This window comes from Bactrocera neohumeralis, chromosome 6 (assembly GCF_024586455.1).
Source record: "Bactrocera neohumeralis isolate Rockhampton chromosome 6, APGP_CSIRO_Bneo_wtdbg2-racon-allhic-juicebox.fasta_v2, whole genome shotgun sequence".
Taxonomy (NCBI): Eukaryota; Metazoa; Arthropoda; class Insecta; order Diptera; family Tephritidae; genus Bactrocera; species Bactrocera neohumeralis.
The window spans coordinates 65,559,205-65,631,293 of NC_065923.1; the positions used below are offsets into that span (position 1 = coordinate 65,559,205).

Below are 72,089 nucleotides of genomic sequence, written 5' to 3' on the forward strand. Positions count from 1 at the left end.
CTCGCTTGCGCTCGTACAGTTTTGACGCAAGCGATTGCGATGAAAAAAGCAATGGACGGGAGGTATAAAAAATCTATAGGGGAGTAGCAAGTTCGATGGAGCACAGTCATTTAAGCGTTGTTATAGACTTTAAGATAGATTTTAGTGAGAGATGTGGCAGCTAAGGTAAGAGTTGGGTCACAAAATTGGAACAAACGAAGCTACATCCAACTTTCCATAATTAAATAATTTTTAGACAACACCATCCTGTGATTTCATTTATGACATTACTAGTACTATTTACTGTCAAATAAATTGAAAAAAAGTAGCGGGACAAAACTTTCATATAATTTTCAATTGCAAAGGACCGCTTCCACATGAAACTTGAGAAAACTGAATGCCCCTTTTTTGCCAATAGGAACGGAGGATTCTATAAGAGTGGCATTATAAAACTACCTTCAAATTTCAACAAGTTAACGGATAAAATCGTACATATGTCCGCATTTATCAAATTATTTTTACTATGCTAAATAATACCGTCAATTTAATCTAAAAATTAGAAATGCGGATAACTTCGTCTACACCTAAGCTAGAGCACCATTTACAGTGCAATTGTTTTAGTATAACAGGTATTAAAAAGATCATTAATTTGTTTTTGATCCGTCAAGTTATGTGGTAGCTATGTATATGCTATAGTGACTCGATATGAGCAATTGTTCGGGAATTCTACCATTACAAGTTGACGTTGAGCAATGCGAAAAGCTACGTCAGGATCGGGACCTATGCGAGCCGTTCGATGTCATAGGAGGTTTCAGACAAGGCGACTCTCTATCGTGCGACTTTTTCAATCTATTGCTGAATAAAATAATACGAGATCTATAAGATTGTACAACTGCTGACGTGCGCCGATGATATTGATTACATTGGCTAATCGCGTCCTTAGCTCTGCTTTCTCCTGGTTGTGAAAGATGACAAGACAAAATATTTCCTGACATCGAACAGTCATCGCATTCGCTACTTGGCTCGCACGTCACTGTTGATAGTCATAACTTTGAAGTCGTAGATAATTTCCTCTATCTTGGAACCAACAACAATATCAGCCTTGAAATCCAACGCAGAACACTCCAGCTTTGAAGGTTTTCAGTACCCGCCGGAGGAAGGAGAGAAAAAGGAAGACGTTCACTTCGTTGGAGATATCAGGTAGAGAAGGACCAACCTGCACTTGGTATTGGCCTTCGGTAATAACTGTTCATCGCATGCAAGTGTTTTTGATTGGTACAAATTATTTAAAGAGGGTCGAAAACGCGTTGTCAACGAACCACGCCTAGGACGGCCGTAAACATCAACTGATGATCAACACATCAATCAAATAAAGGGATTGGTGCTTTAGAATCGACGATTAACAGTCAGAGATCTTATTGACATCGTAAGAATATCGGAAGAATCAGTGAACGATTATTCGGCCTAAGAAAAGTGAAAGCACGATTGGTTTCAAATTCACTCAATTTCCATCGTTCCAAATATGGTAAACAAAATCTTAAATGTAATGCAAAAGTAGTGAATCTCTTATTTCTTAACTTTATATTATTTGCTTTTACCATTTGAGACATTTATCACCTCAGGCTTTGGGTCAATACAGTCAGCATCATTTTATTAGTGTCAGGAGATTTCGAATTGAAAATGAGAAAAATAATTTCGTCGTGAAAACCAAAAAATACCACGCTCTGAGTTATTTTTGATTAGGGTTCCCATGGAAAATTTATATAACTTAGGCTTGCCACTAGTCTAAAATATACATATATAAGCCAAACTCCCAGAGGAATGCGAGGGCTACCTTTGATAGCCGCATCAAGATATATAGCTTATAGTTAATAAAGCTATCGGGCTTATTAAACTCTGCAGCTGAATTGAGCCAAAAAAGAAGTAAGCAGAAGTTTGTGAGACACGTGTAAGAGGTAGCGCATGAAACGGTTAGAGTTCTATGTATGTGACTACAAGTTATAACAACTTCACCACGTAATGGGCTCACTCTTCTTTTTTACAAAACATAGCTGTTAGAAGAGCAAAACTCTAAAACTACCGTGCGGCACATTGCGCTCGGGTACAATAATAATAATATCTGTATCTAAGAGTCACAGAAATGAGCAATGCAATGATTGCGCCAATTTAATGACAGACACGTTGACGACGACGGCCACAATAACGATAGCGATGCGTTGATGATGAGGCTGCAAGGCTGCAACCGGCGCTGAAGGTTATGTTTTGCGGCAGTCCAAGCAACTAGCGCCTGCCTAACTCGCTGATGCACCGGCACCGACTGGCATTAGCAATGATTTTGACATTGACAGTCATGCGATTATTTTCTGCACTTTTTGCACTTTTTGTTGCTGCTGTTGTTTACAATGTTTGCTGCTTGTGTTGCTTGCCGCAGACACTAATGTGCTGATTTAGTTGCTGTTTTGTTGTTACTTTGCTGGCGTTTGTATTGCCGACATTGATGTCAAGCGTCATTAGCGTGAGCGCGCGTGTGCAACACAAATGTCATGGCTTGTCAGGGAATTGCTTGTGTGTTGCATTGTTGGACAGAGAGTCAAGACGCGGGCATGAAATGGAATAAAAGTTCAACATAAATCGATTAGCTACAGTTATAGCTGATTTGGAAGTATAATTATAAAGAACAAAGTTCAGTGAGAATGATATTTTTAGCGAGGATTTTCATATATCAGAAAAAAGCGTTCTGGGGAAATTTTGGTTACCCTACTAGGACTCAGTCATCCATAAGCGGATTCCAAACATATGAAATAAACTGTCGGGCTCTAAGAAATTGTTGTTTTGGTGAATTTTGAAGTTATCAGATAGAGTTTAATATGGTCCAGAGGAAGAAGAAGTTTTAGAAAAGCTGATTTGAGTATTATAAGCTATCCAGTTAACTGTAAAATACGTATGTGAGAATGCTCTGTGATAACTTCTTCATCAAAACTTTGAACCTTATATGATTATTGATTTTATTGCTCTGTATTCAGAGCTACACAATATCACCATTCTTCCTTTTCTAGTTTAGGGCCACCGAGTTTCTGCTTGGCCTGTTTAGGAAGCAATATATTATTTTGTAGGTTTTTGTGCTGACCAGATACTTTGTATTTTCGTGAGATCTTCATTCTGACTAATAATGAGAGATCCTATGGGTTTCTCCCAAGAATCATTTGGCTATCCTTCAGGTTTTTGCGATTCCCAACGTTCTTTGCAGGTCTTCTTAAAAACATGTATCTTACTTTTTTTTGTAGTGCCATTAGTAGGTCGGCACAGTTAGTTTGAATTCAATCCTGTTTAATTTTGTCACAGAGCTTACATTAAGCTTCGTCAGTCATCACATAATTGCGGTCATAATTTGTGAATAAGTGATCTACAGTTTTAAGGTTAGCTTGACGATCAGAGCACATTTAATTTGCCTTAAGGTACCGATGTATAAACGAATATCAGTTTCTCTTCCAGTTCCAACTCGTTTCCTTTTCTTTGTTGGATAAATATGGGTTCCCAAGACCTCAGTTACGAGAATATTTAAGTTGGATGACTCTCATGTGGAAGGTAACTTCACTTCTTTTGATTCAAATTCGGAGAGCTGCAGCTTCGGGGTTCCTTACGAGGCACCACTTTTTGATGTACTTTGAATACCGGGAATATGAGCTATTGCAATGACTAGAACTATAAACAGATACTACAGTTTCTAGGTAAACTCCGTCACGAGTCAGTCTTCAAAATTGTCAGCAATAAAATTTCAATTCCGTTTAGCTAATCTATTACAAATGTCAAGCGAATGTGCAGCAAATGTCATTACAGTTCATCAAGCAGTTCTTGCAATCGTCTCGCCAATTGATGCCACACACTTACGTTCCACATTTCATTGCCTGCCTTCAGGTTGCCTTGCCACAATTGCGCTGTCATTCGTTTTAATGGCTCATTTGATGTGCAATGGAGTCGTCAGCAATTCGTGCTCACTTACTACACTTGCCACGCTGCACCAAACTAATTCTTCAACCAAATTGGTGATCGTAAGTTCACTGCACTCCACACCACTTCATGCCACTTCTCATCTATCACTTGTATGCCATTTCGGCCACAAATTCGCGCACAATTCAATGCTCTCTGCTGCGTGCCACATTACTTATACATGCCATCTTAGGCACCTGTGTGTATACAAAAGTATGTACGTGTGTGTTATCAAGTCTCTTGCCACTTATTTTGCCATCGGCGACATTTCTTTTGATGGTCAATAAAAATTGCAAGTAAATTTATAGCGCATCGTATTTGTTGTGTATCGCGTGGCATGTCCTTTATGCCACGGTAAAACGTGTAAGTAACAATGGTACGTTCTTTATGTTCCAGGTTTGTGGTTGATATGCCACATTGGCTGCCGCATGCAATGTTTCATTTATTTATTGCATTCATCAGCAATTTTTTCCTATAATATTTTTCTAGTATTTATTTTATCCGTTCCAACAAGTTTTACTTTTGGTTCTTGGATAGCTAATGTCCTTTTGGCCACCTTAACTAGCTCGTATTGAATTAATTCGCTGATCGTAGACGAACGATAGTAGCCGTTAATGGGTATCATTAGTCATACAGAAATATACAGTTGGCATAAAAGGATATGTACGAAGGTTCCGTGTTGCATTGGTACCTTTAATAGCCGCTAGTCAATCAAGGAAGCCGCAAGCAGGTATGAGAAATGTTAGCTTCCGGTGCATTGGACTGTAATTAGTATTACTTGTGCCAGTGAATGAACGATGTAGAAATATTTGCAGCAATTTAATTTTTAATAAATAACAAGTAATGTTGTTACATGGGAAATGAACGGGGTTATCATCCGACTTCAGTTGTTTTTATAGTGTCAGTAGGGGTGTTTAAAGTATTTATCCTGAGCGATTTTGGTTTTAATGATTTGCATGGTTTAGGAGTTTTGTGCATTAAACCTCCTGGAGAACGGGTCCAACCCATTTTATTTTAATTTTTATACCACCGGTGATCCTTGTTATTTCGATTTGTTTTTATGTTTCCGTGTAATGACATTTTGTGGGCATGGTACTGGTTCGATTACGCCATTTAAGAACTCGACATCACTTTTGCCTAGAGACATGTGTACTGGACGGACGGATTGACGGACCTTTACCCGGATTTATGATAACTTACATCTTGATTAGTTAACCGTTAGTTGAACAAAACTATTATAATAGTATATAGCAGCATATTGCAATAGTATAAAAACTTACTTCAATACTGGGAAACTGCGTTTTCTATCAGAACGGTTTGTCTACGGGAAAGGGTCTTAACTGTCCGCAAATTATGGAAACAGTTTACTTTGTTCAACCAATGTTTGTCCAAACATCATTATTATTTGTTCAAAATTAATTATTAATATCAATGACTTTACTTAATTATCTTTGTTTCTAAATATCAAGCTTTAAAGAGTGGAAGGAAAATTTTAATTTTTTTAACGCCGTGAAGTTTGAGGTTTGTTTTGAATTGAAGCTTGCTCTCAAAGTCGCTGATGAAAGATCATATTTTTTCCATAGAAACACTTAAGTTCGATCGTTCTGTTTCTAATGCAGCTATATGCTATAATAATAACCAGTGTCTAATTTCATAAAGTAATCAGGTCAAATGAGATAACTCTCTATATAAGCTCTTGATGGGTGCTAAATGCTATAGTGGTCTGATATCAGCGGTTTCGACAAATGATCAGCTTCTTGGGAATTGTGCAAAAAGTGTTTCAGAACAATATCTCAAAAGCTGAGACGCTAGTTCGCTTATATACATACGAACGGCCAGACAGACATACATGGCTAAATCGATTCAGTCCGTCACGCTGATTATACGTTATATTTGGGAGTCACAAACATCGTTGCAAAAATCTGTTTAGGGTATAAAAACAATTTTTGGGAAGCTGCTAATATGTGAAGAATCAAAATTCTGATTAGTCCATTTATCATGACCTGTATTCATTTAAAATAATTACAATTTTGGTTTTTGGATTTGAGGCATTCCCAAACAGAAAACTTTCCCTTATAACTACGCAGCTTATTCGGAGGTGCTGCCGCAGATTGGCAGCGTCGGACATTTTTAAAACGGAATCTCCTCTTGTTGAAGTACCTTAAACTCTGTATTAATAATGTTTTATATTTATTTGAAAATGCCTCTTGAAAATCAAATCACAAAAACAAGTTTTCTCTAACTTGCCAGTGAATTAACTCCTTTTAGTAATAAGTGCAAAGTTTTTACGAAGTTGTTATAACCCAATCATGGTCTATGAACTCTGCGAGTATTTTTGTTCTGTATTAAAACGATATTATTGAGTGCTAAGCTATAAAGACTATGAATAAAAGTCCGATATTTTCTCTGATAAAAAAAAAATAATAATAATAATTTTTACCAAGACTCCGATCTAGTCTTACACTCTCATTAACCGTTTGGATGTTTATAATTTATCAGTGGATCTTGAACTTAGATAAATTAGTCAGTTCGAAAGTTTTCAAACTCAAAATAACCTATATTAGTAAATATGTACATTTATAAATTTTAAAGTTAAAACTGGAACCCCCAATGTTTCTCCCAATAAAAGCATGCAGCACCATAATTCATTTGTGCACAATTTTTCAGAGTAATAAATCAATTAATGCCAGAGAGGCAGAAAAATACCCTCAATGACAGTTGAACGAAATCGGGGCACACGCCAGAAGAATCTCCCCGAAAATACCCTAAAATCTTATGGTATGTAATTTTTCACTAATCATTTATCAATTGAAATTTCGTTGTTTTACATGCATGGACGCATGTTTTCATTTAAAATGCAATCACTGTGACAATTTCGTGGCAGGCGAGAAACTTGTTGTACATACACACTTACATATGCAAACATTCGCTAGTACCCTTTTCCTCTTTCAACGCGTCATATGCACTCGGAGATACGCTCAACACTTGCATTGCCTCTTTGCCATACGGCATCCACAGTTAGCTGATCACTGTTTCAAAATTTCAACGCTGTCATTTAATTAAAATGTCAACTATGACTTCTGCCCCGCGTTGTAAGCAGCAAATTTAACATATCGCTTATAGTCTAGCACAATGCAACGCGTGCCACATGTGGCTGATTGAGTTGCCTATACTTGTGTATAGTACTTTTGGGGGCCTGTGCATTTTTGTAATTTTTTGTTGTGTAGAAATAAGGCGTTTCCTTGGGGTCATGCGGCATTCTAAAATACCGCGTTATTAATTAGGAACAAAGAAAAATTATTTAACGCTAGAATTTTTAGAAAGGAATGCAACGTCGAGCAGTGGTGATCGACTTTACTGATTCACAATCATTTTGTGTCACGCTTTGGCATTATTCTAATCTTAAATTTAGCCTGGCATGTGCTGTATAATCTCCGTACAAAACTGGAACTGCTTGAAAAGTTTCGCGACAAATGATGGGCGTGTACTCTGTAGGGAGAAGTCTGTCGGACTTCTGTTTTGGATTTACGTGTCAGATGTCGTCTTAGCAACAACTAACCAATTAATTTTTGTGAATTCGATTAATTAAACTTAATGCATTTGTAGTACGCTCTAGTAATTTTTCCAGTGTAAGTATTTCTTCACTTAAAATGGCATATGTATAACCATAGGAAGGTAGAAGTGGGGTTTTTTTTTGTTTTTTTTGTTTTCGAAGGGGAAATCTTTAATCTTTCATAGATACTGATACTTAGTAGTGTGCAGTATGAACACGATTTGTACTGCTTGCTAAAAGACCTCATTCAGGACCACGCTTAATAAGTATTATTTTACTATATTGGACTTGCGAAACAGTACGCTTACGTACTAAACCCTTACTTCCGTCATCTGTATCTTTATGGAAAGGCCCTGGAGACCGCCGCTAAGCATTACATCGCAGGGCCAGTTTAGCTCACGTCATTAGCTCGCTATTCGCGGCTTTAGCTTCATTGCTTCTTTGGTATTCAGCTCTTTTCATCTCTTTCAATATCAGAGCTTTCGTCCGTTTGTAGCATACATATAAGGCACTATGTTATTAGGTGTTATTCAGTCTGCCACTCTACATGTCCTGCCACTCTGTTGTAAATCTCGGGCAGTTGAAAAATATATGCTCCTCATTTTCCCTACTGTTACCACAGAAAGAGCAATTATCTTCATTGTCATGCTCTATGCAGGTACTCTCTGAAACATCCGTGTCCTGTTAGCAACTGCGTCATGTAAAAGTCTATCTCGCCGTGCTTTCATTCCACCCAAGCTTGTACATTTCCGATTAATCAGTGCGTCCATCTTGCCTTTATAGCTGTGTCCCAGCGATTCTTCCATTTCTCTATTCTTACTTGTAATTTCTCTTTATGCTCTGTCATTGTCAGCTTATTGCCTATAATTTGCTCGTGTCATAGTTGCGCTTCAGTTCTCGAACCATTATGTTTGGCGGCATTATCCCAAATATAATGCTAGCGACTTTACGTATAAGAGACACTGTGTGGAATGCGCTAATAGTGCTAATTGCACTTAGCTGGAACACTGATTTGGCCATTATTTTATATGTTTTTTTGCATTAATGGTGGTCCCCATACAAGCGCGGCATACATTAAGATTGATTAGCTAACCTTGGCCAAAAGCGCTCTGCTGCTTTCTTTTGGTCCTCCTATTTTGGCCATAATTCTGGATAAGAACCCATTTATATGGGCAGCTTTTTCGCACACTCTCTCAACGTGGACTTTGTAGCTGAGTCTCGTGTCTGTCATTACACCAAGGTACTTTAGTGCTGATTGCTGATGCTGTGTCCGTCAGTATTTCGGGAGACATTCTCGAGTTTTTTCTGTTTTTAATATACGCTGCTTCAGTTATGTGTGGTCCTTTGTAAGCAGATGGTCACTTCAGAAAATCTTTTATTTCCGTTTCCGGGACCATATGAATGATTTTCGAGCACATGGCTAAAATAGTCTTCTAAGCATTGTGTATAACAGAACGAACTTCTTTATTAAAATTGTATATAACGCAAAATGGCTCAAAAGTTCTAATGTTGAAGAGAAGAGTTCACAGAAGCTTATAATAGACAAATATTCTTGATTTTCATATTTACGGTTCCTCATCTATGGTAGTGATTTTTTACGTGTTGTAGCTGCTTATTAGGTTACTAAGTAGCATAATCAAAACACATAAAAGAAAGTTTATTTTTGGAAATTTTATTACATTTAATCCGTAATGTCAGAGTCAGCATATTACAAACGTCGAACAACAATAAGAGGACCCAAACATATAGTGGTTAGATATTGACTTGAATTTCAGAATTAGCCTTAAATCAGTTCACCGGTAGAACGCTAATTTGATGAGAAATGGTTTGGTTTCATCAATAGATAAATTTGATAACAATAATTTTGACTGCGCCTCTAAACATTGAAGTCTCTCACACTACGCTCAGCACATAAATCCATTAAGGTGAATAGATCAACAGTTACGCAGAATCTCAGTAAAAGCTGTCAGAAACATATCAACGTTTGTGGCATGTAAATTTATCAAAATGTCAAATAGTTGTCAAGTGACTTAGAGAAAAGTCGTAAGCAAAAAACAGGAGAATAAAACTTCTCAAACGCCAAGAAATTCGATATGCCACTACAAACGACAACTTCTTCAAATAAAGTGATGAATGTTAATTTTTTTTTAACAAATTCTGAATTTTTTTAAGGAAAATGTTGCAATAGTTGAAAGAATTTCAATGTTCAAAAGATGAATGAAAAAAATTTGAAGCATTTTTTCAAAGCATAACCTATCATGTGAGAATCGTTTGAAAAGCTCCTATGCATATACTTATTTATATATACATATAATTTGTGTATATGAGGATACATAACATATGTCAAATGGCAAAAAGGCCACACTGCATACAAAGTAATCCTTTCATTGCACTTCAGACACCATGAAACACGGTTAGCTTGACGAAGGCGCAAAAATACCAATGAAACAATGAGCAGTCAGTCTGCACTCACCGCCTGACTGACCATCGCTCAATGAGCGTGTTAAAAATTACAAAATTGCAATTAATTGAAACATGAATTATGCGCCGCAGTCAAAGAAACGGTTTATACATATAAATAGGTGAATAAAAGTAATGAATAAAATTACAAAAGATTCTCAAACAAATGCGACAGCGACCCTTTGATGTGTGCGCCACACTCAACGCTGAAGATGAATGAATGTCCTTTCTTGCTTTTTTCGCTTTGCAGCCGCTGGTCAGACAACTTAAGCGTTTTTTTGTTTTGTCGACAGCCAAGTGCCACAAAGGACGCAAAACCACGCATATGAATGACAAAAGCCGCAACGCTTACGAGGGAAGCATGCTTTCGGGCGCATATTTGTTTTCACATGTCAACTGGACCAGCGAACAATGATCAGGCACACATCCTTGCATAACTGTATATTACGAAGATATGCTTTCAGGTATATCATATGTGTATGTGTATGCCACTTGGATGCTGCAACACCGTATTGCACGCAGCTCATTGCATGCCTGCGGCGACATTTCATCATTAATCAGCCGCCTTTTTAAAGCAAAGCTGCTGCTTTTTCCCGCATTTTCATTGAGTTTTTATTTAATTAATGCTTGTGAATTTGCGCTGAAAAATTTTCTAGCAATTACTTTGGACTTTTAATGTTCTCCGTACTTACCTTTGTCTTTACTTCATAAGGGGAATCAACGCTGACCAATTCATCATAACTTTTTTCGCCTGAGATTTTTTAGAAATTTCGTCCTGTCTACTTTCCTTTTGAATATTCTGCTATGCATACATTATTTTCAAGCTTTTTTGCGTTTGTCTCTGTGTTGATTAATCATCAATTTAATTTTTATGTGCACACATCTGCCCTGTGATGCTGTGACAACGTTAGCTACTTTGCTTTTCCTGTTTATAAATATGTTTTTTTATTCGTAAAAGTTTTTGCTAAGATTTTCCACTTATTCGGCGTTAATTTTTCTTGAATATTTATAGCCGCAGCTGTGGTCAGCGTGAGAATTACAATTTTTTAAAGGGACACTTTGGTTTCGAAGTTTCGTTAAGTGCAGAGGTCGATAACGGTACAAAGTTGTTGAAAGCATCCCATTACAAAACTGTGATTTTTCACAGCTTCTTTTTTTGTAAATTAAAACTGAAAATCTTAACTTTTATAACAAGTTGATGAGCATCTTTAAGTAATTAATCATTATCTGTCAGGCAGAAAAAAATATGAAAGAAAGTCAGGATATAGGACAGTGCTTTTAACGATAAATTCTTTCCCAAGCGCAAACCAGTTTTTTGGAAAGTAAGTTATTAAAAAGGCTACTAAAACTGAAATTCGCAACTCATGTGTATCCAACCCAGCAAGATAACGAATCTCGTAATATAGGCAGAATATAAAGAATATAAGGTTGAAGAGAAAGTCAAGCTCTCAAGTTGTTATTTGATAAAGAAGTAATTTCATCAGCATATCATCTCCGAAAAGATAATAGATAATGGGTTGTCAAAAAAGTTTTGCGGTATTTTTATTGAATTTTTTTTTTTTATTGAAATTGAAATGAATTTTTGATGACTCATGCCCAACTCTTGGCCGATGCTACGGCTGCTACTATGCCGGTCTCTTTCGACCAATTCAGCGATTTTATCGCAATTTTCGTCGACAGGCCTTCTGGAGCGTGGCGCATCTTCGACCACCTCTACACCAGAACGAAAACGTTGCAACCATCGTTGTGCGGTGGAAATGGAAACTGTATCGGGTCCATAAACTGCACAAATTTTATTGGCGGCTTAGAAGCATTTTTGCCTTTATCGTAGTAGTACTGTAAAATATGCCGTATTTTCTCTTTTTTGCTCCATGTTTGGGACGCTATAACTCACGAACGACTTAAAAGAAACGACAATCAATCAAACACGCGTTAGCGCGTGAAATGAGCTTTCCAAAAAGGTATAGGTGACCCGATGCGACGAATAAAACTAGAACTACGCGCTTTCAGCGTCAACTAGCGAAAATACCGCAAGACTTTTTTGACAACCTATTATATAGTAATCCGACAAGAAGTAAAAGCTTAAGAGATATTTGCGGGAGTATCAAACAGTAGGTAGTGCTGTGAGCTGCTATGGATAAAATACATCGGCTTCTGTGAAGAAACCAAAATTAGAAACAGCTGAGGAAAGATACTGTTGTACAAACTATCATCCTTGTAAACATTACCACAAATATGTATTGATTACGATTCGATTTCAGATGAAAGCTTACTACTACTATGACCAAAATATAATGACACTTTGCTCATAATTCTTCAAAATCTATGTCGTCCTCATCAAAGTAATCTGCCTTAGCTACAATACATTTGTGCCTATGTTTTTTCACCTCGAAACAGTTGTAAAAGTTTATTTACAGAATAGCCTTCAATGCGCGTAGCGAATGATGTTTAATGTCTTAAATTCACTCAAAACGGTAATTCCCCGGAGCGGTCGTTTGAGTTAGCTGATTAGCACTCAAATTAGGCCAAATAGTATTCCTGTTTCTGATCTGTTTCTAGATCGTAAGCAAAAATCCAAGACTCATAGGCAGTAATAATTCATTTCATGACTAACTGGTCGGTCGGAAAGCATTGTTTCACAGACGCTCCGCGGTTTTTCGAAAAAAAATTAAGTAATTTTGAAACCAATCGTGCTTTCACTTTTCGTGGGCCCAAATGATATTTCAAAATGGTTTCCACTGATCCTTTCGATATTTCAACGATGCTAGTAAGATCTCTGATTGTCAATCGTCGCTTCTCAAGCACCAATTTCTTTAATTTATTGACATGTTGATTATCAATTGATGTTGATGGCCGTCCTGGACGTGGTTCTCCATCAATGCGTTCCCGACCCTCTTCGACTGCCGATATCGGACCACTATAACATATAGCTGACATACAAACTGAACGATCGGAATCAAGTTCTTATATGGAATGCTTTCACATTTGACAATGTACCTTCACAAAAGTTGGCACACGTTATTTTCTAAGACAACAATGTAATATCCGAAGAAATTGTTCAGATCGGCTTACTATAGCATATAGCTTCCATATAAACTGAACACATAGTTACTAAAAGAAATGCACCTGTGAAGGGTATATTAGCTTCGGTGGAGCCGAAGTTAACGTTTTTTCTTGTTTTAATATGACGTTTGGCACAAGGACGAAAAAAAATATCTCGATTCTTACTATTATTTGTTAATAGTAGTATTTCGAATAGAAATTGATGCCAGTCTAATATTGGCAAAATGTAGGCATCTAAATATTTTATCGAAATTATAAGCGCTCTCCCGAAATTTAGGCTTCGATAACATTTTGTCTGATTCAAGGTTTGTCTGATAGTATTAAGAGCTAAAAGGTCTAATTAGAGTAAAACGGCAAAACCATACCTTCCTGAGATATGCACTGGTCTCACCTACATATTTTGGAAAAACTTATTATATTTTTCGCTTTATACGTGCTAGGCCTAATAATAATCGTTGAAGAGGTTATACTATTTCGATAATACTTGACTTAAAATTATACATCAAACATATATTTTGTGTTGTAGAATTAATTAGATAAAATATTTCAACAATTTGTATTGATGTCAATGTCACAGCAGTATTTTAATTTCCACTTGAAGTCCAATGTTAGATACATAAAATTATATTTGCCATTTTGGCTACTTGACATTAGTCAATTCAATGTCAACATTTGTAATGTCAAGTAGTGCAATAAAGTCTAATAAAGAAACCATTTTAGGGCTTAGAAGATTATAGAATTTCAATATGTAAAAGTTTTTTAAGAAGACTTAAGTTTTGGCCTTGAAATATGAATATTGAAATGTAATTCGCAGTTACGTCACAGTCGTTGGACAGCGATATACGTGCTTGCAACAGTGACATAATTGTAAGTTCATTGGCAAGTGTAATCTTCCTATAAATTGGCGCAAGTCTCAAGTACCAGCACTTGAGCGCAATTGGAAGTTCACAAATAGAATTAGGCTTATGGAAAACATGTGGCATCTATTGACAAATTATACAGAGCAATGTCTAAGCTCTACTGACAATTACGACGTCTTCATACTTTTGACACAATCACAGCTGACAATTTGGGAACATGGTGTGGCATTCGTCAAGTGACAAAGCTGCTGCGTTGAAAGCTAAAGCGTTGAAATCTCACAAAATTAAGTAGTTACATATGAAAAGTGGTATGAATGTTGTAGCAAGCAACAGAAAAGGTAGGGAGGAGTCACCAAAAAATGCGATAAAAAATATTCTGCTGACATTGAAAAGTTTAAGTGGCAACAACCAAATGTCAGCAGCTCAAGCGAGTGATTTCATTTGTGAGCAGACGCCAGGAACTATTTTCAAAACACATGTAACACATTGTTACATATGTATATACATATATCACTTATAACTGTACTCACAAAGTTCGACATGTGTTTGCAGCGCAGTAAACACCCTCACCCTCGCTGCAATTTACAAGTGTTTTTTGTTCGTTTTTCCGCGCCACTCAAATGACTTGTGTCGACAAGTTAGCGCATGGCTTGCGTCGTTGTTGTTGGTGCTGCGAAAAATGCGCTGACTGCAACTATTGACAGCTGTCAAAGTGCGAAATGTAAAACGATTTCTTGTGGCGACACAAAGGAATTTTTTAGCGCGCGCCAAAGGTTCACGCTGGCAGAAGAATGTGCCAGGTTCATACATATGTACATAGGTGTGTGGAAGAAGGTAGAATAAGATGATTACAATGAAATTTGAGTGTAAAAAGCAAAGTACATTTTTTGTCAAAATCTGAAAATCTCATTTTGTAAAGACGAAATTGACAAATTCTTGTGCATACCACAAAGGTGAGGCGCCAAATCGTGTTGCACATATGAGTAATGAAGGAATTTTCATCTGTTTTGATTGAATTGGTAAAAAGTAAAAATATAAAAGGGTTACAAGAGAAATCGAATGAATATCCCTCTGTTCTTTTAAACAAAGTACCAATATTTAAAAGGAATGAATAGAAGTCCCATATATGTTATGTTCTGGTACCAATGAAAAACGTGTTATTTTTAGAAATGTTGTTTCTCTTCTATAAAAAACGTACTATATTTTACTTAGTCCATAGCATTTTTCATTAAAAAGTTTTGGAAAGAGTAGGAAATAATAGACAATAACAGGGGTACTGAAGACAAGTAATTCCTAAGCTCTTTGTTCTCATCTCTACTAGACTAGTTTGGTTTCCTAAATCAATGGGTAGGTTCGTCCTATGTTGCTCTATGTGTGATTTTTGAGGTTGTTCGTGTCAAAAATCACACTCAAGAGACACTTTTTTACAGTTACAATTATGATGAACTATACGACTGCCCTTGAACTATGTACATATGTAAGACGCAAAGTGTTTTTTACATAGAATTATCAAGTTATAATGAAGTGGTGAGATGACTCTATCTCCCTATCTACGAAGTATTTGCAAAATTTCTTTCGGACTATGGACAGTCAGAACTTCTACAGTTAAGAGACAAATGTTGCTAAAGACAAAGAACTTTTCAAATCTCTTGCATTTCATCCTCAACCTCGCAATCTCCCAAGTGTTGATAGTTAAATAGATGACAAGATGGCCCTGGAACGTTCGACCTACAATTTTTATGGCTGAAATAAAAGATGTCGAAGCTCTTCCCTTATCATTTGAAAAAATCACGTATTCACTCTTCTGGTAGTTCTGTTCATATCTCAAGAACATTGAGTACATTGCAGATAAAAGTCTAGCGAAGAAATCTTCAATAGTTGACCTGGCGACTCAGTGCTATAAATTATTAAAATTGGAGTCGGATTTTTTTAAAATCTCAGTATGTTGAAGCCAAGAGTCATCTAAGCTGCCAACACTTTTTAATCAAACAACGTTCCGATCTGTTCCTAACAAGCACCTCGTAAAAAATTATCGACCTGCCGAAAATATACGTCGATGACCCTGTAAAGAATATATATAAATGAACTGCGTGATGAGCTGAACAAATTTAGCTATGTACGTCTGTCTGTCTGCCTATACGCGAGCTATTCTCGCTACTATTATATTTTGAGATGTCGATATGCACACGTTCTTTTCTCCGCAACAAGTTGCGTATTTAGAGAATACGGCCGATATCGGACCTATATAGGGAGTAGGGAGTAAGCGATCAAAATTCAGTCTTGTAAGGTAAGCTTTTTATTTGTTGAGCTATCTTTACGAATTTCGGCATGGATTATTATCTAAGACTAATAGACCACTGTATCGTTTTTCAAGCGGAGGTGGTTGTCATTCAAGAAGGAGGTGGTTGTCGTTCAGGAAGGTGTGCCTTAACTTCGATAGACGAGCGGCTATATTTTGAGCTCGCTGATTGTGTGCTCAAAACCAGTTAAGAAGTGCATAAGCAATAGCTTCAAGTTGTTTGGGTGCCAGCAGAATTGTCGGAAATTCCACAGTTGATGAGCTTACCAGCGAGAACAGAATTGTAGCAATTTTTTTCGATTGCAAGCGAATCGGTATTCCGTTGTTCTCTTGTGGTGCAGCGCTGGGACTATGTATGTATTTTCTATGAGCTCGACAAGCACTAGTCTATAATTGGGATGTTTAAGAGCAGAGCATTATAACATGTAGCCATGATACAAACGAACCGATAAAGATCAGTATACAGATCGTTTTTTCCTTATTAAGTAACATTAATTGGTCTGGAAGGCTCCTTACATCAAACAACATGTCTAGAGCAAAACTTTTTTGTTGAACCTGTGAAGGGTATTACAGCTTTGGTGTAGCCAAAGGTAACGTTTTTCTGTTTTTTAAGGTTTATTATTTCTTTCCAGCAGACAACAGAATCTGCCATCAAATGAACAAAAAAAGCCACAGCCAAACATAGTAGTCTTATATGTATGCAACCCACTGTAGCACGGTTCAATATTTTCTTATTTAAACGCCACTTCCCCCTATTTTTTCACTTATCAGACACTTCACGACTTTATTTACGCCAGGCTGCATGGCTTTATTTGATTTTATGGCACATCAAAGAGGGCAGACATCTTTCCACTATGCATATCGAGCGGAGAAATGCCACAAACGCCACACAACTTAGTAGGTGCACGCCGACTAAAGTGCAATTACACACAAACGAGTGCATATCTATTGCCTGCAATGCATAAATCAGTGCGTGTATGTGTGTGGAGTGCACCGCTGGGGGCATATTTTGTCGCCCCCTGCAAAGATCAAATTAAATGTTGTCGAGTTACATAGAAAAAAGTGCTGCATAAATGTAATCTTCCGCCTTTAATTAGCATGAATTTTCAACATGCAACCGAGTGCTGCATGCCACTTGTAGTATACATATGTTTATAGCTAAGTGCAAGTGCGCACGAGCTGCTTTGTTTATATACCATACACATGACTGCCACATAGTGTAAAATGCCGCCGCATATTATGCTGTCTACCATATGTGCCTCCTCACCTCAACACCCCTTGGAAATGATTATCACTGTCTTCCACTTTCAAGTGTCTTCAAGCCATTTTTCGTGGAAATTGACAGCTTACCGTTGAGGCGGCGAAAATGGAAAATTTCTAAGTACTGGTTGTATGCTACTTGCAACATGTGATATATGTATGTATGTTTCTATGTATTTATGTATGCTTTAATGTATACAAATACACGTACACTTCAAATGATTGCAGCGACAATGCAGCTTTTTAGTCAACAGTGGCAAAGTAGACAATTTTCTCTACTTTATCCCGAACACACACATGTTCATTTATGTACACCAATACGCACATATATACGTATTCGTTTGTATATTATTTGTTTATAAATTCATTAAAAAAGCCTTTTAGTGTGAATTATGAGAATTTTCTTCAACAAACAACTCTTTTAGTTTTCCTTCCATACAAGCACACATACACCTACAGCTACATTTGTATGTAAATAAAGACATTTTTCACTTTATGTCGAATCACTAAACACAAATATGGACAATAACAACAACTCAATACACACTTATTGCCCAATATATGCAACTAATCCATATAAGTAGCTATTTGCTGTTTGCTTACTGTGGCAAGTCTCGCATGCGCTGCTTGCTACACGCCGCTTTACTTTTCAGATCATAAAAGCTCATAATTGGTTGCGTGATAACTTATTGTTGTCTTAACACATTTTCTCGCCATTTATGTGGAATTTCTTAATGCTACGGCTTGACAAACATCTTTTAGTGGAAAATATTTTAGAAAATTTGTTTATTAATTCTTTTGTGTTTGCTTTATTTGCTACCGCTTAGTCTTTATTCTAGGTTGTTTTCATATTTGCTTGACGAAATATCAATTAATAGCATATGTTGCATGCAAATAGACTGCACACATTATTTTTCGTGAGGCATTACTAATTGGTTATTTATTTATTCCACAGACAAATAGTTAAAGAGACAACATCGTGTGACTTAATTTAGCTACTAAGTCCATTAGCAAGACAAGGTGAGCACTTTAAACTTTTAGAATATATTCTCATATAATTTAAAAATACAAGTAAAGCTGTAAGTAATTCAATGGTGTTTATTTATGATATTTGAACAAAGGCTATGCGGCATTTCTACTACAACAAGGTAAATATTACAATAATTTTTAAAAGTTTGCCAAGTTTTCAAAAAAGGTGGCAATTATATTTAAATTAATTTGCTGGGGTTTTGTGGGTGAGATTAAGCTGTTGGAGAAGAGGAGTTGTAAAGTCTTCTGACGGGAACTCTCCATAAGCTCAAGTTTTACGCTAGAAAAGCACTGCATCGTCTTTTAAGAGTAGGTGCCAGCCATTCAGGGAGCTGTGCCTTCATGCGACAGCAAATGTGATCTACTAGCTTTGACCATTACACCGTTCTTCTGCATTCCGGACTTATGGATCTCCAGAGAGATCAGCAAGTACTGCTCAACAATCAGAACTTGCACGATTGCGAGATCTTTCTGACCCAGAGTGAACCGTAGAAGGTCCTCTGAACTCTTGGCAAAGTCAATCTCGCCGCAATTGTAGATGTACTGACTGGGTACCAGCTAATAGGTTCCACGCTTTATGCTCTTTGCCAACGTTGTTATGCGCAAGGCGAGGTGAAATCATCTTGTAATTTTCTACACTATTGCTTGAATTTAGTCAGACGGAGATTAAAATATCTCGATGGACACACCTTCGGCGGACCTAGCGAAGTGGCTGGATTTGATAATGATTTGATATTATTAACCACCTTAAAAAAATCCTCAAAACGCTCCTCCGATCTATGAGGATCCACTTGTTAGGAGTTTATAGGTAACAAGAATAGCTGTTTAAATGGATTACATCGATTAAGATAAACCCCAAATCCCTGTCAAGAAAGTATCGGGAATTTACAAGTAAAACGAAAATTTTTCAAACATTATCCAAATTTATTTTATTGCCTTCAAAGTAACGTCCATTCGAAGCGATGCACATGTGCCAATGCTTCTTCCAATTGTCAAAACATTTTTTTATAGGCACTTTCCGGTACTCGTATGACTTTCAGCTCTCGCGACGAATTTGTTTTGATGTCTTCAATTGAGTCGAAGCGCATTCCCTGAAGTGGATATTTCAGTGTCGAGAAAGGTAGAAGTCACAGGTGACACATCAGGTGAATACGGTGCTTGCTTAATAATATTTGTTGAGTTTTTGACCAAAATTTAACACAAATATTTTGATTTAAATTTTAGAATTCGATAAACACTGCGGAGTTCGCGTGACATAAACAGGTGCCGTAAACACACTGGTTGACAGATCGCGCTAATTTTTGGCATCTTAATTAAGGACAGTTGTACCAATCTAAGAAAAAAAAAATTTCCTGTCTTCCATATAAGTGGGCGATGAGATGGGGGAAATGAAGAAGGGAAATACTTTCTTGACAGGGTGTATGACTTAACTTAACCGAAATATAACGAGTTTATCTTTAAACTAATCTATTTAAAACCAATTGTTGAGTGTAAAATTTAAAACTTTAAAACAATTGGCAACCGCGCTTTTATATTGCGTCAGGAACTAAGCTTTGCGGATAAATGCCTTCATTATGATATACATACATAGGTAACTATTACAAAAATAATATCAACGACGCGGCTTTAAACCTATAAAACCATGAACTTTTGTAAAGACTTGTACTTATTTCGGTTCTTCGATTTATAGTCAAAATCGTTATGAATGTACAGTTAATTTATCTACTTGTCTCTAAGGATCAATAAAGGACACTCTTTTATTGTAGAATGATCGAATGTAGTGAACATACATAGTGCTTGCCGTAAGCAACTGAGTCGCAAAGTCAAGAGACTGTGCCGCACTCTTCCCTGTCGAACACTCCGAAGGCCTCTTAGGCGTGCTCAAATTTATAGTTTCAGTTTCATCAAGCTATTGCGCCTCCCATGAAATTCGTCGCTTTTACTACCTTCCTAGGCCAAGCAGTAGCTTTCAGTGAGCACCGAGACAGGACGATCTCTTTAGCATTATTGTAGCCATATATGTATATGTATGATTTGTAGTAGTATGTAGTTAAACTCTTTTGTTGGAAAGGCACACTAAACGCAAAAGTGTTTTTGCTTTAAGCCAACTCTTTTACATTCTACATAATTTCCTGTTTTCTCAACACCCATTTTTTCCGAATAATTAAAGAATTATTGCAAATTTTTATATTGACTTAGACTATGACGAAATGCTTTTTCATGATATGGACTCGTGAAAGTATAGTCTCATGTAGTAAGTAAGTTAAAGTTTTTCCAAAAGCTGTCAAAGGCTATGAAAATATAGAAATTCCGGCAACAACTGTATAATTTGAAGACATTTTCAAAGATTCTGGATTGTTGATATTAGTTTACCGATATGGTTTCACAAAATATCGCTGTTTCTTGTTGTGACTTATGTGTGGTTTTCTTTGATATTCATCTTCCATTCATATCCTTTTGTTGGCAAAATATAAATGTGGGGGTGGTCAACAGATCATTTATATACATACAAGTATGTTATAACCTTTCAACTATGCACGCTATGGAAAATATAAGCAGAAAAATTTTATGTACAAGTTGGCTACTAAAAAAGAGAATTATCTAACAAAGCTCCTGAAGAAAAATTGCCAACAATTGATTTCACTTATGAAAGTCACTTACGACACTTGACACTACTTCCGAAAGATCTGAATACATACATAATTTTAACTGCTATATTTGCCTTAAGAAATACATTTTGTGGCTTCTGAAAGTTAGAGCTTATCACCCTGAAATTTTAACTACTTAATTTAACATTAGCGAAAAATAATTTCAATGTGTCCGAGAAAAAAACTTCCAAATTAATGAAATCAACTAGCGTAAAACCGAATTAAATGAGCTGAAAACCACAGAAAAAATACGAAATTTAAATGAAATTTACAAAAAATGTAATTGCGGCATTTCCCTAGCGTGTGATCAACCCCTTTCGAGGCAGATTCTAAGCGTCCTGTAATGGAATTTCAAAGGAGGAGGCAAAAACTTCAACACATTTGCGTTTCACACGCTTGCGAACTTTCGGAAGCGAGAATATGTTTCAAGCAAACAGAACAACTTGTTAACAACAATAAGAACAACATCAACACCAAAGGGGTGTCGTGTTAACCCTTTGCAACAGTTGAACATTGTAGTGAGGAGCAAAAAAAAAACAACAGTTAAGGAAATTTATGCAAATTTTAATAAATCTTGGAAGTAATGAAGAGTATGAAGCCGAAGAGTAAGAGCGACTGCCGCGACTGGCAGGCTGCCTTGCCGCAGATGCTGCATCGCCGAGCTGTTGTACTACATAGTTAGCTGAGAAAAAGTAGACACATTAAATTAAATTGCTTAGCATTTTGTAATGCGGCACATTAGTGTCAACCCTGACATGGGATAGACGGATGGACGGACGGACTTATGCGAGCATTCGCTTTGGAAGTGAGTACATTAACACGTTGTTAAACACGTTGTCGCTTGGCATAAAGCGTTGTAATTATTAGAATGATACAACTGCAGAGAAAAAATGATGCTGCCTCACTAATGGAACGGGATAATGACGGACCAACACAATGATGACCGTTTGAATGCTGCGGTTCTATCCAATAATCGAAAGGATATGCAAATCGCCAGCGGATAGCTGCTTATTAGAAAAGATGGTAGTGTTACTAGTCATGTGTAACTGGTTGCGATGAAGAGGAAAAGGAGCGGGCCAGCAGATCAGCAACCGCTTTAAGCAAATAAGCGTATAAAGTGTTATTAATGGAACACCATTTAGTTAAAGGACAGTTATTGAGCAACTTAATGCGTGGCATAAACAACCCTAATAGGACACATATCGGCAATGTATGTCTGTCACATATGGACAGCAGTTTCGGTAGGAAGGAATTGCGACCAAGCGATCATTAGAAAAGCGGAAAAACACTAACAAAAAATCAATTGTAATATTACGCTGCCACTTCAGCGGCTTTTGAATGCTTTTCGTATGCAAATGTGGCAAGTAAGAAGTGTGCAAGCCAAAAAAGCGATAGAAATAAAGAAAACGGACATCTTCTTACAAACGCTTTAATTGTAGTTAAAAGTCTTGCATATGATATAGTGCTCACATATAAAAAATAAATAGGAGCGGAGCGCAACAAAGGAAGTGTGGAAAATGTTTTGATTGATGCGCTCACAGCCAGGCGGCTGCCCTAGACCAGCCCTTCGGCAGCATCCTGTTCTCACTTTAATTGCCGCCGCGCATTATGCAATGCGTATAATTTGAATATTTATGACCAACGGTCATATTGCGCGGAAATTATTACTTTTTATTATTATCTCGCAAGCAGTTCATTATATACACGTGTTTTTTAGGATTTGAAACATTTTTGTTAGCATCTGTGCATATTTTTGTGCATTTAAGCGGGTTTTTCGTTATAATTTCTTAACGCAACTGACAAAAGTTTAATGAGCTGCGAAAACCGCGTATTTATGGATTTTGATGTGGAAAAGGAAAGAATTTTTTCAATGATTTGATAATTTTTAAAAACCTGAACGAATGTCTTGGACTCCAAAAGCAACAAAATGTTTTATATTCAAAATATTAATACATGCAAATGATTACGAAGCCAAATGTAAATTCTTTCACCTTGTGTTATTTTATTGGCGTTCTAGTAAGGATATCTAACTTTTTGAAACTATAGTACAGTCTATGTTCACTCTAATAATAAACATGTTACCGAACAGTTTCTTAAACTTCGGAAATTTCATACACCCCGATTTTTTCAATTTCGCTTTGAAGACTTCAAGAAGTCTATCCACTTGTTATTTTCAAAAAAACAATTTTTTGTTTTGAACATATGTATATATTAGAGTGATTCAAAAAAAATTTTTTTTTTTTCGTTTGGTACTCGGAAAAATAGGTTCCTAGACACCTCTAAGAAAGCCTCTCCAAAAATCTATTCATAATAATTTTTTTTTTATTGAGTTATAAAATTCATAAGAAATAAAAAATTTTCCCAAAAATAATCAAACTTTAACTGTTAATATCTTTTAAACGATTGGGTTTGCGAAAAAATCATGATAGACCTTTTTTGTAAAGCATTCAATTTCCTACAAAATCTAGGGAACAATATATTTTAAGTAGTAGTTGGAAGCGAGATATAAATTTTTCTATCTGATAATAAGAAAAAATAGAAAACTGTATGTAGGAGGACCTTCCCGTTACAATTAAAAACTCATGTTTGGAAAGGCTTTCTTAGAGGTGTCTCTATTTTTAGTACCAAACGTTTTTTGTTTGAATAACTCTAGTATATATGTATATTTGAATATATTCTCCGAAAATATAGAGTTAATTCCGCAAATAGTTAAGGAGGTATAAACGTATTAGTATGAATTTTTAAGTGTAATCGACTCCCAAAACTTTAACCAAGTTTTTCTCGAAACGTTGTTTTTAAAGTCGATGATAAAAATTTCTCAAAACCACTAAAAGGGCGATAAATCTGTAACTAAATACAATAGAGAAATGAAATTTTACAACCGAGATGGTATGAGAGGGCTTTATAGGAACCGGAGTAAAAGTTTAAGGATTGGCGTGGCTCGTATCTCGGGATCCAACCGACAGATTTCGACTAAACTTGGTACATGACATTCTTTTTACATTCTAAATCACTGTGCGCAAACGAACGAAATCGGGTCAATACTTCCCTGAGCACCATATACCCAATATAAAGATTTTCGAACTTCTGGGTGACTTTGTACCCAGAATGTTCAAACATCTAGCTTACTTCACTCCACATGATTGTGTGGGAGATATCCTAATGACACTCAGGGTACTTTTTTTAGTATGTGGTATAGTATTTGTTAAAGCAAAAACAGATAAAGTCGGGTTAATACTACCCCAATTCCTATATTTTTCTGAAGAAATTTCTCTGACTTTAATGCTGGCAAGTTGCAAGAGTGTAAAATGTGACGTTACATCCGAATTTAGCCCTTCCTTACAGGTTTTATTTATAGATTTCATCTACAGAGAAAGCCGAAATCACTGTTGCTATGGATGAGCTTTTTATGTTTGCAAGGTTTCGCTCTTTGTGAGTACTAACTTGTCTATAAATTGGTTGGTCCTATTAAAATAGGTAGAGATATGGTACTACTATTTGGTTTCAAGTGAGCTGAAAACTGATTATATTATTAATAGTTCTACAAAAGTGATTATTTCATGCCTTTTCATGTCAAAATTACACTGAAAAATAATCTAATACCTTCCAAGAGAAGTTATGTGTTTCTTTTTTTTAGGCTTTGTAGCTATTATTTGAACCCATGTCTGAACTAAGTAATAGCTATCACACCTGAACTCAACAGTTCTGTAGTTGTCTGTGGCTCTATTTTAGTACATATGTATGTTCGCAGATTAAGTATTGGTACAACAAAAATGATTGAAAGCAGATATACTAAATGTGCTTAGATGCCGCCTCTTATCAGTGAATTATGTGTCTATTTATGTTTCAAAAACAACTAACAAAATTTGGAAAGTAATGTTGACCGTGACTTTTGTGACAAAATTAAGACCTTCGGAAGAAAGGCATTGCAATTTGGTGATAAGCAAGTAGCTATAAAATCTCACTTCAATGCAGCTTTGAGCTACAGTTGCTCTTCAACGCTAATAAAATCAGTGTGTACCGCAAGATGCGACTGATATTTTTGCTACTCTGCTGCACCGTAGCTTTAAGCTGCTGTAAAGCTGTTGAAGAAAAGGAAACCAACGACGTATATTCATTATTGGAGGCACAGAAATTTTTACTTGAAATCGTGTGGCATGTACAGGAGCCAGTAGCACTGCCTGAGTGCCAGGATGTTGAATTTGTCAATGATGCGGCGCAATATACGGTGAGATTTTTTCATTACCTTGATATAAAAAATATAACAATTTTTTTGCAGAAATTCGACAGTGACATGCAACGCTTTGTTCAGGATGTGCAACACCAACGTTTACTACCACGAAATGACTTTTTCAGTGCGGTTGTGCGCACGCATCACCAGCAAGTTTTGGGCTTATACAAATTACTGACAAATGCCAAAGACTGGACCCTTTTCAAGCAGAATGTATGCTGGGCTCGTACGCACATCAATCCCGGCATGTTCGTTTACGCACTCGACTTGGCGATAAGACATCGTAAAGATTGCGAAATCTTTGTGTTGCCACCAATCTACGAAATATTTCCGCAACATTTCTTCAACAGTGAAGTGATACACAGGGCTATGACTGTCAGCGAAAAGAAATTGGAAATGGCACAAGAGCAATCGCACGCAAATAACGGTACGGTAAGCGAAAGAAGCTTACACGATTGGCAAACCTGGCAGTGGTGGAAGTTAATGGGCTTAAGCGATCAGCGTTGGTATCTCGATACAGAAGGCAGCGGTGCAAAGCGCGACGGTCTTACGAAATATTGGACACCTGTGGATTATACGCGCGATGTGTACATTTTGAATGATGAAACACGTTTATCATACTTGCTAGAAGATGTGGACTGGACTACAAGTTGGTATGAATTCAATGTGGACTATCCGCCATTTCTCGAGGACGAGGAATTAGGCGCGCATCATGGCGAATGGTGGATCCACCAATTGCGCACGATAATGACACGCTATAACTTGGAACGCCTATCGCAGGGCATGAAGCCCATCGCGGATATGAAAATTTCGAAAACCATAGAGACGGGTTATAATCCACAACTTGTCAGCTGGAATGGTCAGACTTTCTGGCAACGCTATAATAATTACGAATATGCTGATTATGGGTTTCCGGCAACGATCGATGTGATTTTTAAAGTCACAAAAGAAATATATGAATTAGCCGACACTGGCGTATATCGGCGGGAAAATGGCACATTGCATGATTTGCATCAGCTTGAGGCGCAACAAGATTTCTTTAATATTATACATGGTAATGTGAATGCTTTGACGCCGTACAACCAACAAACCTATTGGTTCTACTCCCTCATGTATCTTGCGCAAATTGAGTATGAGCAATTCCATAAAGTGGGTCCACATGTTTTGGCGAATTTCGAGACGGCGTTACGTGATCCGCTCTTCTACTCGCTAATGCAACACAAAGTTTTGGATATGTGGAACCGTTATATGCGTAATTTGCCTGCATACACGCGACAGGACTTGCTAGCTGTTGGTATTGAGGTGAAGTCGGCTGCGATTTCACCGCTGACGACTTATTTCGATTACGCTGATATTGATTTGACCAACTTGTGGTTGGACAAAGTCAGTCCATTTGATAATCGTAAAGGTATTTATGCCCGTCAGCAGCGGTTCCAACACAAGCCTTACAATTACACGTTGCATATACAAGCGGATGGTCCAGCTACAATTAGAATACAAACCTTCTTAGCACCAAAATACGATGAACACGGTGCGCTGCTGTCGCTCTCGAAGAACCGCGAAAATTTCCTAGAAATCGACCATTCTATTATGGAAATAAAAGCTGGTCTAAATATTGTCGAGGGGCGTTCGTATAACGATGATGTGTCGACTAAACGCTGGACCTACAGCGAAATGTGTGATATTGTCGACGCAGCGATGTCCGAGCGTTTAGAGTTTCCAAAGAATTTAAATCTACATTCAGACCGTTTCAATTTACCAAGAGGTAACAAGCAAGGCTTTCCAGTACAGTTGGTCTTTGTTGTTAGATCGGTTGATGAAAAACAGGCTTACGGTTTTCCTTTTGATCGGCAAATCGAGCACGAAAACATGTTTCAAGTGCCTAATGTATTTTTCAAGGATGCTATGGTCTATCATGTGGATCATAATGAAAATATTGAAGAATATGTTAAGAGCTACGCGAACTTTGGCCAATTCGATGAAAACTACTGGAAGATTAAGTGATTTATTTGAGTCTTTATAATACTGCAATAATATAACACAATAGTATAACACTATAATAAAATGTATAAGGAAATTTATTAAAGATGGTTACTGATTAAGTAACTTGTATCCGAGCATTACTCATAATTGATTTCTTTACGTTAGCAGTCGCTCATCAGTAGATAATAACAAACTATGGGCTTTATCAAGTAGGTCTCTCTATACGTCATCACCAAAACATCCAGCATATAGTATGCAAGTTATTTCTGTTAAAGTATATTAGACGCAATAAACCATATCTTTTTATGGTCTGTTGTGTATCAGAGACTTACAATCTCAATGAAATATGAGGATTAATTCCTTATATCTCTAGGTTCAGTACAAAATTTTTCTAAGGGTTCTAATAGGTATCGCAAACTCTCTCAAACTCCTCTTAAATTAAAAAATTTAATATTATTTATAGAGGCATCTTCTAAAAATCTCCAACCACTCTAGGATGTAGCATCAGTTATTATGATTCTCAGGACACTGTAGCCGTTCTGGTGCATAGAGTATAGGGTTAATAGCCCCAGAGAGAATTAATATATCTAGTGCTATGGAAGTAACATACCTCCAGCGATCATTATATAGCTGTTGTAGCTCCAGTACCACAAACTTCCAGCATAATCTGTGGTCCATATTACTAAATAAAATAATCGAATACCAAAACACTCTCCCTGTTATAACCTTTTACGCCTACATAATCTATTTATGCTTATACTAAAATAATAGAGAAATTTTATATATTGTAACTGATTTAAAAATGGCTGTATTTATAGGGTTTTTAATACGAAAGAAATACCGTGACCAGATCAAGTATGTGCAGTAACAGCGTTTAAAAAATGAATTATTGAATTTCAAAGGGTCTCCGGAAAAAGTTTCATTAAGGTTTAAGATAAGTTCATCTCTTTCTGAATATAAATTCGTCTATGTTTTTTGTTTTTATGACAAATTTCTTTTTTAATTGCTCTTTATTGAGATTTTCAAGGTTAATTACTAGTCAAGCTTTTTCTCATATTTATGTCTGGGTTCGATTTCTAGGCGATATTTTTACAGTGCAATAAATTATCGGCTTGATCTCCTAATCTTGTGCAAGATTATGCCAGGAATTGTTTCTTTATTAAAGATTTCGATAAAGAGGGCTCGGATATGTTAAGTGTTTGTAAAGATTTGTATTCGGTATTGTTCAAAGATATTTTAAAAGATTTGTTTATAAAGCTCTTATGCTAACTTTGTTATAGATAATATTTATAGCTTGAACAGGGTATATTAAGTTTGTCACGACAAAAAAATTAACGTCAAAGATGTTTTAAAATGTATTTATAAATGATCAGCGTGACGATTTGAGTCGATACTGCAAGGCAACGATCCAATTTCCGGAGAAATTGTTCTGATCAAGCCCCTATAGCATGTAGCTGCAATACTAACCGACCGATTAAAGTTCTTGTAAGGAATCTATTTTATTTGTGATAGGTATTATAGCTTCGGCGCAATAAAAGGCATCGGTTCTTCTTGTCTTAGATCTTATCGGAACTTACATATACTATGTAAGATCGAATTAAAGAGTTTGCGCGCAGCAGTCTCCAATAGTACACGTAAACAACGGAGAGTTTATATTCAATAGAACATGATTCTAATGAGTAATACTGAAATGAAAAGGAAGCTCTTACGAGGTCTTAACGAAAACTAAAAACTATTCGTGCCGTAGGTAAACGCAAAAAGAATAAAAACATAATTGAGTGCTTATCTACATATTGTGATCTTCAGAGAGTTTTGTTCCTTTAGATATGGCAAGGAAATAAATGCAAAGAAAATTAAATAAACGGGGAGGAAATGCGTTCACATCATTAATCTATATTGAAGAAGTTGAAAAATGAGAAAGACAGCGGAGGAAAAAGGGTAAATAGCTGCAAAAAGTTACGCAACAACCAACCGACATTACTAAAAAAATTACTACGAAGCACTCATTCTACCGCAGAAAACGAGGGGTCAATTGCATTGAACAGCCGATACGCTTCCAGTATTTAATAGGCTGTAAATCCAATATAATTAGACTCACGAAAACGCACCGTTATGCACGAAGTATTTGTGGTGAAGCAGAGAGTCAAAAAAGCAGTGACAGCGTGACTTGTGGTCAGGCAATGTAATCAAATAAATTAATAATGTCGAAGCTACTCAGCTCGCGCTGAAATGGGAGGCAAAAGCCCTAGCAATACATTCCTATGAAATATTAATGAATTTTGACATTTTTATAACATGAATCGGGCACATATTTGATTGTTGTTGTAAAATGTTACTTAGTTGCATCATTAATAAAAATCATAATAAAGGGGCGTAACGAATGACGTCACGTTTCATGATTAGTTCATGTCATTCAAGCGCATATGGATTAATCAAAGCTGCCAAGGATGTAGGATGAGTGGCGTAAGCTCTCTCATGAAAGCGAGAGCATATCAGAGACACAAAAGTGTGCATCATCATTACAGCTCGGCCAAGTGGTGTGACTAAATGTTGAATTAAAAGCATACATATGTATATTCTATATTTACACAAAATAGAAAAGGATTAATAGGATAAAGTCAAAACGAAGTCAAGGCAGCTTGAGTAGTTTTTCGGCTACAAATGTGTGTCAAATTGGCACGCAAGTCGCATGTGTAACAGACAAGATGACGCGCTCTGTGATTATGCGTGCTTGTGTGCAGAATGACGCCGCAGTTACGTAATGAGAACACAGCTGACATCCTATTAGTTACGTATTTAATTGTAAATCTGTAGCTGGTTGCTCAAATGATCAATCAAAATGTCGTGAAAGCTTTGTGGGAGGAAAATAGTCTTGTCATTTTTAATATCTTCTAATAATGAGTCTTGAGAGGATATATTCATTGATATCTGGACAGTAAGGTATATATGTATGTATGTATAAGTACGAAAAAAGTTATCACGTTACATTAAAAGGTTCAAGGCCGCAAAACTTTCACAGCCGACATCCAACATCCAATTATAATCCTCAGTCTGATTTTACTGAAAGGCAAAAGCTCACTAAGCATTTGAAATCACTTAATTATATTTAGTAAACTTGCTATACTTCAATTGACGAAGTATTGATAAAATTCTTAAAGATTTTAACTCAATTAAAATATTAAGTAAAGAAAATAAAGCTTATTTTAGCATACTCAACAAAATATAATAGTTTTTAGAAGAAATTTAAGTACAATCAAATATGTATTATAAGAAATAAATTCCAAATTTCATCATAAAAATGTGAAAGCTTTAGATCTTAATTAAAATTTGATAATTTACTGAAGCAATTTTGGATAAACGAAATATGAATATTTTTTTTATGAAACCAGAATCTTAATTTCTTTTATAAAATTAAGCATATATGAAATATATAATATTATATGGAAAAATAGAATTTGATCGACAAAATATGAAAGCTCTAAAGCACAAGTGACCATTTATGCACATGATTAAAGCTTCTATATAATACTAAGAATTTAATACAAGCATTTGGAGAATCGCCAACTTCGGTCAGAACCGGCGGAAACTTTATATAAGTATTTACTCGTATAAAGCTTCAGAGCTTTGTTTTGGATAGGAAAGTTCAATAAAAACTCGCTGAATGTATAGAGATATAAATAATATATGTATATATAAATATTTGTTTATCTTAAGATAAATCTTTGCAAAAAGTATTTCAAATATCTAGAGTTGTCTGTGAAAGTTCTAAAGACACAAAACACTTTCAAAGCTTAATTGACTTCAACTGTAATTATGCTTCTTATTTTTTTGTTTGAGGTTTGTTTGGTGTTAAAAGAAAACCTTCAGTCAAATTTAATGTTCTGAAAGATCTAAAAGCCCATACTACCATCAAAGCTATGAAGCTGTAGCGACTTATTTCAGTGGATCAATCTGTTATATGTATTTTATTGAAGATAAAACATATATGTATATAGCAAAGTATGTAAGTGGAAATTTTCCGGAAAAGCAGCAACAGCAGTTGAAAGCTTTGAAAGCTCTCAAAGTGTTGTTGTCATTTATATGCGTAAATAATATTTGTAATGTGAAAATTATTAACCATCAGAATTCCGCATATGTTTTCTCCAAACCTTCACCCAACAGAGCTGCCAACTGTAAAATCACTTCTAATTAATATGCAAATGCTCCCAAACACAAACAACGAACAAAAAATCGCTTTTAAAAGGAAAAATTTAAAATTAATTATAAAATCTAATTAAAAGGATTAAACGCAACTGACAGTTGCCAGCGAATGTCAAGCAGCTAAAAACATCATTAATTAGCGGATTTGTTGAACGGTACAGCACCGACTCCTATGACCTGAGAAGATGTTGCAAAATTCTCACGCGTAAAAGAAAGTGAAGAGCAAATGTTGAAACGAAATGAAAAGCAACAGTAACAGCGGAAGTGGAAATGCAAATATTTATATAATCGCTTTTCTGGTAATGTAAGCGAGTAACAGCAAAAGTCAAGTTTGAACAAAAGGGTTAATGAGACGAAAGGAAAACTGTGGCAAGTAACCTTAAATCAAATAAAATTACGTAAGATGAAAAAATCAAAACAAATGAAAACCAATGTGGCGCAAAAATGCGAAACCAATACAACTCGTTTTTATATGTCCTATGTTTTGTAGGTAAAACTGATTAATGATGCAGAGGTTGTGAGTGTGAGCAAAGATTCCGTGATGGTATGCAAAATAGCGGTGCTTTTATGGAAGCATAAAAAATAAAGCGGAATAAAAAACAAAAAGAGTTAAACTACACATCATTAATTAAAGCGAGCAACATCAAAGTAAACAGCGGCGACAAAAAGGATACGCAAACAATATGTAAAACAGGAGTAAACAATTTTGTAGGGAAAATAGACAGTAGCAACAAAAAACGGTGACTAATATATAAAGACTTTAATGAGAATATGCAAATTTGCTGGCGACAAAAAATAAAAAACAAAATAAAACAACCAATACAACAGTATGGCATGCAAAACGTAAACAAGCAACAACAACAAACGCTTGCAACAAAGAATTGCCGCTAGAAATAGCGCGACAGCGAGGTGTCAACAAGCGCTGCAGTAGAACAAAGAAAAAATGTTAAAAATACAACAAGAACAAATGCGTCAATATAGCAAGATCACATAATTTCCAATTATAAATTCATTGAAATGACATTTAAGGTGAGCGCAAGCGCGCGGTAAGGCCTGGCAGCAATGTGAGGGAATCCCTCAGCGGCAGCACATCATCAATCAGCGCATCGTTGATGATTGTCGCAGCAGCCAAAAAACCGTGCTGCAGCTAACTTGCCACAATGCGCGTTGAAAATTAATGAGCTGCAAGTGGCAGAGAGTTCTGTAGCATCAATGCGCTGCCTCCGCGCGCTCTCAGGGGATGCAAATCAACTGCGTTGTCATTATCACTCACGGGCACACACTCACAAATAAACATTTCAGCATTTACATGCATGCTAATAGCATTGTGCCACAATTTAGCAACGTGCAACATGCAACAAATGTTTGTTTTCACACATAACTGTATGTATGACAGCCCATTTTTCTGCCTTCCGCTGCGTTAAATACTCTGCCTGCAGTGGCATAACAAATTACTACGCAATTTTGGGGAAAAAAATTTCCAATGTCGTCTCAGTATTGGTTGTGCGTATGCAAATTTCAGTTACTAGCTTGCCTCAGCGCCATAAAATATGCAAAGTAGTCACAAATTTACCACACCGCAGCGTGCAGGTAATTAACTTTTGCTGGTGTTGGTATGAGAAATGATGTGTTGGCAGCGCGAAATGTAGAAAGTTGCATCGATGGTACTCTCGCTGTGAAAGTTTCTAAATACTTACTTATGTATTTTTTTTATTTTTTAAGTTCTCACCGCAGCCATGCAATTTGTTTTGGTGCTTTTGATTTGTTTCTTTATTTTCAATTTACTTAATTTTTTTAACATTTCCACTGTATGCCATTTATCTCCTGTATATTGCCAACTGAAAATCCTCTATTTCTATTGCATACGACATATTCTCTATTTGCATACGAGTTTATACTTATATTTTTGGGTGTTGTGGGTTTAGAATCAACTCTGCGCATAATTTATTTTATTTACTTCTTACGTTCATATCGCTTCAGTCACTTAATTATTCCAGCAATATGCATTGATAATCAATTTTTGTCGCGTTGTCTGGTTAATTTTTCATTTCCCAATTAACGGTAACTTTAAATATTAATGGAACTAAGGTTTCTGTGGTCATGTCTTGAAAAATAAAACCTCAAAGTAGCTGAATAATGTCTGGTTCCAATAATCGATGGATCTAAATGTGTTAAGGTTCTGTCGGCTGAAAATCATGGAGAATAAACCCAAGTTGGATAAAATCAGATGACCAGAAATAGAATAGGGAATATCTCGTGTATATTCTGGGCCTGACTGATAAGAAAGAAGAATATCTCGTATATACTCGGGTCGAAGGCACTAAGGAAGGATCATTCAATGAAGTACAGATTTTATCACACAACTGTAAATATTTAACATCATCATGGATCTTGAAGGAAATTGAAATCGAAAAACAGCGTGAAGAATTATCTTTGCCTCAGGAAGATACAAAGTTTAAATTTTAAACTAGTGAAATGTGCATAAAAAAGATGAAATTTGCAAAGAAAACACACAGCCGATCTTTAGTGAACTGGTAAAGACGGAAAGGATTATTACTAAACGATGATAACACACATAAATGATAGGTTAGGACATAGGGCTGATCCAAACTCGATGGATCTCACTCGAACAAATATTCGTTCCTTGTCTTACCCAAAAACTCAAAAGCGGATCGCCAAATCTTAATAGACCGACAAAGCGTTTTGAATTCACCACAATTTTCTCAAGGCGGTCAATAGAAATCCCAGCCACTTCGCTCTGTTCTTCAAAGTTACAAATTCAGTCTATCAAAAGCCGGGCAATAGAAGAGAAAGTGACAAGTTGATTCCACTTCGTCTTACTCCATACAGCTTTTTCAAAGAGTGTTCGACAAAATAGCTTTTAACCGCACCACGTTTGTTCCCATTACACAGTGTCCAATCAAGACACCTAGAATAGCGGCAATTTTGACTTTCAATTTCAGAGGACCTCATTCGGTTAACTTTTGGCTAGAAGGATTTCACAGTTGCACAAGTTCTGTTAGTTGACCAGCGCTTGCCAAGTTTCCTGGAGGTCCATAGGTCCAGCGTTAGAACGCAAGAGGATATCGGAAAGCTTACTCGCTTCCAATCGGATAAAATGAGGTCAAGAGCATCCTACGATTTTGGCAAGCTCATCGTCTTTGTACTTTGATGCTATGAACTCACTTTGACTAGTTTTGAGCGCACAGTCAGCCAGCTACAAAATTTAAAATTGAATATTTTCATAATACGATGCTATATTATGGTGAAACTCTTTTAATTTCTTAGGAATACTTAAATTTTGTTTGTTCTGAAATGTTTCGAGCCATTGTTACTCAAGGCTCAACCATGTAATTCAAAGTTTCCATCCGGTATTCTTAGACTATATAATGATATCTTGAGAATTTCTTATACTTATCAATTATATCGCTGGTGAGACGTATTAAAAAATATGGTTTAAAAAACGTTCCGACGTGCCTTGATTCAAAACGAGAAAATAATGTTTGAGATATGTTTTAGTACCTCAATTCTTATTTCATTGTACAAATGATCACTGTATTATACATACCTCATGCATTGAGAAGGCTTCGTACTATGTAAACATTTGATCGAAAGCTTTGAGAAGTATGAGGTCTCGTTGATTCTGTTGTCGATTGATAGGCCTCGAATTGAAGAAAGTTTTTCGCTGTCACGGAACCAACTTGCAATACTTAGGGATATATGTTGGACTTTCCAGAACAAGTAATTGTTTTTTGATTCATCTACTTAAAACTTAATTTATCGATAAGTTCCCCAAATTTCTGACTTTGATGACACCACAGCTCTTAGAGTATCTTGAAGCTTTCATTAGTAGCCAGAAAGTGTTTGAGCCTTTTTAAATAATTATTTATTGAAAAGCTGACTCAAGAAGACATAGTATATTTCATAGTTGCTGATGGAATTTGAAAAACCATTTAGATGTTGATGCATCTTTCATATTTTCAAATACTTCAAACAAGTCTTCTAGGTGGATCAGATAATAAAAATCCACAACTACTCTACTATAACTCCCTAGAGCCATAATAAAAGTATAATTTTCCCTTCCGCACTATTTAACGCAGTAAAAAATTGGTGATAAGTTTCCAAACTCCAAAGAGATTGATTTTCTATTTTTATTCCATCCCTCAAATCATATCGGTTGCATATGACGGCCTCAATCCAAACAATAATCGGATTTCAGACATTTATTCGTCATACTGTTGTGATTAACTATGAATACAAATTTGCATATGACCGCCTCTTTGACGGTATTATGTCAGAATCGAACGAATTTCGGCATACAAATTTGCTTAGCAATCAAAACTATATATGTATGTACGTGCCACATCGCGAACAATCAATCAAAACAAAAATCTGAATATTTTTTATGCCATTAAAGCATAAAACCGATGATGTGTTATGCAATTTTATTAACGGTAAAAAGAGAATTAGCAAAGCAATGGCTGAGCAATTTCAAAATTTATTCATGCAACTTCCACTAGTTTTGGAACACACTAAAATAGAAGTGTCAATGCCAAAAAACGCTTTGAATAATTCAAAGCAAAGCAGCAAAGGTGTGTTGCCATAAAAAATACCGAAAAAGAATGCTGTTGCATGCCACAAGGCAACAAAGTACTCGTACTTGCTATCACTCATGCAAACGCAAAAAAAAACGTTATTCCAAAGTGAAAATTGCATCAAAGGCCGGCGTTAGATCAAGGCTTGTTGTGGCACGCCGTTGAAAGGGTAGTTTTGCTTTCTTTTTTGTGCGGGAATTTCTTTTATCGCTTCCACTCTTTTTGCCGGCATTTTTTAGGCAATCGATTTGAATTTGAATTTCACTGACGCGATTTTGACTGTGACTTAAATGCTTAATTTAAATGCATAAGTTTGTGATTGGTTTTAGATGAGCTGAATTGCTTGTTTGGCTGGTCGCGTTCGGTTAGATTGGTTGCATGGGGCGTTAGTTGATTGGTTGTTGCTCTTTTTGTGTTTTTGGTAACAGTTGTTGTTGACAGAGATTGATGATGTGGTGCAATGCAAATGAACACGTGTTATTCGTGGGGTTTTTTGACGTTATATGGAAAGGAATACTAAAAACAGAAAGAAATAAAAATTTTAAGAATTCATGTAAAAATATGGATATTTTAAAGCTTGGTTTTATAATATAACTTTCTTGTACCAAAAATTTCTAAGTTAGATATATTCCTACTTTCTTCCTTTTTGACCATTCAGGTTCACGTAATTTAAAACAGCGCACCAGAATTTTTTTCATGACTTTTGAACGTAAACTTTCTTTTTTTACAACTACTGTTATATTTTGGTAGAAATCCTTCAAAGACGGTCGAGAGATCGTTGAAGATATGCCTCGTTCTGAACGATCTTCGACCTCTTTAACTGATGAAAATATTAAAAAAGTGAAAGATATGGTGCTTGAAAATCATCAGGCAAGTGTTAGAGTTGGAAAGAGAGCTGGACATCTCTAGCTAGACCATTCGAATGACTGCGGTGAATATTTTGGGTATGAAGCACATTCTTGCTCGACTCGAACTGATAAAGCTGAATATTTTTCAAAACGAGTACTGTAAACAGGTCTCTTTGCAAATGGTCGATCATGCGAATTTCGATCCCAAATTTAGAATAGAGGGAAAAAACGAATCAAAGCCTAAAACCCACGGCAAAGCCGCTCAAAATTCAAGGTTATGCTCATTGGTTTTTCGATATTCGTGGTTTGGTGCATCATGAGTTTATTCCAGTGGGACAGACGGTCAATAGGGAATTTCATTTAGCCGTAATGGGGCGTTTGCGTGAGAACATTTGTTGAAAAATGTCGGAATTAGGGAAGAACCATCCATGAATTTAAAGCCAAAAACGCAATGATTACTATCAGTTAACCACTATATTTACCAGATTTGGCTCTGCGTGATTTTTGTTGTTAACCAACCTGAAATTGCCGCCCCGTGGAACCCGTTTTCAGTCGGTCGAAGAGATAAAACAAAATTCGCTGAAGGAGCTGAAGGCCGTTCCAAAAACTGTTTATGAAAAATGTTTCGAGTACTGAGAAAATCGTGGGGATTACTTTGAAAATGACAAAATAAACATTGATGAATAATAAAATACTTTGATTTTTATTTAAAATTTTTGAAAACTAATTTTTTTCAATTAGTGAGAGTTTTTGCTTTCAGAGAAATTGCAACAGGCAAAATTAGGTTATGTTATCTAAAATGCTTTATATGCTTTATTATTCTTCAGTTCTTTCTACTATTTTGTATTAGATACTCACTAGGCGGAAATTATAAGACATGGATATGTCTGAAGTCAAAACAACGTTAAAATTTAACGTTTTGCGAAAGCAAAACCAAACACTGAACTCCAACCATTGTAGCGATACTTTTCGTATATTTCTGGTTTTGAAATTGTCGATTGAGATATTTTATTGGGTGTGATCTTATAAACTGTTTCAAAATTTTATATATGTATGGTAAATACTTTATCTGGGGAAAGTCGGTGCAATTAAAAAAAAGTATGAAGATGTGTGAAACGATTATCCAATTGATAATCCTTAGAGTTTCGGGTTCAAGTTAGAAGATTAGGACATTGAACCTTTGAGATCTATACTAAAGCCTAAGATATTAAACTCGCGGAAGACCTAACGATTTATCCAAGTGCTTTAAGCTTAATCCAGGTACATTTTTGTACTTCATTGCCATTTTCTGATCCTTTGCGGTCACTATGAGTTATTGACATTCTTATCATCCCTTTTTATTAACAGAGCATCTACGCAACTGATTAAGTACTAAATTTCATAATTCAATATTTTTAAATTCTCCACAGGTGCGCCTTTCCCCACACACCTTCCCTTGTTAGCCCGATTCAACTCATTTGAAAACGTCAACTCACACATGACATGACATGACGGTGCGAACAAAGCCATTGATGATGGTGATAAATAGGAAGGAACTAAAATGTATTGTACTTCCGTTTTTCGAAAATTTATTAGCTCTAACAAATCAAGTTAGCCATGCTCACTTAACAACAAAAATTCTTCCTACAAAAAGGATATGTAGGGCAAAGTGAGACAAGGGAGAGGGTAAAGCGTGTGTGAGTGATATGTGAAGGGAATTAGAAAAGGTACTTATGTGCGCATGTGTGTTAGTGTTAAATATTAAAACGGCAAAATGGCTCATAATTTAAAACATTATCGTAAATTCTTTTAATAGCTAAAGAGATCGCCATGACAAACAAAATTGATAAGATAATCTCAAATGAAAAATACAAACAGCAAGTGTGAATTGAAATGCTTTTAAATGTGTGCGGGTGTGCATATGTGAGGCTTATGAGAGCAAACGGTCAGTCACATCAAAGTGAGTAAAACCGTTTGAATAGCCAAAATTGTGGCAAGGATATATGCGATATGTGGAGGTGATTTCAGAAGTGTCTATATATACACATACAGGCATGTTTATATACAGATAAATATATGTATGTATCAGCTGCCCAACAATACAAACTAAGGGTTGTCCGCACGCACTTACAGCCAACTGTAGCTATTTGTTTGGGGGAGTTCAAGTGTCCTTCAACATAATGCGCAAATACGGCGGAATTTTAAAGCATAGAAAATGTGAATGAAAAATCTTAACGCACATCAAACACGCATTAGCAAAAAGAGTCATAGAATTTATGTGTCCGTTCGCTAAAGGCATTTCAATAGGGGCTCTTAAGCTCACATTCTAGCCGCAGAGGTGAGCGTACTGAAAAGGGCACTTGAGTGTGATGACAATAGATCAGCATAAATGTACAAATCTAAGTATGAAATTTTTAAATGTTCAACGCTCTGAATGTGTAACTGATTGAAAAGGCCAGTTTGCTGGACAATGGCAAGCTCTTTTTTTTAAATGTGAATTCAAACCCCTATTTAAAGGATCATGGACATCAACACTTTAAAGCGGATATCATTAGGCATTTATTTGATAGTAACAAAGGCAAGTGGCTGTGGGCACGTTGTGTGACAAGAGATACAAATGATAACACAATATGCAACAACAAGAGCAACACAATAGTTTAAACGTAAGCAAAGCAGAAACGATAAAATGATTTAGAAAGCGGAAATCATAAACTTGTTTGCCTACGGGCCCGACCGCCTATTACTTTAACAGCAGAGAATAGTGGAGAGTGTTGGACGAGAGGATATTTTTTTTCGTGAACGATGTGAGTTGGAAAGTTTCAGGGTGAAAATAAGTGCTTTCAGAGCATAAGCTGTGTAGTAGAAGAGGTGAAGAATTATCAGTAAATTATAATATACACATAAATTTTCCACATTAATAATGTAAAACCAATACTATATACATTTTACATACATACATATGTATATGTACAAGTATTGGTAGTCAAAAAAGTCTTTTCGTGTTTTGTCAATAGATGTCGTTGCAGTTGTATAGGTATCTCCAGTGTCATACCATATAGTGTTGGAAAGGTGAGATTTCAAGCTTCGTTTATCAGTCATTGTATGGCTCGCTCGCTTCCGTTATAGAAATTTCGAAATGTTTGTAGCGCAAAAATGGCAAAAAGTAGTCCAAAATGGTACATATTTGTTTATTTATTTATTAGTATAAATATAAAAATAAATAAGTTGAAGTTTTATTAGAAATAAGAAAAGACTTTTTCGACTACCCAATATATTTTGTATATATGATACTGCTTTAGTATTATATTTGTGAGTAATTGAACAGGTATAAATCTGGTAGAACTCGGTTGTCATGGAAAAGTTAAACTATTATATGACTATAAGAGTTTACGTTTCGGCAAAGTTCTGAAAATGCTTGAGTGCTAAAGTATCCCCATTCTCTGTATATCTCTGCAAAAATAGTTCTTCCAAGGGAAACTGGTGCTCCAGCAATATTTTCATGACAAAATAACAATTAGAATCCTTTCCAAAAACTCATTTTGTTATATGAAACTTTATGGGCTTTTAAGGCTTTTAAATATGCTGTTCGCTGAAGCAGAAGCGGTACAAAGTCTACAAAGGCATCAAACTTAAAATCTATATATTCAATTAGAATTGAAAGAAACTTATGCTTTTTTCTCTAAGAAGTATGTAGTTTATCGAAACCGCCAATAACGTACCACTGAAGCATTCAGCTGGAATAAACTGAACAATCGGAATAAAGTGCTTGTATTGAAAGCATTAATTGTGAACTACGGCGGTAACGCAATCTTTGAAGAAATTGTTCAGATCGGTTCAATATAGCATATAGCCGTCATACAAACTGAACGATGCCAAGGAGCAATGAAAGTTTATGTTTTTGTTGTTGTTGTAATTGGGTTGCTAAAAACCGTTAGTTGTTTGGCATAGTTAGAGTCATCAGAGTTTGGTCAAATATACACCGTTTTGTTTGATAACTTATCGTCATTTTGAAAGCAACTTGGCGAAATTTGCCAAAATAAAAGTGGGACGAATTTCACAAGCTGCTATTTAGGCGGATTCTTCACCAGCAACATCCCTCGTTATAGACAGGAACACGTAATAGTCACATGCTACGAGGTCCGGTCTATATGGTGGATGTATATAAACCTTACAACCAACCTGTCGAAGCTTTTCGCGAGTCACTATAAATGTGTGAGGCCATTCCTTCTCTAGATCTTACGAATCCGCTATATTATTATCGTCCGCTTTTGTGATTCGAAAGTCCTATATAAAGCGAAGGAGTACGATTTTGTATACCGCAAGACATAAAATTCCATAGGACAATACATAATTTCAGAACTGAGCTTTATACAAAAACTTTTCAGGACAGCATCTTAGCGAATTTAATTTCACTTTCTTTATTAAATCTCTTACTGTTTCTATTTTATATTTTTAGTTATTAACAATAATCATTCAATTAAAATTTATTCCAAAAAGGAACTATTTTGTTGTGGTATGTCTTCGACAAAGTCAGACGGAAGTTAAAACTGGAATGCAAATGCCTACACAAATTAGTAATCGAATCAGTGGCGGATCCAGGAAGCTAAATGGCATATTAATAATTTTTCTACTCTGAAAAAAATATAAAGTAACAGAAATAAATATAATCCTAAAATTTGCATTTATTTCAGAAACAAAAAAGGATGTCTCAATTTTAGAATATAATAAATAATGCTAACATACCACTGAAGTTACCAATTGTACCAACATAAGCAGATTAAATTGTTAATAAATCCAATCGGGTCCGTAACTGAAAGTGCGAAATTTGAAATCTGTTCGATTGATGCTCCATTCTCGATTGATACATTCTTATCCAACATTGGAAAACCAACGGTCAACGAAATAAGAAAAGATGTGAAAATGTTGCAGTAACTCACTGTTAGTCTTACAAATAGAACAGGACTATTTCCATATCTGTTAAGATGCGATTAATCGAGATGGTAGCAATACCATCAGAGAGGTGGACAAATTTTTTATGAAAAAATATATGAAGCCTATAATTAGGCGCATCAGCTAAAATAGTTTAAATGACATTAAATTTTACAAAGATGAATGTAAAAGGCAAATCAAAAGCAATTGCAATAATTACAATAGCAAATTTTTAAATTATTCTTGGACAAATGTATCAATTAATTCCTATAAATTATTACACATATATGTATATACTGTTGGTGATACAATAAACGAAAGCGTTTTCAAAACCATATTGAAAATTTAAGTTTAAAGTAGACACATTTGCACCCTCAAAAGACTATATGTTAACGTATAAAATATCATATTAGTCAGTACCCCTTACGATTACTTACACCCAATTGAATAGAATTGTCTAAAGTGAAAAATGTCACTTTAAATTGTCGAAATGCGGCAATTTCAATGCGTTTGAAGTATCGAACATTGCAAAATTTACGCGTTACATGCCTAATAACACGTACGTACATAATGCGCGAATTTGTTACGCCTGCAGGCAGCCCAATTTTTGTGCAATATTTTTTCTCGACAAAAACCTTTTTTCGCACACTTTACACCAGCACTCAGCGAGGCTTTCCCTTTTTCGCGAAAGGGTTAATGCGCGCTTCACGCTTTTACCGTTAATATCTGTTACGTGCCGCAAGTTTGAAGTGCTCTAATTTCCAGCAAACGTTCGAAGATTTTTTTTATATCGCAGCATGTTTCTGACAACAACTTTGTTAATACGTAACACGCGCGTGAAAATTACAAAAATAAAATCATCCACAAAAGTGATAATTTATAATTTATTATTATGGCAAATCAATGAACTAAATTTCTGCGGGCGACCGGAAGAAGGTACATGAAAATTGTAGAAGGGTTAATTTTTGTCGCAAGCGTGTTTGGTACACTCAATTCTGGTTTATTTTATAGCAAATGTCTGCTTAATGTGACTAAATAGAGTTGTTTTCAATAGGAAACTCTGTAGATGGAGCAGAATAATAAAATTTTAGATGAAGACATGTAGAGCTAAATATTCGGGTTTTTAAAACTTTGTTTAAAAATAATAAAACACGTTAACTTCGGTTCCCAAGAAAAAAAGTTCCATACAAGAAATTGGTTTTGGTCGGTCAGTTGGTATGGAAAGAAAGATGTTTTCATTTGGATTGGTTTTGATCTATCAGTTTGTATGGTAGCTATATACTATGCTTATGCTATAGTGGTTCGATATCGGCAGCTCTAACAATTGAGCTGTTTTTTACAAAACTTCAGGTTGATACCTCAAAAACTGAGAGATTAGTTTGCATCCACCATACAGGGGTTGTCTGGAAAGTAATAGTATTGACTCGATTCAAAAAAATTTATTGAACCAATCGTTATAGTTCTTTAAACACTTTCAAAATACGTTCCTTCTGCGTCGATGCAGCGCTACGAGCGCGTTTTCTAAGCATTGAAGGGGTCACGGAAGGCATTCTCAGGAATAACCATGAGACCAGAGGTGCATGCTGCTTGGATCCCCTCTGTCCTCTCAAAATGCTTGCCTTTCATCGGTCCTTTTCAGCAAGGAAACAAAAAGTCCGGGGACAACTGGGCTGTCGATGCAGCGTTGGGTTGCCTTCAGCTGTTCATAAGAAAGGCGGTGTGAGCCAGGGCGTTGTCGTGGTGCAACTTCCAATCGGCTGTGATGTCTTGTCGGACCCGATTGTCCTCTCAAAATGCTTGCCTTTCATCGAACTGGCGTTGATGGTTTGAAAACACGTAAAAAGTCCGGGGACTAACTCTCCAGGTGCTTGGGACAACTGACCAGCCGGCCGTTTGGTTAGGCAACGCCCTCACAGGAAAGTCGTGTGAGCCGGGGCGTTGTCGAAGTACATTCCAATCCTATAACTTTCGGACAAACCCCGTTTACAGACTCTAGGGGACATGACAGTAAAACTTGGCGTTGATCATTATGTCCATGGAACTATATATTTTATGGTGGACGATTGCCTTTGATGTCAAAAACGGCAAACTTAATATACGCTTTCAGGTTGTAATAAAATCATAATTTTTTCTACTGAGTCCACTACCGTTTACTTCTATTAGAGCTGCCAGTTTAAGAATAAAGATTTTAATCGAAATACTTGGGCTCCAGTTTATATTTAATTAAAGAGGAATGACAATGCTTACTAGAATTTGTTACTTTATTTGTAAATACACAGGGCTCATGAGATAACTCCAGTCATAAAGCATTGTCATATTATTTCGATAATTTTATTGCATAAAAAATTTTTTTTTCTCATTGAAAGTTGAAAGCAAATTTATAGATGCATAGGATTTTTCCATTTCACAGAGTGAGACGATTCTCTTAAGAACTGCTACTGTTTTATTTTCAGAGAATTCAGCGATTTGAAAAAATCGCAAATTTACGAATGAAAAGATTGAGCGTGGCGCATCTTCGAAACATTACACCAGAACGAAAACGTTGAAACCGTCGTTGTGCGGTGGAAATGGAAACTGTATCGGATCCATAAACTGCACACATTAGCAAGAAAACTATTGGCTTAAGATTATAAGCATAATTTTATAAATATGCTAAAAATGCACAGCAGAATTGTTGGCGGTGAGACGCATGCCTTTATCGTAGTAGTAACTTAGTAAAAACGTATTTTCTCTTGATAGATTGCTCCATTTTCTTTGACGCTATAAACGAACGTTTTTAAAAAAACGACAATCAATCAAACACGTATTAGTGCGCCCAAAAATGCGATTTCCAAAAATTTATAGCAAGAAAACTATTGCGACGAATAAAACTTTAAGATTATACGCGTAATTTTCATAAATATGCAAAAAAATGACACAACAGACGCAGTGGAGCTTTGAAAAAAACTCGCATAAGCCGCCATTTTCAGTTCCATCAAATATGAAAATATATTTAACCCATCTCATCATAACACAAAACATACCACAGAAGTTACTTTGTAAAAAAAATGTTGATGGTGGACAACAACAAACGCCAAACTAAAAAGTAATAATACAAAAATTAACCCCTAACCCGAGCACACATTAAGCAAATCACAACACAAATAAATAATCTCAAAGTGAGTATGTCTCACTTTCAAAAAAAACGTCACGCTTGCGCGCCAAAATGATGAGACATTAGAACTTTTTCTATGCTAATGCCCAGCCTTCAGCAGTTTTGACGAGACTTATCAGTCAACGAAATCCCAATGCTCTAATAATAAGAGATATTGAGCTAAATTGTTTTGACATGGAAAAGATTCAAAAAATCCACTGAGAGATGGCTAAGGCTTAATTTGTTACCACCGATGGAGTACAATGGGCCTAATAATTGTCTAAGTGCGGTCTCTTACGGTTTGACGCTCCTAGGCCTCCCTTTGCAACCAACCAACCAAAGGTTCAAATACAGTTGCTTAGTTTTTACAAACTTAAACTTTCAGAATTAGCATGAAAATTGTGTGTAAACCGAAATAATAGAAGATTTTTAGCTCAAAATGATTCAAAAATTTTTTTTCAAAGCCAATTTTATTCCAGTGACAATAATTAGAAATAAACAATGGTGAATCATAAAAAATTCAATAAATTTGAGCAAAAAAGCGATTGTTGCTCACAACTAATCTCCTGGGGCCTGACATGTGCCCAGCTTACTCCACAAACTCATAAAAATGCGGCGCGGTGTCGCAGTCAAATGCCGTGGTAATTAAATATTTTCTGGGAGTGCGCGAGTGCAACACAAATAGCTGAAACATTGTGTAGCTCAACGCGACGAAAGATTGAGTTGAATGTGAACTTTCGAAAGAAAGGCAAATAAATAAATAGCTGAGACAATGCCAGAGACACATTGTGGCCAAATCAACAAATAAAAGTAAATTAAAGAAATGGCAAATTATGTGTAAGTGGCGCACACGTACGTACAAGCTGCATATAATACATACATCGAGATATAAGTATATTATATATACATATGTACAAGTCTATATATTATACATACATACATACATACGTGTGTACGCGCTCTGTGCTTCATTGTTTGGGGAAAGGCAACAAACAACGCGCTTTAAAGCCTACAAAACAAGCAATGCACATTGAATGCAAGCGCAATCTCTGGTGTTAACTTTGGCGTGACAGCTGCGCGTGCGCATAGCACTTCTCCCAAACGCTGTTAAGTCTTCAAATGTTTAACTTTGGTATATCAATTGGCCTAAGCAATGAACTTGTATGCCACATGCCACTTTGTTGATCTTGCATGCGGCAGTTTTCGTTTCTTTCATGGTTGCCTACGGTAGAAAAGTCGCATCTTTAAAATGGAGAAGATCTTTTTTAGTCTTGAGGTTTTCAAGAAGAAATAAAACGCATATAATTTAATGTTGTGGCTAAGAATTTAACTTTATTATCAAGATAAGAGTTTACCATTACGTTTCGTATGAAACTCCAGCCGAGGAGCTGGAAGCTCCAAAAGTTCATAGATGAATTTCGGGGAAAATCTTCCAAAATCAGTTGTTATTCCGTAAACTATTGATGCTGTGTGCAATCTGATATTACAAGTTCGTCACATGATCAATCGATATCGAAGATCACGCCAAGATCAGTTGTTGTTCCGGAAATTATCCAGCATCAAGATATTGCAAGATCGCCACGTGATCAATCTAGGTCATAGATCACTCTAAGATGAGTTTCCGGAAGATCGTTCAAAATCAGTTGTTGTTCCAGAAACTACTGAAACTGTGCGCAAACTGATATTGTAAGATCTTTATGTGACCTATCGTGAGATTGAGACAACCATTAGTGGGACTACTTGTAGTATAGTGACAGCTAATGAATCGTGTATTTACGCATATGAGCCTGAAAGTAAACAGCAGTCGACTGTATGGGTGTTTCAAGATGAGCCAAATCCAACAAAAGTTGTTCGCAAATGAAACACCTCTAAGCAAACGATTGCTTTTTTTTGGAAAAACTGAACATGTCGGAACCATACCAATAGAACAACAACAGAACAATCTGTTTGCCAGTTGTGTTTCAAGAAATCAGTGACATCAACCGCCGAACACGGATCACTCTTTACCATTACGGTACAAACTCTCAAAAATCGATTTTAACAATTGCAATTTTTTGTACTGAAAACATCAATTTGATGAGTCATCCACCGTATAGTCCTAATTTGGGACCGAACGATTTCTCGTTATTGCCGTACATAAAAGATATACTAATAGGTCAACGTTTTCGACAGCCGAAGAGAGCGGATGATGAGTTCAGAAAGCATGTTTTGGAGATATCTTAATCAGCGTGACAAAAACGATTCGAAATTTGATTGAAACGCATTTGAAAGTATATAGATATTAATGAGAAAATTTTGAAAAATAGTAAAGCGACATTCGATGATTAAAATTTGTTTTTGTCAAAAAGTCTCAAAAACTTCTCAGAAAATCCATCACCAGATCGAAGCCTACTGAAAATTTTATGAAGGCTTCATTCGTTGCATATCGTATATGAGACAATAACATTCGCAGAGTTTAAATATTACCGCCGATTAATTATAGACATAAATGTATGTTTCCATCGAATGTAATAGCTTATCAAAAACAGGTAGGACTCTGTGACCATCTTGTATCAAAAGTTAGTGTCTGTTTTGAACAAGTATAAATTGTTAAGACACTTATTCCTCCAAGATATTAGCAAAAAAATGTTGCGACATAAATATCTCAAGGAAAACATATTATCTTGGTTAAAAAATATATAAGGGCTCACATTTGGGAGAGTGGTCATCCTTAACTAGAGAAAATCTCTTGCTTTATGCTTAGAGCAGAGTAAATATGAGTTTTCTAAATAGCAGTTGTACCAAGGCGTGTTTCAGTTGAATAATTCTGGTATATCCAACTTAAAAGCACAATCGCTCGTTTGGACTAAAGCTTCGTGTAAAATTCGACTTCTTTAAAATTTCGCTATAAATTTGAAAATCTTTTTTAACATTGTAAGTTTTGAGTTTCGCTGAAAGAAAATCTATATTTTGGTTTATCATTATATGGTATCTATTAGTTTCTTGAGATCTACAACCTAGAATGTATTTTGTGTAATCTTAAAAATCATCATTTTCGAAGTGTTCTGAGCAGAAGAATGAGACTATACCTATTCCTGATAACATGGCAATATGTTTAGCATAGTAAGTAACATATTTACTTAAAACCAGAATATCACTTCAGTTGGACCAAATTTCAGGAAAATCTAAACACTTTCTCACGACTTACCCTAAATTGGCATTCAAACTAAAAATTGAAGTTCGGCTATCAATTCCCAAATACTTACATTTTTTCTCAGCAATAAACTTGTTGTCGGCCAACCCTTTGTGCTCAAGAGGCGTGTCTACATGTTTCAAGTTTTCTTCCACAAATCGAACGCAACAAAACAATGCACACAATACAAATTGCCAAAAAATTTACAACAATCAAAAATAACAAAATTTCGCAAACAATATTGATTTCAATTGGTGATTGAAAAAAATCAAAACAGAAATTTTTTATACTCCAAATTGAAAAGTAGCAAATGCTCGGTCGTAAGAAAGGCGACAAGAGTGAGGGTAAGAAATTGTAAAGAAACAAGAGAGTTGAGGAAATTAACTACGCTAGCAAATCAATGGCGTGGAAATAACATAAATAACTGTAAACATAAGTGTGTGTTGTAAATTACATGTGTGAATATATTTATAAGTACTGTTATGTGTGCAAGTACTTAAGCGCTGAAAGGATTATTCCGATTTTCCGCTGGAACGCGCGCACTACAAATTTTAAAGTCGCTTAAAAGTAAAAACCATAAATACTTACATAGACCTCTACATATGTGTCACATGTGAAATTTTTAATTTATTAGCACATTACAAATAAAAACCGCCTAGCAGTAGAAGGGTTCCCTTTGGGGCTAAGTTTATAATGCAAAATAAAAAAAAAAAAAATATTTCTGAAATTAAAAGAAGTCGTAAAAAACAATTTTCCACGCCACTACAAAGCGGAGCAGTAAGCGACCAAAATGTGGCACAAATGAGTGGCTAGCATAAACAGCAGTAATAATGTTGTAATATATATTCGTAGTTTTGTACGAACTTTACAGCTGCGTACCGCTAATTGGGGACCGTAATAGTGTTAGATTTGAGCACAACTGCGATGAAAATAAATATAAAAGGGATAAGCAAATTGGACTTCAATCTTCAGACAGGAATCTCTGTTTTCAAAGGGTTTTTGTCAACTAATTTTGCTCAAGTTACTCAGAACATAAGACTTTCGATAAGTAACTTGTTTCGAGAATATTATTCAGTATCTTATTCCGTAAGAAAAGAGATCTTCTGATCTGGTTCCCATTCGAAGAAATTTTTTCGGTAATTTTTTACACTAGTAGTGTATTTTCTAACGGAATCGAAATAGCCAGCGCGCTAACAAAAATTATTGTAATAAATTTATAAATTTAAGTATTATATTTCCAAAATGCCTGTAGCAACATAAGCATGTAACCTACAGGGTTTGTCCGGAAAGTAAAAGGACCGAGTCACTTTAAAAAATGTGTTAACCCAATCGTTACAATTCTTTAAAAATTTAAAAACTTTCAAATTAGGCTGTTTCTGCGTTGATGCAGCGCTGCCAGCGCGATTTCCAAGCATGGAAGGCGTCGCGGAAATCATTCTCCGGAATAGCCTTGAGAGCCGAGGTGCGTGCTGCTTGGATCTCCTCTGTCGTCGCAAAATGCTTGCTTGCTGATGAGCATTTTCAGAGACCATACTGAAAGATCCATGACTTGACACCTGTGATTACTTTATTTAAAAATTGGGGCTCACTTTCACACATACTCAAATTTCTTTGGCCGCAATTTTTGGTTCTATCGAGCGTGGTTGTTCTGAACGAGTGGGTAACCTATAATGTTCAAACCCAACAAACCAATAAGATGTTAAATATCCATTTGTGATAAGTTTTTAGACGCAATATTACAATACAAGAAAATGACTGCGAAAAACTGACGAGTGGTTTCCATTTACAACACCGTCTCTAATAATTTATCAGCGGCTGTAATTAGTATCAAAGCTCGAAGCTTTATTTGTACACCCGAATTTCCACAGACCGCCTAGGCGTATCGATGTCATTATCCAAACTAACGCGGCGTATCCTGCGATGTGGCGTTGCAACACCAACACACATATATCTACACAAATGTTTGCATATATGTAGCATGCACTCAAGAGTACATATGTAATTAGACTTGCTGTTGTTGTTCTTGCTGCTGCTATTTAACTCGCTCACACATGTCAGCAAGCGAATTAATCGAAGAGAAATGATTTATTTACGCTTTGGCCAGTTATCGCTTCAATGCCTCATAAGCGCACTGAGCAAACGAACGCCCGCTCGGCTAATGCTGGAAAGGGTTAAATGGCATACAAACAGAAATACAACAAAAATATGTGGGTATGTTAGTGCTTAGCAAGGGTAACTTGCCGCATTTTGTGGCAACAAAGTGTTGATTTTTATATTAAAGGCGATACAGCAAAAAAACAAGCACGCTAAAAAACAAAAGTACATACAGACCGCTGAAAAAAATTTTTAGGGTCGATTTGTGCGTTCCGTTTGTGGCACTTGAATTTTAAACTAAAACGCCTTAAAGTGGCATTTATTGGTTGCAGCAAAATAAAAATTAACAATCGGTACAACAACTGAACATTACAAAAAAATACAACAAAAAGCAACAACAATACTGCATAAGTGGTCTAAATACACAATAAATCAACTCGCGAGTTTCGATTTCAAATAATCGGCTTTTTTCAAGGGGTGCCTCATGTGTGCAACCCTTTTTTCAAGTGTGCATGTAGACTTTTGGGTGCCGCATGCTTAATTTGTTGATTTTAAATGTGTTTTTATTTTATAGCGCGCTTTTGTTATAATTGTTGTTGTTGTTGTTATAGTTGTATCGCTCTTTATTATGCCGAGCGATTTTTCAATCAATTGCTGCTTTCAAAATATATCCACCTTTTATTTTATTGTTTGAAGTTTCTTCATTGGTTTTTATTGCATTTTTATTGCCTGTCCGCATCGCAAATGCCTTTTGTTGTTTAGCAAACTCTTGCCGCATTTATATGCAACATCCTTTAAGGCATCTATTTGCTGTAAGAAAAACTGAAGTATCCTGAGAATTGTGTTCACCATTCATCGTTCCTTTTGTAATTATACAGCGTTGCATTTTGACATGTTGCAGTTTCGCGTATGCGTGCAACAGCCATGCAATTGTTGCATAAACAATAATTTGCTGCTAATTTATGCCGCAGCGTAAATGGTGTGTTGCAAACAACAAGCAAATATTTTGATTTCGTTACTTATTCCATTTCTTTTCATGTACTTTTTATTGCTTTTTTAAATGCGTGTTTTGATTTCAGTTTCGAGTGCTTAAATTGTATTGATTGATAGCCTTTGCTTGCACACAATGCCAATTGCAGTCGCAATAATTTGTTTTTTAAGTCGCAATTTCTTGAGAAAATATTGCAGTTGCCACGAAGCTGTCAGTTACTTTTTGATGTAGTGGTCTGTGTATTGAAAAGTTAGTCACTTGAAATCGAGTAATTGTATTTTTGAAATATAATAATATCATGCCGTGAGAAATAGCTTAAGACGAAGTTAACTCTCGAATTAAAACTCACAACCGAATTAATGAAAGTTATAATTCAAACACTTTTGGAAAATTTCTTTTGAAGCTAACTAAAGTTGCAAGCAAAAAACAGGAGCTGATGGAAATGCTTTTTTGAAACCTTATGTTCCAGTGGGTGATACATCAGATGATGCTAATGAAAGAAAGACCGCACGATATGACATATTATCAAACCCCACTAAACTAAGATTTTGGTAATTAATTGATACTGTGAAAGCTACTAACCATTTGGTGGTGTCATATAATATGTACAGCTCTTCTATAGATAGCTTACTTTTACCTAAGTTGGTTAACAACCATCTCTAAATTAGCATGCTAGTTCATTTAATTCATGTCAATTGTTTGTTCTATTTGCCACTTTTAAAATTTAAGCGATTTTCGGGCAGTTTAAAGTCATTATTGATGGGTTTCTACAAAACTGGGGGAAAATGAGATATTAATAGTTTTAGGCAAGATTATGAACTTGTGTGTTTTTTGTGAAAAAAATTTCATTTTACTTTCATCGGACAGTATGCCGAACTTTTACATAAAGTGATTAAATAACATAAACTAACTAAAACTTTATTCGAAATGTATCCAAAACTCTATGAAAATATTTTCGGCTCCTGGATCAGAATACAGAAAATCCGTCTTCGATTCACCAAACTTCTGCGTAGTACATTTGAGCTGCTCTCTCATGCCAGACATTTCACATTTAAAGCAGCGTCAAAGTTAGCGAGTTGGTACAGAAGCTAATGTAAATTGTTCACTAATGTGTAATCATTTTTTTCTCCAGTCAAGTTTTATTTTTCAGATTTTAGACCAATTAACCACTGCAAATAAGTTTAAATCACAAATATATGGAATATCTCTACTGATCCAAAAAGCCCAGCACAATCAGACAAGTATATGGGTCAGAGCCACATGTTAGTGCAAAATTATTTCGCAATAGCCATCAGACTGTTTGGATACATACATATATATATGTAGTTAGTTCGATGCGCCACTCTCTAGTGTTTGGCGATTCCATGACAGCTCATATAAACTATAAAATCATCAAATTTGTAAAAAATTGGGTAAAACAATAGTTATGTTAGAGTTTATGATTATTGAAGAATGTAAATCTCTGACAGAATTTCCGTACGAAATTTTGGACAAGTATTACTGTGGGCAAAAAATAGTAAGACTCTGCCAAATGTGCCATAAAAATAATCTTTAGTTTTTAGTGTACGCTTGTCTTTTGAAGTACATAAAGTGCATTCGGAGATTTTTACGATGAGTGAAATTATTCAACAAAGAAGTTCCATTAAATTTTGTGTGCGGAATCAAATTTCTGGTGCCGAATGTTGGAAAAGGCCTTCGATGACACTTGTTTGTCGCGAGCCAGTGTTTTGATTGGTATAAATTATTAAGATCGAGAGCGCGTTGTTGACGAACAACGTCCAGGACGGTCATTAACATCAACTGATGATCAAAACGTCAATAAGATAAAGAATTTTTTTCGGAAAACAGCGTCGTGCTAACGTCTGTGAAACCATGCTTTCCGACTACCAGGATGTCATGAAACATGTGATTACTGGCGATGAGTCTTGGATCTGCGCTTATGAACCAGAAACTGTGAACAAGGAATACTATTTGAGTGTTATGCGTCGTTTGCATGAGACTATTTGTAAAAAGAGGTCGGATTATGGGCCGAAAACTCTTAGTTTTTGCACCACGATAATGCACCGTAGCATCCTCATTGCTTTTTAATGAGTTTTCCGCCAAATTTGAAACCAATATCGTATTCGCCTGCTTCATTTCGGTGTGACTTTTGGCTATTCAGCAAACTCAAACGATCGCTCCATGGAAACCGTTTTGAGTCTATTGTAGACATTAAATGCAAATCGTTACGCGCATTCAAGGCTATTCCGGAAATTGACTTTAACAACTGTTTCGAAAATTGGAAAATCCGTTGGCACAGGTTTTTTGGGGTTAATGGAATACCCTTTGAGGGAGTGACATAGATTTTGAAGAATAAATTAAGATTTTAAAAATATAAACAGAGTGTTATTATTTTTACTTTTTTTAAGATATAATAAAAATTGCTTCATCAGAAAAGCAGGGACAAGATTGAATGACTAAAGGAATTAATTAGAAAATTGAGTTCGACAAGTACTTCACTATTTGTAAGTAGGTATTTTTTACTAATCTTAAATATAGATTTTTTTAGATTAGATTAGATAGCAGGTCTACGGTTATCACAAAAGCTGGTGAAAATTGTTTTGGTCGTGAATTAAGCGTGAAGTATGATAACACCGTAAGGCAACAATTTTTCGAAAAAACATTTCTTAAAATATTGCATATAACAACAATGATAATCATTCCCTCCACCACGGCGAGTATTTCAATTATAGTGTTGTTCACATGCCCGTTTACGCAACGAAATGTAGTCAATGAAAACCCTTGAAAATTTGAGTTCTGTTTTGCAAGTATTAATGAACAAAACGATTTTTCAACTTTAGCGCCACAAGAACTGGATGTGCTTAACATTATTGTCTATAGTTTTTGGGACATATCTTTCAAAAACAGTCTTTTACAAACTATTCCGTGACAATTACTTTAAAGAAATTTGCCTCGAGTAATTATTATCGAAAATTCCATAACTTAGATGGTTATATCCACTTGCAAGTAGAAAAAGTAGAATTAACTTTTATTCTTATGATCTCGTAACCGATCTCCTAGAGCACCCCCAAAAAAGGTGTCTGTGGCTGAGCTAGATTTAAAGACCAGTGATAATAACTGTCTGAAATTTACAAACCAAAAAGAAAAATATTATTAAAGTAGATGAATACAAGTAATGACAAAAAGTCGGCAGAGAAGGAGGCTTGAAAAATCGAAATTATTTGAAATTTGAAAATGTTAATGACTCTCGGTGCAACCAGATTTTTAATATAAAACCATATACAGTACAAATACCCTTATGACTTTGCTACGAATCCCATGCTTAGCAGTCGAACGCTGTAAATCTACTCTCCTATATAATTGTCCTCTCGAAAAAATCACATACCCACAATCATGAAATTAATTCATTAGAAATGTATTCAATTTTTCACCGAAATAAATAAAGTTGTGCAGTTATTTAGTTGTTTTATTCGCATGACTTTCATTAATACAAAAACAAAGGGCAAAAAAATAAATAGAAAATCGTGTATAAAAGTCATTTCACACTCTTCTAGGCACACGTACCCAGCAACAACTAAATGAGCGCAACGCCTACACTAACAAATGTTTTTATGTGCATTTTTATGTGTGTGTGTATTTTTACATACGTGTGTGTGTGTTCATGCACGTATCCTGACAGCAGGATGGCAAGTCATTAATTATAAAAGCAAAGCGAAATGAGATAACAACAACATTGGAACTGGCAACTGCCCACAATAACAAGCCGCACAAGCTAGTACGCAACAACAATAATAATAATAGCACTAAAACTCAATCACAATAATGCTAATTTTTTTCACGAAAAATGAGAGATAACAAGAAAAAAACGCATTGCCTGCACTGTAGTGCTTAGTAGGTGTGATGGAGCAAAATTAACATTTTTCACTGAGTGAGTGGCCAGAGTGCCCGCGTGACTGGCCTTTTTGCGTCCAAGTGTCCACTAACAACCTCATCACTACCACTGCTACTTATAGCCGACCGCACAGCCCACCCATCAAATTAGTCAGCACAAAGTCATTGCCTCGGGGATTAAAGGACAGCAGCGCCGTCACACTGTGTCTATCGTGTAACGGTACACTCATACCGCCGCGTATCAACTTTGTAACTGTATATAAATTTCCGTGCGTTTTGCGCACTCTTAGCCGTTAAGTACACGTAGCGGTAGATAGAATCCTGCCATCGGCCGACGCTGCAGGAAGCAGGAGACATTTCATTCGTTTGGCGACGGCCGCTGGCTGAAGACACTTTGCAGGACACTTCGACGCGTTGTAAATGACTTTTTGCCATTGATAAATGATTGAACGTCGACATTCTGGCTGCTGCGTTGCGTTCGGTTGGCAGCCGAAGCCGGTAGCGGAAATGTAGCATAACGCTACAAAGTGGCAGACAAAATTGGCGGCAGTTGATCGAGTGGTTTGTGCAACGCGTGGATGTGGGGGGTATTTAGAGTCCTCACTGATAGATATTTGCTGATGAGGGGTGGTGATTTTTGATTTTGATTTGTCTACTTTAATTGAAAGTGCACACGTTCTGCGTGGAAAACATGTTCAAGTGTCTTAACTAAAGCGCTTACTCATTTACCTTCTACTAGGCGCTTGTTCCGCTGCAGCTATTTGCGTCTATGCATAGTTAATTGTGTTGCAAGGTATTGGCTTTGCTTGAAAATTAATTACAATAATGTCCATTCACGCCTCACTCTGATACGTGTGGCAACAATGGTTGCTTTTGTTTTACTCTTAGCTGACCACATGCACCGGAAGGATGTGGCACGAAGGCGGAGTGTGAAGTGCACGGAAAGTGTATTGCTTTTCTGAAAAGTAAACGAATGTGACAGATAACTTTGTAAGATAATTATTGTTGCCGTTTTTATCATTGCAAGTGCCTGGGGCTTCATAACTCAAGTCAAGTGTTAGCTTCACAAATAAAAATATTTGTAAATCTTATGATAAGTCTGGATTTGAAAAACATTGTTGGAAAAATAATTCACTGGCATTTCGCGTATATGAGAGTGCTTTGGCTTTCTTAAGAGAAAAAGCTTTTTACTTTTCTTCGTTTTCGAAGAATGTTTGCAATAAATTCTTGCCGTCATGAGGTTTGGTTTATTGGTTGAAAAGAGAGTTCAAAACGCCGCTACTGCTTCATGAGACTGGTCTAAATAACGTTCAAGAATTCGCTGAATTTGAACGTCTTGTTGAGTTCTATCAACCATAGCTATATAATTTCTGTTAGTTTCAACGACATTCCGTCTCAATCGGCAGAGGTTGGTTGGTAGGTGGGTGGTGTGCTGCCTAAGCCTTCAGAAGACCCATTGTGACAGTGGTTGGTATTTAAATACCATTTCTCTTCGAAGAAAAAATTGTTTGAAATATGGACCATCTAGGCTAAGGTATTTCTCTATCATCCACTAGGTGAAATAAGTTCTAAAAAGTTTAGAAACAGATGTTTTTTTTTAATAAAGTACATTAGAAAGCTTCAGAGAGTTATGCGGATATTATATTGAAATCCGAGAATTCCATTAAAGATGCCAATATATATTTATAGACTTTTGGGAAGAACAATCCATGAAAATATGGTGGTCTTCTTTTGAGAGCCTGGGTTGTTGATAATGTTGTGTCGATTATCTAGTCTCCGTTAGTATGCTAAGGTTCAGATAAGTTGCAATCGATATCATCCAATGGCAGGCCTAGGAAATCTGCTGTTTCGACGGGGTTAGACCGTAGGGAGAGAGAGAGTATGGTTAGCTGGGGATGCAAAGAGGTGGTTAGTGTCATGCGGTGTGCTCGTTGCACGCTGGACATATGTTTGATATGTCGGGATCGATTCTGTATAAGTAGGCGTTTATCCGCTACAGTATCCAGAACGAAGCTGCGTAAGTGTCACTCTCGATTATCGCGGCAACTCGAGCTCTTCGTCTGCAATGGGTGGTGGTTTGACGTCAAGTATGGCTCCACTGTGAATGACGGTCAATGCATATCTGTAGTTTGTTGCGTCCGAAGAGTGGTCGGTGTATTGTATTAAGTCGTCGACGTAGTTGAGGTAGGCGCTCATGATGCTCCTAGGGGCGGTTCTGTTACAAGCAGGGTACTTCAGGAATGATTTCTACGAAAGCACGCCAACAGATACTACTTGGAGAGGGATTTATTATGCCCCTTAACTGGAAGCATGCGGACCTCATTGTGCAGATGTTCAATAAGAGATATCAAGATACATGTCGTTGTAGTCCGCAGTGCAGTGCAACTTCTTGGGGATGTTTGTTTATTGAACTCTTTCAATAAAAGTTTAAAACTGGATAAGAATTTTGTACGAGAAATGATAATAGTTTCGCGAACTTTTTTTCTTGCTTAAGAATAAGAAAAAACTGCACGAAAATAGATTCGCTGAGATCAGGCTGATATACTACTTATTCTTTCTAAACAGTTGTGCATCTTTATTCGAATAGAGTAGTTAGAATTCGAAAGTAGATGCTGTAGGAATAGCGGCCACATCGACGTCTATGAAAATACATTCACACTAACATTCAATAATTAGCGAGAAACTTTGGGAATGACAAACTTTTCCAAATGTTTGCAATCTTGTTCTTATCTATTCTTGCAAATTAGAGTTTTCCATCTAAAGTGAAGAAAATATAGCAGCCGTAGCTTAGAGTGTATGCGAAGACCGTGGATAGTCGATTCGGCGCTGTCGCAGCAACTGGGATTGACGTATGGAAAGACTTGGCGCATTTTACGTCGATGCCTTAAATTGAAAGCGTACAAAATGCAGCTTGTGCAAGTACTGAAGCCGCCCGACTTTCCCTAGTGTCATGGTTTCGCTCTATAGGCTCTGGAAAAGTTCCAAAAAGAATCAAAGTTTTTGAGTAAAATTTTGCAACCTGAAGAGTTTCAAGAGTTGCCATTTCATACAGAAAAAACAAAGATTTGGCGTGGTTTGTGTGTCGGTGGAATCATCGGTCCATATTTCTATTTTTAGTCAAAAATGATGCCGGTGAGAACGTAATCGTCAATGCGATCGTTACGCGCCATTATAACCGACTATTTGATGCCTCAACTTGAACCTCGTGATCTCGGCGACATTTGGTTTCAATAAGACGTCAACACTTCCCACATTTCGTATGATCAATGGATCAATGGATTTATTGAGAGATTACTTCGGTGAGTTGATAATTTCACGTTTTGGGACGGTCGATTGACCACCAAGATCGTCTGATGTCAGACGAGAGTTTTCTATGGATTCACGCCTTGGAGCAACACATCACGCGTGTCATTCGCCAGTTACCAGTTGAAATGCTCGAACGAGTCAACGAAAATGTACTCAACTGTTGGACCATTTGAGACTTACCCGCAGGCAATATTTGACAGATAAAAGAGAAAAGAGGGCTAAAATAAATGCGAAAGGATGTTCATTCGAATGATAATAAATTTGAAGTTTCTGTGTTTTTCCTTTAAAAAAGTAAATAATCTCGAAATGGATCACCCTTTGTTATTTAGATGCAGCAAAAACTGTACGATCAAAATCAAGTTCTCATATAGAAACTGTTTTGTATGTTAAGGGTATTCTGACTTCATTGTAGTCGAAGTTAACATTGCTTTTTGTACCAAATTACTCAGTTTGGTTCAAGGAAGACTATTCCTCGACAATTCATAATAAAGTTACATCGGAAATCACAAACGAAGGCTTAATAATCTTGCTTTACTTTCACTTATGCTAATACCGACTACCAACTCTTTACACCACAATCGCCATATCCATTTCATCTTCATTTCATTTCTAATTAACCACATCAAAAACTTGCTCACATCCCTCCTCTTTGTAATCAAACATCAAATGCGCTCCATTGCAACAAAGCCGGCGACACATTGGTGAGCCACTTCAAAACTTAATTAATGCCTACTTCGAGGCGTTGCAACTGTTGGCGCCAACACACACGTACCCGCTCGTATATGTGAGTGCGTTTTTGCAAACACATTGCCTCAGGCGCACATATATACGGGCAAGCAAGCAGGTAAGTAAATCGACTTAATGAACTTTCTACTTGTTGCACGTTACCTCAGTATGCTGACGTGACACATGCCACAAATGCAAACTGCCCTTTGGTCACAGGCATGCCTTGAAACCACACTCGACTGCATAAGTCGTGTATGGGACTACCTGCAAAGCGACTACAAAGAGACGTCATTAGACCAAGACTCAGCAATTGTTTTTGTTGATTTTGTGATTTTTTGTTGTTGTTGTTGTATTGGTAAAATGAATTTTCTTTGATATGTGATTTCCTTAAATTCAATACGCTTGCCAATATCGCGCACTTTCGCTCTTCAACAATGCCACTTAACGGTCAAACAGTGGTTGTTGCTGCTGACTGCCTTAGAACCATAGACACTGCCTACAAGAGCTATAATTTCCTCAACAATTGGCTTCTTCACTTTCTTTGTGCTCATATTGCGTTTCACTTTTGCTTTCACATGACTGTGGTTGTTACATTTGTTGTGGTTGTTGTTTTCTTGTTAAATTTTTTTTGCTTTAACAATTGTGTAAATTGTTTGCAAAACTCGCCGGCCTGCTAGATGGACATATGTTATTTATACTGCTGCCTGCAAACCTTCAGCCTCTGGTCAATACTTTTTCTTCGTGTGTTGACTTTTCTGTGTTGGGGGGCCTTAACAACTTGTGTCGGCCATCTGGTGGTGGTTTGGGTTCTCCTAACGAAGTTTTTGCGAAAAAGTATTTACACAAATTACTTTTTTGCCATCGCCTTTATTGCGTCGGAAATTGGGTCAGTAGTATTATTTGTTTGGCATGAGTTATTGATCTTAAATGTTTCCAGGGTGTTACTGACCTGCCGCCTTTCACTTTCCATAACACTTTAAGTTTAGTGCAGCAACTGATGGCGATTAAGTGTCTTAATTACTAGCTGCTAAGTGCAATTCGTAATAAAGCAACTCGTTATTTAGATAGACTTGTATCTTTTATTGACTCATCACTTTGGATGAGCTCAGTTTAGATGAAATGAAAACGATTTCTGCTCTGATCCCCGCATTGATATGTTAGTTCAGATATTCCCTTACTTATAAATCGTAAGGGTCGTATACTTCTATGAATATACAGTTTTAGGAAATGTAACTTATTTTTGTCTTTGCATCAAGTCATCAAGATACAAGAGTGCCGAAATTAAATCTTCCATATATTAAAAAGGGGTTATTATTTCATTCGAATCCAATATTAAAAACTGCTCTCATCCGATCCGTTAATTAATTTCAAATACATATCACACAGATTATTTACTTTTCTATTACAATCTTAAAAGTCCACTTCATCAAATGTTAATGAAGTATCCGTGAAATGGTTGATCAATACAATCGTTGAGACAGTTTACTCGTCCCAAAAGAGAAATATACCATAAGTTCTAGTAAAATTTTCATGGGATTTCGAAACCAACATGTGAAGGCCTCTTTGCCAACAATTTTTGATATAAGAAAGCAGCTCGCAGATTATGGAAACATTGTGTACACGAAATTAGATCAAAAGCTATATTCAGATGTCCAGAAGAAATAATCAAAGCAAAATTATTCGGAAATATCGAACTTTTGATATTAAGCGGTTAGAAAATGAAAAATTAGACTGAAAAAAATTATCTCGATATGCACATTTTATATGAATATTAAATAGAAAAATATATCCAACCGAAAGATCTAACGTTAGAAAAAATAAATCTGCAAGTACTTAAAATCCTTTTGCCTTTATAACCTTGAGAATTCTAAGAAGAAATAAAAGAAAATGAAAGAACTAACGTAAAATAGGTGGATTCTTCCACTGCCAAATACTTTAAGTCATGGTCTTGGAACGAACAAGTTGTTTTAAAAATGAAGCCAGTACCTCGATCAAAACGAATTATTTTTTGTTTCGTTGGACAGTTTCGAAACAAAACCGAAGCTATTTTGTTGGTGATCACTAAATCGATCTCTCATGTACCTTCTTACTAAGTGATCTCTTATTCAATTTTTTTTTTTAAATAACGGGGTTTTTATTAGGAACGCTACGAAAGTAGACCGAAAAGGACAGCAAACGACTCCATATTTTTTCCCGTTCTTTTGACATTTCTCTTCAGTAAGATTTGCAATTTCATCGTCGAAAGATATACGATCCAATAACGAACCGAATTTATTAAAATTTACTACCGAAATTCCGAGTCAGTGGTCTCAACTTTAAGAGCGCTAAGACCCATTTTTGGTCGTCATAATCGTCCTGTCAGATCAACAATTTAGCGTCTAGTGGAAAATTTTAATCCACAGGCACAGTACAAAATGTTCCCGTATTAAGAAATCGGATTTAAAGAGATATCTAAATATATAAGCGCATCCATTTAGAGAAGATAAATTTATATCTCGAAGAGAGAGTTGAAAATTAGGAAGGAAAGGACTTAATTATTTTATGCCAGATACAGACAATTTATTAAGAAAGAAAAGAGAAATTGGTTTTTAAGTAGATATGAACTAAATTTTATCCAAAAGAAGTGTTGGAGAGAGTTCAATTTATATGGAGAATGAGAGAGAGTTAAACAATTAGGAAGGGAGAGGGAGTTAATATTATAGAATTTTAAAGATGTTTCTTGAATAAAAATTTTTCTATTGTGTAATTATGATATTTTTATGTCTTAAAAGTTACACCTTCGTCATGTTCTGACCTTAAATGAAAAAGTCAAAATCCGAACTGTTGAAATTGTAGATCACTAACAATGTCTATTATCTCTCTCGACAAAATATTAGGACAACTTTAACTACTAAGAACGAGAGATGAACTTTTCTTTATTTGTTATTTTTGTGCGTGAACAGTGGCTCAGTCACCAATAATCCTCCGTCAATCGACTAAGGACTCTAATTAGTGGCAATTCAATTATGCTTTTAAGTTTACCACATTTTTCTGTGCTTCAAATTAATTTCCATAGTTATTAGTCCGCACTTGAAGTGTTATAAATTCTACGAATTCCTGCACAATGACAATGACAACCACGCGGCTGCACCTACAGTCGCTGGCCGACGCACAGCTTGTGTCTAATGTTGCACGCAATTATTGTGAATGATGATGATGAAGATGAAGGCGGATGAGGGCGCGCGAATGATGATGGCGTAAAATGTACACACAGAGTTCATAAAACAAAGTGGCACTGATTTAATGATCAGCACACGGAATACATGGAGGCAAAGAAATGCGGAAAACAAAAACTTTTAAAGCAACGCAGGCGGCAAGCATGCTACAGTGGGTGGTCGGGGTACGCAAGAGAAGCGCTAGGAATGCAACTACGAGGAAAAATATACAATGAAATATATAAAATAAAATTTAAGGAAAAAATTACTAGAGTAGCCCGAGCAGTTCACTAACTCGGAGGACAAAAAAATCGGGAAAGAAAGAACAATGGACAGGGACTACAGAGAGAGAGCACAAATATTTTCAATTTCGTTAATGACCCAAACGTTGTACTGCAATTTATACTGCACGCTTGCTTGACTATACACACATACCGACACACACAAAAGTTCTACTAATAGGTGCATTCCTTGGCCGGGTCAAAGGGGCCACAGACACGTTCAAAGACAAATAATGGCACAGCAGGACATTGACAATTGCGGCGTTGAAGGCGATGGCAGCGGCAACGCCAATGACGATGAGACCGACGACGGCAACTGGCTGTGCCACAACGCTGGCGTTCGGGTAATTGACTTTAGTGTTGCCACGTAATGCATGCATGCAACGCGGCGAAGGAGTGTAATTGTTCAAAATGCTGTCACTTGGCTGTTGCCGCTAACTGCTGCCGCTCTAGCTGCTGCCACTGCCACGCTGCTGTTACTGTTTCGCTGATGTTGCATGTTGCAACACAACACATTGCTCAATTAATCATAAAACGTTGAAAAGGCGTAGCGCAATCGCTGTACACAGTTGAAAAAATAACAAAAACAACTAAGCATTGCATGCCGCAAGTATAGCACGGTGAAAAAAAAACAAAATTAAAGTAAAGCAATTGAATGATGTTTGAAAAGATATGACAGCGTATGTAAAGCAAATGACTGTGGGAGCGAACTAAAGAAGCTCGGGATTTTCAGTAAGTTTTTTTATTCACATTCACTTCAATGTTTGATTTTTTCTTTTTTTGGGAATTTTGTGTTGCATTGAGTAAGGCGTTGCATTGCCGTCAACTTGCAACATTGTTGCTTTTTCATTCTACAAGTTTTACAGATGAAAAGATATGAACAAATGTCTATAATTGTGAATGCTTAGGAAACACACAGTAATTATAATTATCTAGTGTACAACAACAAATTTCTCATAATTCGTCATTGTCTCCGCTGTTCGATTATAAACAAACCATTAATTATATACTTGTATACTTGCATGGTATTCTTTGTTGTAACGGTAATTATTTCTGTATTGACATTTTCTTACCTATACATATATGTATGTATGTACCTCCAATAAACGTTGATCAGTTAATATTTCAGAAATTCATATTTTATATAGCCTGTACTCATACGTGGAGCTTTCATCTCTTCTTGCTGAGAGTCACATCTCTCATCGCCTGGTAACTCTCTCATATTAATTGTATTCGCAAAATGAGCTGTCTTAGATCAATCATGTTGGATCGGATGTACAAGGATCGTTCCAAAGTAAACAGGACTTAAAAAAAACAACAAATGGTTTTTCGGTAAAATCAAAATAGTCTCCTCCTGCTTCAATACAGCTTTTTGCATGGTCCAAAAGCATGTCGAACAAGTGTTTTAGCTCGTTGCTCTAATGTATTTTTTTTTTTAGATAAATAAAATGCTCTCTCAAGCGATCATTATTAACCAAGGTCCTACTCAAGTTCTCATTTTTATTAAGCACTACGCCCAAGACAATATTCAAAGTATTAAATAAAATTCTCTGAAAGAGAGTGCTCTCAATATTAGTAAACAAAACATCTAAGAGCAATTCTGTCCAACATTTGACCGACCATAACTTTGAGCTATTATCTGCATATATATATTGAACTGAATTTTATTAACTTATTAACCTGGACTTGTAAGCAGGATAAATCTTTGCTTGTTGTTGTTGTTGAAGTACTATAAAACTCCTATCGCTAAGTAAAAGTAAGATGAATTTGTTTATAAAATGTAAATTCTTTAATTCACCCTTTCCATCCATTTCTAGGTTTCCTACTTTTTAACGAAGAAACACAGAAACTTCAAATTTAATGCAAATTTTTATTATCATTCGAAAGAACATTTTTTTGCATTTATTTTTTTGAAGATTATCACTTTTAAATGCGGGATTGTCCGTATAGACTTTCGGTTTTAAATATCCCTACAGAAAAAACCTAACAGTGTCATATCACGTGATTTTGTTGAACAATCAACTTGCTCACTGAAGGTTCTCTTAATAAATCCATTTACGTAAAACGAGCATACGTCAGTCCGGCTTGCTGCGACGGGCGCTGAATCGACTCTCCATGGTCTTCGTGTACACTCTCAACACATTCTTTAAGGACCGTGAATTTTTGTAATATATTTGAACGATTTGTAAACGTTGTTCAGGCTTTCAATAATGAACTGCCAAATAAGTCTGATAAATGCACTTTTGCCAACGCTTTTCCCTATCTTCGAAACAGTCGGAATAGATTTTTCGCCGGTATAGCCTTAAATATCGTTTTTTTCGGTTTTAGTCCCCTCAATGGTGTCAAAAGTTGGTCCTCGTATTAGCCTTTTGAGTTAGCTTAATGGCCAGAAATCGAACGGAGCCAAAATAGGCGACTAAGCTGGCTACGGAACGTTATGAGTAGAGTTTTTGCCAAAAATGTCGGGAAGAACCAATGCAGTATGACATGGAACATTATCGTGACGAAGGAACCAAGAGTTGTTCTCCCATAATTCAGGTTGTTTTAGAAGAATCGCTTAACGCCGAAATAATATTCTTTGTTGACAATTTGGCATGGTGTATGAAATTTCTGCTTGGTAACATCCTAAAGAATGATACGAGAACTCAAGCTTAAATATGACAAACTATTAATTTTGATAAAGGACTCAAAAGAGAACACACTTCTGATTCTTTTTTCTGTGTTTGGGTTAATCTCATATTTATAACAGTTATTATCTATCGGTTAGGATCTAAAAGCTTCGAATTTTCGTGATCAAATGCTATATTAACAGGTGTTATTGCTGTTGTTGTTGCGAAGTATCTAGACACAACTAAGGAAAGATTCGATGAAGTTGAACTATGGGGGGAGGGGCGACAACAATATTAACAGCAGTCGTCTCAAGTTGTCTGAAATCTGTGAAAGTTATACTCTACACTCATCCTAACTCTATCACTCTTCCACTCCCATTATCTTGTTTTCACTAATTACAAAGACCTAACACCGAGAAATAACTTTATTAGCTTTCAAGCGAAATTTCATCTAAATTTAGTGCATTGTGACTCAACCAAAGCCAAGTTCATTTAGAGCCTCGCTCCTCCCCACAGCTCTTGCACATTTGCCTAGTCGCACAAGTAATTTGCCGCAACTTGTCATTCTACATTTCAACGAATGCATCAGCCAAACAGCCACTCCGAATGAGCATTAAGTGCCTAATCCACTTAGCCAAAATGGCACTGAGCATTACCGAGACAACTGTCAACGGCAGCAAAATAATCGTAATGGAAAATATTCTTGCCGCAATGGATGTGTGGAAATTCGTGTGTGACGGCATGAAAATTTTCGCAAAAGCCAATAAATTGAGATGCGGCACATGCAGCATGCAACATGCAATAACAACAAATAACATATTTGTAGATGACACTCATTCGCAAGCGTGGTAGGAGCAACAACAAAAGACTACAAATGTCATCGATATGATTGGAAGATACATATCTACATGGAGAGGAGGTACATGTTGCAAGGTGCAAGTGGAATTCGGTACCAGAGTTAAAACCGCAGAGGCATAAGTGAATGCAAAAAGGCATTTGCAAATCTCAGTTGAATGTCAGCGCGCACAACTAGTGCTATTGAGAGTGACATATGTATATAGTATGTCGATGGGTGTTAGCTTGGCATCATGTGGCACTCATGCAAATCGACGAAGTTGTTGAATTCTTAGCTAAATTACGAGTACATTTTGCCTTGCTGATGCGGTCTGCGATTTGCATTTTACGTTTAATGCCTTTTTGCAGTTTAATTAAGATAATGCAGTCACTGCAATGACAACAACAACATAATGTTGCTGGTTTGAGTTTTCCAATCATACCAATGCGTACGTGGCAGTTGAAAGCTCGCAAGCTCGAAAGAAAATGACTGCCATACCCGGTTGTCAATCGTTCAACACCTCGGCTTTGCTTCCGTTCGCCTGTTGAGTTTGGTGATTTAGTGTGTGGCAGTTGTGCTTTTGTTTTTGTTGTTTTGGTTTGAGTGCATAAACTCCTTTCTGCTTCATACCAATGCAATTTTGGTACACCTCCACCATTCAAATGCAAGCTGGTGGATTTTACTGTTGTTCCATTTCATTCAATACAAGCCAATTAATTAGTTGGTGACTGTGATGACGGTGATGACGTTCCTATGTCCAAGCGGTTGTGTTCCAATAGCAATTGCATTTATACAGTTAATGCCTTGTGTTCCACTTGTACCCCTTTGGTGAGCTCGTTGAGCCTCTAATGCCTTTAAGTCGTTGAGCGAGAGCTCAGGAAGTGATTTAGGAGCACTAAAGTGAGTTCAACACATGATTGAAGTACAGCTAAAAGTAGATGTTAGAGATGTTGGTCTGTAGGCATATTTTATGGCGTTGCTTATAACTATAGGTTTGACGGTGGTTACCAGTCAACAAACAGCGGGTTCGAATTCCGACCGATTCAATTGCTAAAAAACATTGTGAATAAACCATGAGCTTTCTAGGGTTTCACTAAAATATTTATATAATAAACACGAGCTTAAATTTCAACATCGATAAAGCATAAAGTAGAGTAGTGCTTCGGACTACTGTTAATGCTTAGGAAACGAAATATTGTTTTTGTTTTAAAGAGTGATTTTCGAAGAGGCAATATTTTTTGCGAAGTTGGTCTTTCTGAGTGCAATTACTTGATCCATACGCCGTTTCGCACCACGTTTCCTGAAGTAGATAATGCGGAAGCCATACAGTGCGCATGGAAGACGCTATTGCTGCTGTGTAGCAGAGTATCAAAAAAACCCGAATGAGTCCATACGTCGTCGCATGCAATAATAAGTCATCCACATACACTTCTTAGAAGACTTTCCGAAAAGATCTTGCTTTTTGGGCTTAAAAAATACAACTCGTGCAAAAATTGAAGCCGAGCGACCATCAAGTGCGCCGCAGGTTCCATAAATGGGTCCAAAACGAGACGGTCATCGGTCCCGATTTTCACAAGAAAATTTTTAAGGCGATGTATTTGCTCAGTGTGTTTTGATGAAAGAAATTGTCGCATTCAGTGATTTTCTTTTTTTGGTGTGTTCTATGAAAAAAAAAATTCTTTAAAAATGAAGCCGGCAATAATGGTACAGCCAATGGTGAATGATATGAAGCCATGATTAATAACTTTTTCGTGACTGAATTGGATGATGTTGATGATGAAAGGACGTTCCTTTGATTACAAAAATACAGCGCTGTCGTACAGCCTAAAGCAATCAACTTATTGAAGGAAACTTTTGATGAGTGCCCTATCACTCGTCGTGACCTTCAAGATCGTGCGATTTAACACCGCTAGACTATTTTTTGTGGACGAGAATGCTTTGAAAGGCAAAATTTGCCATGTTATTGCTGAATTATAGAACCAATTGATGCAAGAATCGACTTCTCGGCTAGAATTTATTCAAGCTAGTCGAGGTGGTCAATTGCTCGAAATCATTCGGCGAACACATATCTTTATCTTTATAATAAAGCTAAATTATTGGGCATAATATTAAATTATATTTATTTCTTCTTGAAAGCACCCTTTATATTTAATGGACTCAAAAAATTCCAATTGAATTCAATAAAAAGTAAGCTCTAATAGTCACCAGTTATTCGGTCCGTTACAGCTCCAAGCTATACTACCTAGTGCAATATGACAAGTATTAATTCTGTGATACAAAACAATAACATGTTGCAATACAATAAAGTTAAATAAATACAAAATTTCAAATATTTAGGTTTTTTTAACAAGGAAAGAACATAGCCTCTTAAATTGAGTTGCTACTGAATTTCGAAATTATTATTTTTTCGGTGCGTTATTTAATTTTTTCATCGATAAAAATTACCCCTCACCCATTCATGAATCAGATAACACTAACACTCCAACCCTTTCATCCAAAACCAATAGGCGAAGTAAACCTACAATTTAATTGAGTTAAGTAGTGCAACAAGATTATCCTGCCTCGCACACTTCAGACGCAAACCCAACACGCCGCTACGCACACACTGCCGTAATAAGGGTCGACCTACTTTTCACTAAACACAATTACACTTCCACACTATATGCGTATACTCCTAATTATACACGCCAGTGATATGAGTTTGTGTGTGTGCGTACTTGATATTTATGCCTTTTCAATTCAACTTTGGCGACTTTTTAACCCGCGACAATTGAGCGATTTTTCATTGTGTGCGTAAGTAAATAGAAAAACAATAACAACTAAACAAAAGTGTGGAAAAATCACGCAACAAAAGGTGTTAACAATAGTAACAACAATAACAGATGAATTATTAAGTTCAAAAAGGACATTGCCGTGCCTAGCAGCGCATACGCACACAAATCCATATAAACGATTATTAGAGTATATGCGTATGTGTTACTAGTGGGTAAACATCCTCGCTATGTCCAACAACAACAATGCTCACATAAATATGGAACATTGCAGGCAGCAAGGATAATCGCTTGTTTTTGTTGTCTCTCTATTAGAGAGTGAAGCCGCTGACTTTCGCCTCGGCTTCAAAAATGTATGTGTGTGTGACGGCACATTGGAAAAAATAAAATAGAAAGCGTTACAAATTGTGCACAATGCGACATGTCTGCCTTTGTTACTATACTATAGTATATTAGTAGCTGGTAGGCAGGCTCTCACCATACCAGCTGAAGAAGTCTCACTTGAGTTTCTTTGACGCCTGGCAGTTAATGCGATGTGAATTCATATACTTGTATGAACATAGAAAAGTAGTTGCCTGTGTGACTTTCACTTACACGTATTGCTCCGACTGACCCGCTTAAGACCCAGATTAGTAGCGCATATTTGTTTGCCACCAAGCAGTTGTAGGCACGTGACTAGCCGCTAGTCACTCAACTGAAGTGATTCCCTAAACTGACGGTGGATTTGTGGTGGACACATTTTTCCCAGTCTCTCTTGATGTTGTTGGTTGTGGCGATTAATGAAGTTGTCTACTTGATTTGTCCATTGATTTCTTTTCGAAAGTACAAAATCTGTCCAATTTTATTGTTTTACGACTACCATAGAGTGTTTTGATACCCTGTAGGGTACTATTTTTGTTTTAACTGGTTAAATGCTGAGTGTTTTCTTTTGAAAAACTTGACTTTCGAAGAGTAGATCTAGACTTTAAACCTAAGTTTTTCATATATCTTTGAGAATGTATCCTGCTCTGAATGACTACACCATGATAGTCACTCTAAGATCTTAGTTCTTTATTAAGCAGTATGTATAACATGATGTCTTCACGGATTTGCACATCGACGAGAAGCCTAACAACGTGAGGCTGATTTACATCACGATATCCTCTTAATACTCTACTTGCACTTGCATTTTGGTAGACATTTATGTCGATATATGACCGCATTTCATATATGACGTTCTTAATATTTGGTTTGAAGGCACAAGCCGTTAGTAAAGTTAGATAACACCGATTCTGCACAGGGTCTCAAAAGAAAAATGAAAGGCGGTAAATCACAGCTCGTAGGTGACTAATTCAAACGCTAAAGACGTAAGACATATTTTAGGTTTGCTTCGCGTTATTTCTTACTTGAACCACAGTTTTTGTAGACATTACAGACGATATCAGATCTGATTCTAACTCTTAAGTGATTAATCGATATGTCTGCAAAGACTTAAGTCATTCAAAGATCGGCATCCATAAGAAAATTTAAATTTTGAAAATTTCTGTTCCTAAGAAAGTAATTTCCTTCCCAGAAAATAAATAGCGCAAAATGTGTACCGTGTTGTCTTTTCAGTTTTTCCAGATTTAATATATTCATCACAAAATATTGATCCAGTACTTATTGTCTCAAGAAAGTTAAACGGCGACGAATCCACAGATTTACCAGATGAAAATGTGTAATAATAATGAGGTAATTTGGAATATGGGAGCGAATCATTCTGATGAGATATCCGAATCCATATCTCCGATATCTACCCAATGAGATTAGTTTCAAACTGTTTACAGAGGTACTGCTGACTCACCCTTTTTACATACATTTGGACTGGTCCGATATGGAATAAGTTTCAGAAAAAAACGAGAGGCTTAAAACTATTTATATGGTACTGCCAGTTCTCAAAAACTTATGATGAATGTACGTTATGTTATTATGAATTGGTGCTAGTTTAGCGTAAATGTACAAATTTTGAACTAGAAGTCTGTTTATTTAGTTCGCGTATTCCTACAGGGCACATTTCTATACGCATATACGTATATTCTCAAAGGACATAGTACCCACAAATCCGCTTAGTGGCAATCACGTCCTCTCACATTGGCTTACATACACCCAAACTACACGCTGCTTTGCTGCGAGCGCCGCTCTGGCTTAAGTTGCCATTCACACTTCATTATTCATCGACTGGCATGCGAACGTATACACACACATACTTATAAGCCGACAAATTCTTTGTGACTATCCTGTGCCTTTATGCACTCCCATTCATGCGCCGAAAAATTAATTACGTCACTTTAGGCAAATTTATTAATTTTTCTGGTACTCAACGGATTCCTCCCCAAAATCGCATGCTAAATTCTGTCGATTTTGACAAATGCTTTATTGGCGGCATGCAAAATTGATTACAACAGCACATAAATAGCCAAAAGGCGATAGTGATAGGCAGTTCACATGACGACTACCAGTCACACACACATACATACAGACACATTTCATTATAATGGGCTTTGTGATTTTTGGCAACATAATTACCAACTGATTAGCATGACGCGTGTCGCCTCTTCAGTGTCCACTTGAAACTGACTGGACAGTGGCCACTGTTGCATGTTGCCTAGGATACTCACTTCATGCGGCATTTCCGATTTATGATAAATTTTTATTTTATCGCTGATGTGTCAATTTTCGTTTCACATGCAAATGGCGAGTGACCAATTGATTAGCCATCAGCTGCTGTGACAGGCCCATCAGTTGGTGGTGCTCTAGTTTTCGAATTGATATAAATGATTCTCATTTATTTTAATCAGTATTTTTTTTTGCTCGGACAGCTGGTCAAAGTTCGATTGCTTATGGAAATTAAGCACTAATTGCAGGCACACGCTTGTCATAAGTGCATTTCTCTTTGTTGCACGCGATTGTGTGATATGCAAAGTTCGATTTGTTGTGTGTGTGGCCGATTAGTTCAGCATGAAAGTATATTCCATGCCTGATTTGACACATTCGATTAGTTATCATATTTAGCAGGAGTTCGCACGCTGTTGACGACTTCAAAAAAAATTTGGTATTCCAATGCCCTTGCTGGTTATCCTCACTGTCGTAATTTTTTGGATAATATGTACTATGTATGTTGTCAGCAGGCTAATACAATTCAGTGAATCCGCTTCTGTTTACCAA

General features: G+C 36.3%; 1 protein-coding gene across 1 annotated transcript; it reads left to right on the forward strand.

Annotated features, from left to right (window-relative positions):
- The first annotated feature begins 25,165 nt into the window (after positions 1-25,165).
- LOC126761261 (larval serum protein 1 gamma chain-like) lies at positions 25,166-27,410 on the forward strand. The gene is made up of 2 exons (XM_050477270.1): positions 25,166-25,366; positions 25,418-27,410. The coding sequence occupies exons 1-2, from the start codon at positions 25,166-25,168 to the stop codon at positions 27,371-27,373; spliced, it is 2,157 nt and encodes a 718-aa protein (XP_050333227.1). The 3' UTR covers positions 27,374-27,410.
- The last annotated feature ends 44,679 nt before the right edge of the window (positions 27,411-72,089 follow it).

Coding starts and splice junctions, on each gene's coding strand:
- LOC126761261 (XM_050477270.1), top strand. CDS start 25,166: ATGCGACTGATATTTTTGCTACTCTGCTGCACCGTAGCTTTAAGCTGC. Junction 25,367..25,417: donor ATGATGCGGCGCAATATACG/GTGAGATTTTTT, acceptor ATTTTTTTGCAG/AAATTCGACAGTGACATGCA.